Source organism: Notothenia rossii (assembly GCF_949606895.1).
Source record: "Notothenia rossii genome assembly, chromosome: 5".
In the NCBI taxonomy this organism is placed as follows: domain Eukaryota; kingdom Metazoa; phylum Chordata; class Actinopteri; order Perciformes; family Nototheniidae; genus Notothenia; species Notothenia rossii.
In genome coordinates, this window is record NC_136903.1 from 46,160,502 (window position 1) to 46,232,590 (window position 72,089).

Sequence of the window (72,089 nt, forward strand, 5' to 3'; positions counted from 1 at the left end):
AACATTTGAAGGGAAAAAAAATATTATGAAAATGGGCCCACTTTGAAATAAATAAAACATATAGTTGCACCCTAAAAAGAGTTAAAGGTAGGGTAGGTAAGAATGGAGAAACCAGCTCGAGTGCGCTAGAATTTGAAAATACACAAAAGGCCTCTTCCTTCAGACTTTCTTACAGAGTCCCTCCTCCAACACATACGAACGCGCATCATCAATGAGGCCACGAGATAAGTTTGTGCACAGATGGAACAGAGATGGAAGGCTGACAGGCCGGTAGGCCATCCAATCATTTTAGCCGCTGATTGGTCGTGCTTTTTACAGCGCTACGGCTTCCAGAGATGAATTTTTGTATGTATTTATTGTCAAATCATTTAATATTCATTGCTATCGGGACGTTAAGAGCATTCCATGGAATATAAAAAAAAGTGTTTTCTGAAATAAATTACATACCCCATTGAATTATGACTGAAGATCGTCAGCTGTCTTCCTCTCCCGTGTTGTTCCTCGATACGTAAAGGCTGCAGCACCTTTGACAACTTCTCTCTAGATATCAAACATACCGGTAAACCAGCATCGTTTGCTGTGAAAGCATATAACTCTGTCCACACAGAATTAAATCCTTTGTTCCTCCGGTACTTTTCTTTGAGTTATCCATAGTTTGCTCATCGAGCCGGGGGTCCCCGCCCAGTGTGTGTGAGAGAGAGAGACTGTGTGGTGTGTGAGAGAGAGACTGTGTGTGTCTGTGTGTTTGTGAGAGAGAGTGTGTGTGTGTGTGTGTGTGTGTGTGTGTGTGTGTGTGTGTGTGTGTGTGTGTGTGTGTGTGTGTGTGTGTGTGTGTGTGTGTGTGTGTGTGTGTGTGTGTGTGTGTGTGAGAGAGAGAGTACGACATGAACAGTTAGAACTGACTGCTGTCAGTTGGAGTGATTACATCATCGTCTTCCATTACACAGGTGTTTATAGTTGAGCTAACGAGCTTTGTAGAGATCAAAGGTTTGCATTGTTCTGTATGAGAGATAAACCTCTTACATGTGAACGTTTTGTGGAAGAACCGTAACAGATACAGATGTAGCGCTTCATTTAAGACGCCTACCCGTGCGGGTCCGTGATCGGCACGGGGTGGGCCCCTGCTGAAAAGTAAAAAACCCCCGCAGGACTTGATACGCCCCCTTGATAAATAAATGTAATTTTAATGAAACCAGATGCAATGGATCATGGATCCACCAGGGGGAGCCGTGAAAAGCTGCCACACTGGAACTCATGTGAAAAAAACAGCTGATAGATCTACAGGTATCTGATATAGCGGATATTTGTTAAGATCCATATGTCACGGATAGGATCATATTATGTGCTAAATAAGAGATGTCATCATTTACAAAACATCACTATGCTTTTATTTAACAAAATAATGTTGTTTAATTCACGTTGGCGTAAGTACAAAACCATCGCTATGTTTTTAAATCAGGAAATGCAGCCCGGTGTTACAGTATAAATTGAGTCATGACAACTGGCGACATTCTATTATTTTCGTCATAGGAATCCGGGGCGTGTACATTGAGGACCCATTGTTGACTTACCAGGAAAGAAACATCGTTTGTCGTTTACGTTCATCTTTTGCTATATCTGCCTTCCTAAGATCACTTTGCTGCACATTCAGTACTCGTATGTGAGGTTGTGGGTGAGAGTCCGATATCGTGACGCTTACAGGGAGGTATCGAACATTACAAAGTAGGTGACTGTGTGGATGCCTGTTCAAAACATTGCAAACTTCAATAAATCATTTAAATTATATATTTGTGTCCGACTTTCATTTATTCATCGTTCTTAATGTGATGTATAGTAGCTTTGATAGCTGTCCATACCTTCAGACAGCCTAAAAGTAAAACACAAGTTGTTTATTCACAGCCCGAACGCTCATCGAGATGACTGGATCAGTCATGACAATTTGTGATCAGCTCCGATTAAATTGTGATATCAATTCTGTAGCTAACCTCCAGGGAGCACGTTTATTTTATGAAATACCTGTATCCCTCTCATCACAACAAGACTCTACACTGTGCAGGAAAAACAATTACATACATGAAAATAACCTTGATGCATGGGAATTAAACACACAAACTAACAGATAAATCATCAGAAGAAGGCAGAGAGGAAGTAGGATAACAACAGGAACACGGAAGGCAGACAGAATTGCTTAGACACGGGTGTCACATGAAATTTAAATGTTCTGGAAAGTTCCTTATACAGCTTTAGCCTTTTTTATCTCATGAAGTCCCAAAGTGACACACACTGAACAGTCTGGGGTCATGGTCCTTGTCATTTGCTTTTGTCTTCCCATAACAACATGTCCAAGATGTCCATGTGTCAGGCTAAAACATGTGACAGAACTAGCTAGATTTGGAAAGGTTTTTTGTTGCTAAAGTTAATATTCAAGCCATTTAAGAATAAAAATGCTTACATGACATGTCATTTGTTACACATTAAGCTGTCTTCAGCTCTTTTCTGCTGTAACAAATGTAAATGTCCCCTCTGTGGGACGAATAAAGGTATTCTGATTCTGATTACATTTAACCTGTTGTGGAAACATTTCTTGATGAAATTGATATGAAACAAATGCCATAAATATTGCTGTGACACATGGTGTTACATCGGGACTTTAACCCTAAACATTCACAGTAAACCCGGAGTGACATATATGCACAATTAGAAATATGATTATGGTCTGGTCAGTTAATTTAGCTGATTAAATTATATTTAGTTAACATATGCTTTATTCTTCAATTCATAGTATGTTCAAACAAATGCAAACCAAAACATCATCCTTGTTAATTAAGTTATAAATAAGAGTTACTTTACCATTAAAGCCCAGATATTTGACACTAGGGGGGTTACTTGTCAGAAATGTGTCTATTTAGTCTAAATGACGTTCCCCTTAATTTCCCCAAAAGTAGAAATGGGTCCGGGTTCTTATGGGTTAAACCTATAGGCTTAAAGGCATAATAGAATTACCGTATTAGATGTATTCAACTTGTGCCCCGCTGGACTTACTTTTCTGTGGTTTACCGTTACTGTGACATATCAGTATCGCCACGGAAGATAGTTTGTGTGTTTAATTCCCATGCATCAAGGTTATTTTCATGTATGTAATTGTTTTTCCTGCACAGTGTAGAGTCTTGTTGTGATGAGAGGAATACAGGTATTTCATAAAATAAACTTGCTCCCTGGAGGTTAGCTACAGAATTGATATCACAATTTAATCGGAGCTGATCACAAGTTGTCATGACTGATCCAGTCATCTCGATGAGCGTTCGGGCTGTGAATAAACAACTTGTGTTTTACTTTTAGGCTGTGTGAAGGTATGGACAGCTATCAAAGCTACTATACATCACATTAAGAACGATGAACAAATGAAAGTCGGACACAAATATATAATTTAAATGATTTATTGAAGTTTGCAATGTTTTGAACAGGCATCCACACAGTCACCTACTTTGTAATGTTCGATACCTCCGTGTAAGCGTCACGATATCGGACTCTCACCCACAACCATACGAGTACTGAATGTGCAGCAAAGTGATTTTAGGAAGGCAGATATAGCAAAAGATGAACGTAAACGACAAACGATGTTTCTTTCCTGGTAAATCAACAATGGGTCCTCAATGTACACGCCCCGGATTCCTATGACGAAAATAATAGAATGTCGCCAGTTGTCATGACTCAATTTATACTGTAACACCGGCTCAAACAAACAATTTTCAATCATCATCCTCACGATCATTTAATGTATCATATGTTTGCGAATTGAAATGAATGCACTAATACATGTAGTTTAATCCACGTGAGTTTACAACAACAAAAATAATCACATCCGACCGGAGGAAAATGCAGCACGGCTCTCACTACCGATAATCCTAATCCCACGGGCAAACAATGCAGTGTTAATAGTTTACTCTATTATTAGTGTCTAATATTATTGCTATAACAATCACACATTGAGTTGCTAAAATCAGACCGTTGTTTTTTTTTCAGTCTGAATGAAACGGCAGCTCTCAGGTGATCAGGTGTGTGTTTACCAGTGTTGGGACTAACGCGTTACAAACTAACGCGTTACTGTAACGCAACTACCTTTTGCGGTAACTCGTAACTTTACTAGTTACCTATTCCCATTCAGTAACGCCGTTATAGTTAATGTGATTTAAATGGGTGCATTACTGCGTTACATTATGTGATCCAACTGAACCGAATCTCTCTGCGGATGTAATTTACAGGCGAATACAGCAATGCCCTCTCACAGTACCATGGAAAAGTGAAAGTGACCAGAGAGGATTGATGATTGGTTAACGCGGGATAACATTTCAGGGTAAGCCAATCAGAGACATTGTTGGGCGGGTCTTGCCTTATGGGGAAAATACACAGACACACAAACACTTGCTAACACACACACATACACGGCAACGCCTACCACCAGCACACACACTATGGCAGATGCAATAATCAGCGAGAGCAGCAGCGCATTTACAACTTGGAGATATAAACACTATTTTCAATTTGTGGGGATAAAGGACGCACAAAATATTACGATCAAATGTAAAGACAGAAAGCATTGTCCACATCGAATAACAGCAATGCCAATCTCCTGCACCTAACTAATGTACATGGGGCTATAAAACTAGTCGCCAAAGACCCCACCGTCTCAACCACCGGCAGTGACCCAGATGGAGCAACACCATCTAAACAGACAAAAAAAATCGCCACATGTCACCCGGAGTCAACTAAACACATTGATTGCTGAAAATATTTTATTTGTCTTCAGTGTCAGTCTGACATTTTATTATTTATCTAATTGTTACTGCCAAAAGAGTGTAGTTCTTGTTTAATTGTTACACTGCCAAAATAGTGTAGTTGTTGTTAATGTGTACACTGTGGTGATTGACATTATTCACCCACGGATCTATGGGTTGGGGTATTGTTCTGCACGGACTTCCTGTTTCCGCCGGTCTTCGCTTCCCGGGCATGAAGTTGTTTACAATGGTTTTCAGATGCTAAATAAAAGTCTAGCTTGTACCTTTGATACCCCGCCTCCGACTCCCATCTCTCGGCACCACAACACTGCCAAAAGACTGTAGTTGTTTTTATTTCATATTGCACTATTTAGAACTTGATTGTTGAGGCTACAATAAAGATGCCTGCTTTATTGTTATTGCACAGATTACAGGTACTGAGACAACGAAATACAGTTTAGCTTCTAACGGTGCAGCAAAGTGAAAAGTAAAGTGAAAAGCAGTAAAGTGAAAAGTAATTTACACAATCTACAGAATAAAATATGGAATTAATTGAATGATGAATAAACAGTGAGTATACACTAGATATACACATCAGCCTGTGAGCAGTGTGTATGCTAAGATATATAAAGTATGAAAACGGTAAGCAGCGCAAGTATAGTATAAAATATATGGATATTAATTTCATGATAAACATTGTGGAACAATGATGAAAAATGTGAATGGAAGTGGCGACGGAAAACTGACACAAAACAAACTTTTGCCGAGCCAATTGGAGAGTTTCATCAGCAGCACGGGGTACACACCACCAATGAGCGCTCAGCTCGAGATACCAGCGAGTCGAGAGAGTGAATTATATCTGCATTTTCTCTTTTGAGAAGCCCCCACCCCCCATGTTGCCTATGCTGTATGTTGCAAACTCTTTGTTTAAAACTAATTGGCCATTGGAATGTGTGGAGTAAGTCTCCCAAGGGGGATGGTCACATTCCACAGCTCTCCCCCCTCCTGTGATCTCCCAACCCCCAGTCTGTAGGTTTGTGTTCACATATTTCAGTGTTAATTTTGGCAGCTGTTTTTGATTTAGTCTTTAGACGAAAATGGTTATTAGTTTTAGTCACATTTTAGTCATTCCTATCCTTCGTAGTTTTATTCTAGTTTTAGTCGACGAAAACTCAAAACGTTTTAGTCAAGTTTTAGTCGATAAAAAATTACATTTTAGTCAACTTTTAGTCAAAATGTGTCTCTATACTCTAGACTCTAGAGCAGGGGTTCTCAACCTTTTTTGGGCCAGCGCCCCCCTGTCCATTATCCAGGTCTCTTACAGCCCCCCATCAAAAAAAGTAGACTTATTTTCTTCCCTGAATATTAATGTTGACTAATATTCTGTGTTATATCATTTAAAAAGCATGTCACTGAATGCCAAATAATATATTTGATTTAACTGGGCAGTTGGAATATCATTATCATTAGTTTACCAGAGAGCAGAAAAGCCATGTGAATATGAATACAAATCATATTTATGAGTGTTAAACAAACTCAGACAAGAGCAGAGACTACAAACAGACTGCTACGGAACAGCAGCAATTTCACACATGTCCAGTGCAGAACAAACAGTAGGCTACAAAACTGTACATTAGGCCTACAGAACTAACAGGTCGGAAAGGTGTTGCATTTCGCCAAATTGCGGGGGGGGGGAAGGTTAGTGTGAGCCCTGCGCTTGGTGGTTCTCCGCCAGTTTCTTCACTGCGGGTTGCAGAGAACTTAGTTTCAGTCGCAGTGCACCTGAGGCCGTCAAGTTCAAGCGATTGCGGTACTTGGACTGCATGTGGAGGACCTGGCTGAATCCCTGCTCCACGAGGTATGTGGTTGGGAAAGCCAGAAGAAGCAGCCTCGCTTTCTCCCAGAGAGCCGGGTAACGCTGAGAGTATTTGACCCACATGTTGCCCCAGCCAGAGGTGCGGAAAATAGCCTGGGCCTCATCATCACTCTGGATGTCGATGAGATGCTCCTGTATTGCTGGCTCGCATTCCGCCACGTCCGCCTGAAAGGGCTGCACCACCCAGGTGGGAACATCGAGGTCCAAAAGATCTCTGAAGCGGATCTTCAAGTCGGCATTCACCATCCACAGGTGGTCTGTGTAAATGAGGAGGCGCTCATCGGTAAGAGCCTCAGACACCTGCAATGAGTATAACCAGGAAATTGTTATCGGTGCAGAATATTTCCATCCGATTTTAAACTGGTTATTTTATTGCTAATTAGTTTACTAATTGATGTTTCTTTATTCTCATAATACATTCAGAACATAAGTTATTTATACTAACCAGGAACACAAATATAGTGTTGCATAGAGTAGCCTACATTTATTACATGTATTATTTATTATTATCATTATTTAGTAGCCTAGGCTAGATCACCTTGGTCAACAGCGGGAAATGAGCAAACTGCCTCCTGCCTATGCTCTGCCGGTATAGATCCAGCCTGGAGGTGAGACTGTGGATGACCGCCTTGCTCTGGATCAGAGTAACTCCTTTTCCTTGGAGCTTCAGCGTGACTTCATTCATTTTGCCAAAGAAGTCTGCGAGGTACATGATGTCGCAGCGGCTGGATGACACCTGTTCCCCGAGAGCTGCATCCACCTCCTCCAGGAACTCCACGATGCTGTCAAACAGCTCACAAAAACGAGCAAGGCAGTTTCCTTTTGAGAGCCAGCGGACATCAGTGTGGATAAGAAGACGCTCAAAGGTCTCATCATTTTCCTGGCACAGCTGTCGGAACAATCTGTTATTCAGGGCGTGGGCTTTTATTTTGTTTATTGCCTTTACTGCAACATTGAGAGACTCGTGGAGAGGTGGACTTTTAGATTTGGCCACAAGGTTTTGGCGGTGCAAGACACAGTGGACTGTGAGGACATGCGGGACCTGCTCCTTCAGCAGAGTGGTGAAGCCACGGTACCTGCCAACCGCACCGAAAGTAGCACATGCAAGGATGTTGTTGATCGGGATTGACTTCTCCTGTAGATAAGCATCCAGTGCATTAAAAATGGTATGGCCCTTGGTGTCTGTGACCAGATATTTGGAAAATAAAAATTCCTCAGCCATCTCCTGACTGTTGGAGGTGCTATAGCGGACATAGGCCATCAACAGAACATTGTTGTCAGAAGTGGTTGTCTCATCCAGCTGAAGGCTGAATGGAGTTTCCCGCAGGATGGCACACAGCTGCTCCTCTGTATCAGCGCCCATTTCATCAATCCTGCGTGCTACGGTGTCATTACTGAGTGGGATGGATTTCAGCACCTGTGTGGGATCACGCTCCATCACAGTAGATATGACCTCTTTGATGGCAGGGAGTACTAACTTCTCTCCGATTGTGAACGGCTGCCCACATTTGGCTATCAGCAAGGAGATGTTATATGACGCTATTAGCCCGCTGTCAGTCTGGGTGGTCTTCCTAACGAAGAGACTGCTGATGGTGCTCCTACCATGTTTCTCTTTGAGGGCCTGGAAGAACCGTCGCTCCTTATCTGCCTTATCCGGGTGGATCTTGGTAAGGTGCTCCTTTAAACGTGAGGGTTTCATTCCCTCATTGGAAAATACATGTTCGCAAAGTAAACACATTGGAAGTTGTGCATTGGTAGGAGACGGTATGAAGCCATAGCTAAGATATTCAATAGAGTACTGTCTGCATTTTATCTTTTTCGCGGCCATTTTGCTGATGTGATATGATTTTTGTTGTTTTATGATGCTAATATTTAGGGGGGGGGGGGGGGGGTAGTGTCACGATATGGCGGCACACGCTAGAGGGCTAGTTGGTGCCATGACAAGACATCGTGCCGGGAGCGGACCGGAAGTCGTTGTAATTTTGAACAAACAGAGCTCTGTGTGGAGCAGCCTGGCTAGCCAGCTCTTCCATGTCGTAGCAGACATAGAAACGGGTATTATTTTCATAAACTGACCACTTAGTTCGAATCTGTTAGTGGAATTTGTCATATCAAAACATATCAAAATTTAACAAAGTGACACAGATTATTAACAGTCGCGATCTCAAAATTACAACGACTTCCGGTCCACTCCCGGCTGCTTTTTGTAGGGTACATTCGTAAATGCGCTCAGAGCGCTCCGAGCGTCCCCGTTCCACAGTCCAGAGCGCTGCGCTCTGAGCGCTCACAGCTGGGTGCTCCGGCAGAACAGACGGGTTGTCCGAGCGGACTGACCGTTCGTGCATTTACGAACGTACCCGTAATAACACTGCTGACAGCTGACCAATCGCAAGCAGAGTTGTGGTTTCCTATAGCAACAAAAGATGCTGACAGCTGCTTTTTGTACAGGAAAAGACGCTGTGGCCAGCGTTTTTCATGACAAAAAGACATTATGCGTGAACGCCCCCCAAGAACACCTCAACGCCCCCCTTTCAAAAATATTGCTTCCAGCGCCCCCCGATGTTCTCTGAACGCCCCCTGGGGGGCGGTACCGCCCCCGTTGAGAACCAGTGCTCTAGAGAGAGAGTGAACGCTCCGTCCCCGGCAGATCTCTGTGTCCGCTGCAGCATATCTGTTAGGCCCCGCCCCCCGCACACAGAGAGACACAGGGAGATCGCTCTTCTGGAGTGAAGAGAGCGGAAATAATGATATATATAAAGATGCATTTTGACAGACAAGATGGACACTTGGGGGAAAATATGCTGCATTTTGGATGTCCGATAGTGCACCATTAACACCTTAGTCCTGTCTCGTCTCATCAACGAAAACTAAACATACATTTCGTCATAGTTTTCGTGATCAAGAATCTATTTTTAGCTCGTCATCGTCTCGTCTTAGTCATGTAAAAAAGGTTGTTGATGAACATTTTTCGTCATAGTTTTCGTTGACGAAATTAACACTGGTATATTTAAACTGTCGCACTTTCTGTTGTTTCTATTGCGCATTGCCAGTATGAAAGGGTCTGTTCCGGAAATATCAAACATTTAATAAAAGTGAAAAACAATGAACAAGACTTAACGTACTATTAATAATTAATTATATGTATTCTGTTTGGATGTAGGATTTTTGACTTTGTTTAGAGCAGTGATCTTCTCTGCAGCAGAGAGCTAAGCGCTGTCAGACCAGACAAGTATTATCATCTGAAATTAATCATTATGTTGTTCATATTAAATACATATAAATATTTATATATATAATTATATATGATAATTATATTTTAGTTTTATTCATTTCTTATTTCATAGTTTCTCATTATTATTATTTTTATTTTTATCGCTCATCTTATTTTTGATTTTATTAATCTGTGTGAATCTGTGCTATCCTGTTTTTCACTCTTACCCTGTTGCTGTTTGAACTACTGAATTTCCCCACGGGGATTAATAAAGGTCCATCTTATCTTATCTTATCTTAATGTATAAATTGATTTACTTCAATCTACTGTAGGCCTACTGTGTAAAAACACCCCAACAATATTACAAAAAATATACTGCATAAAGCAAACTATATACTTTATTTGATCTAAAATATTGATGTTTTTTCATTATAGTAGCCTGTGAAAACCATAACAAATAAGTGATTAAATGCTACAGTATTCAACGAACAAAACTGCAGAGCTGCAAACATTGCAAACAGACTAAGTTCTACAACACCCAGTTGTCTTTGTGTATTTGTGAATGAAGCGCCATCTCATGGTTAAATCCTGTTATTGAACAAATGGGGAAATTTGGCAACACCCCCAGCCACTGGGATCCGCTGGGCTTTTGACTGGGACACACCCATGTGAGTCCGATCTGGAGTGCTACATCTGTATCTGTGAAATTTCTAAACGTGAAGCCTGTCAAGGAAGTTGAGTATCTGAAGTGTACCACGCAAACAACCCCAATGTAAAGTGAATGAGGCTCCTTTGTCGTGGTGCACACACGCATTTCTACAACGTCCTGCAGTGAGCTTTATATTCTATAAAACGTTTTTAAAATCTACTTTATAGCTTGTAGTAACTCACGGGAGGCTTCTTTTATTTTATTTGTATTCATAATAATTTTTATTTTTCGTCAGAATGTATTATGGTGCATTATTTACCAATGTTTGTTCTCAAAAAATGGTGCATTTTTATTAAATTAGTTATTTTCTAAGGAAGGCCAGAGCTTCAGCTGTGTCAAATAGATTGTTCCCTTTAGTTTACGTTATTTAAAAGACAATTACATTCATATTTGATCATTAATACTAATAATAATCATTTTTTTTATAACAACGATAAACCAGAAGAAGATGCCGTCGTTACCACGGCAACGTTATGTCGCGCTTGACGGCAGTGACGTAGCCACGTGACGTTGCCCACGATCACGTCACTTTCATTCATTTCATCTGACAACGGACTACAGTAAGTATCTAAAATCAAGGGGAGTTTATTTCTTTAAAACACGAAATGATATTGCTTTTATTTATTCCACTGTAGCACAGTCTCTATAGCGTTTAATTCCTGGATATTATGTTGATATTTGTAGTATGTTTAGCTTTTACAATAGGCTACGCGCAAGCTAGCGGCCACGTTCAGCTAGCCTCCAGCTTTCCGGTCAAAGTTTGTAGCTGGATAGCATTTATAGTTTATACAGCTAAATGACATTAGCTGTCCCTGGCACAGTTGGATAGTGGAGGTGCCTGCTAGAAAAATATGTTTAAATGCTTGTATTTGCCCATGTGTTGTAAAGACAGCTTTCAACACAGAGTTGTAATAGTGGAATCGGCGATGGAGTGGAACAAAAATGTGGACCTGGAGTTTTTCCAGAGGATTTGACTGGCCAGTGGGGACATTGGGATTGTTACATTGTAGAATTAAAATATATAGTAGAAGATATAAGATATATAAATTATACTAAATTATTTTTGCATAATAGAGTAATGCACAGATTAATTATTATTGCACTCTCTTCATTTTGTGTATTGTTTGTATATTGTGTCTGTATTGTTTGTATGCCATGTCCTTCATAATATAACAATATGCACATTATAAATTATATAAAATTATTATTGCATAATAGAGTAATGCACAGATGTTACTGTTATTCTAAATAATCCTAATCATGTTTTAATTTTTCCTGTTTTACAGCTTCTTTACAACTCTATATCACCAACACACACATATCCACACACACACACACACACACACACACACACACACACACACACACACACACACACACACACACACACACACACACACACACACACACACACACACACACACACACACACACACACACACACACACACACACACACACACACACACACACACACACACACACACACACACACACACATATAAAACCAACGGCACTTTTAAGAGCCACTCTCTCTCTCACTGTCTCTCTTTCTATCACTCTCTCACTTTCTCTTTCAATCACTCTCTCACCTTCTCTTTTTCAATCACTCTCTCTCACTTTCTCTTTTAATTACTCACTCTCTCTTTGTATGCCATGTCCCTCAACCGTGAAGTGAGGGTCTTTGAGGATCCCAATGAGGCCAGGATGCACATGGCAGCATTGATTAGCGAGGCTCTTGTCCATGAGGCCAGGGTGAGGCTTTTCATGATAAGCAAATACCCAAGTCTGTAATATAATCATTGCTATTGCTTTTTATTGATGTAATGTAAAGGGTCCGTTAGACCTTTTTATGCAACCGTTAAATAATTGCTCAAATATAAGAGCTGCTGTCTTATGTTGTATTACAACTTTGTTGTTGATCTCAACCTCTGAAAGAATATAGGCTGCCATGGTCACTGAAATCCCTGCCATCCCTCCGAAAAAGAAAAGAAAAAGCAGGAAGAGACCCCTTTCTAATCCAGTGGTCACACGCAGACGTGAGAGACAACGGGAAACTCAACGCTCCGCATCAGGTTTGTTCTTTACTATATCATGATTTCTAAATCTAAGAATAAAGATAATTCCTAACAAAGTTATTTTGGTGTACACAGTAAGAAATTATGTAATTTGAAGATACCTCTTGACAAATCTGTTGCAATGTTTAAAACATTTTCAAATTAAATCAAGATATTGTAAGAGCCTGTGACTGATAATCCTTGCTTGTGTTGTATTTTTGAACATGTGTACCTCGATTTGGATAAAAGTATGGCAAATGTAAATTGTCATTGTGATGCTGTGGTAATATGTTCTTAGTTTCATTACCTGCAGTCCTTACAGAGCATTTTCATATTACAATTAATTGGTGTAATTTTAGATTGATTGAAGGGTTAAGCAAAAATGACTGTCTCTACAGCTTCACAAGCCAGAAGAGACGATCCTGTGCATGAGGAAGGCCTTCAGCTAGAACATCAAGAGTTTGGTAGTCTTGGTGAGTATATTGATTATAACAGCAGTTGACTGCCACTAAAGTTTTTCCCAATTTTTCCATTTTTATACTCATCTAGTTAATCATAATAAAGTATTGAGTGTTGACTGTTTCATGACAAGTGAATGCATATTTGGTATAAGTATCACTTGCTAATATTGCTTTGGATGCATATAATGATTCATAGCATGTTGCTATTATTAGTCCGCATATATTTTTCCAACTCAAAAGTGTTTACTACCTTAATATCCATCATACCAGTTTTAGGGTGTCTTAACAAATGTTTTATTTTTTAGAAACACATCTCCAAGAGTTAAGGGACACCCTAACTGCAGTCCGAGTTCTGGGGGCAACAGACGGAACGGTTTCTGCTTGGGCACAAAGGCAGCTTCTCACAGATGTGAGAATGAAAACTGCTAGGCCAATGCTTTTTAATGCAAAACTCTCAGCTGAGAGAATAGCCATTCAGAAGTGCCACAGATGCTGTGCAGAAGAAGCGGCTATTAGGTGCCTGGACTGTGTTCCACTGGACATGGAGTTCCTCTGTGCAACCTGTGACATGGAGGCCCACAAGAGGAATATCTTCCATGACAGAGAGGCTGTGTTCAATGGATTTCTGGAGCCCATTCCCCCTACAACTGCTGTGGTGGTGGATGAAAATGGCCAGCCTCAGTTTTTTGAACAAAGTATGTAAAGATTAACATTACATTACAATGTCCCATTATAGTGTAGTTCCCAAAATTAAGTGTGAATGGGAAGTGTACATAGCTGATTGAAAAAAGTATGATTGATTTTGACTAGGGCTGCAAGATATGTGGAAATTATGCAAAATGTTATTGAATATCTTGATAATCTGGAGAATTAAGGAAAAACTGTAAATACACCCTTCCTAACATATTTTCTATATTGCAGTATGTCAACTGCCTGTTCCTACTCCAAGGTCAATCTGTGAATGCTCTGATGACGTCACAGTTACTCCTTGGAAGCATATTTCTGTGGTCACCATCAATTGTAAGTTGTTCTGAAAGCCCTTCTTTTTGTACAAGTAGTATTGTACGGCAGAGTTTTACCACTTTGTGCAACGCAAAGATTTTTATCACCTGGTCATTTTCAGACAACACCCAAATGCCATGTCAAATAGCTAATATATCATATATGCACATCTATATATAAAATACAATATGTTAAGGCAAACTCACAGTTTTATTACCGAAATACCTTTACTTTTTACATTTGTTCACAGGACGATACAATGTCTGCTTGCCTCGGAAATCCTGTCCATCCTGCTCTGCAGAATGGACTCCTGAGGTTAAAGACCTGCTTTTGTATCGGTACTGGCCAGCTAGCACCAGCTGCCAGACGCTTTACAAATATGATGTGTTCACCTCATTCGAGCACATGAAGGTGACAGCACCAGCCATGTCCAGGCAGGCATTTCTGAAAATGTTGGAGCACAGATCTGTTCAAGCTGGACGGGTAAATCTGCCTGAATCACACGGAAACATACAAAAAACAATATCATATTACTGTATACCATATCATTAATTGTTGGCATTGCTTTCAAAACAATTACTAATCCACTTTTAATAAATCAATATACAGACAGGTAGTATCTGTGCTGATACATTTCAGCGAATCTTCTTCGAGTTTTGCTTCTGTCAGTACAAACAAGAGGATATGTGCCAGGTCCATCCCTTTGTTTGTCCAGCATGTTCTCCAGACATGTTGGCTGTCTGTTGTGATGGAAACCGCAAGCATTACCGCTTTTCCAAGTCAAAAGGGTAGGTATAGGTATTAATGAAAATGATAAAGAACACACCGCTAATACAAATAGTAGCCCTTGGGGTTGTGTTTGAGTAGCCATAACAGACATTAAAACAAATCATAGTAATGTAGTGCTTTGTGATTTGTATTATTGACTTGTATGTTAACTTATCATGGACAGGACTGAGGAGCCGCCAATCTATGAGGGCTTGTTCCTGGCCAAGGACGAGGAAGGAGGCAACATGAAAAGTCTACGTTTTTTTTCTTATTATGATGGTTGCAGTTACACCTGTGGTGTTCTTTTTTATATATGTAAAAACTTGTGTGTAATAAACTGACTTTATAGGGAAATGACATGGCCGTCTGTGGTAATGCCAAATTCACCGCTGGCAGAGAGATGTCAAAAAATTCTGGTGCCCAGATAGACGAGGAGGGCATTCAAGTGGCAGTTTGCAGGTATGTATTTCAATCAGGAGAGACGTGATGTATGGAATACATGTTTATTATCGGGTCACATTATATAAATGAACATAATGATGACAGTTTATAACAAGTGAATGAAATGGTGTTTGGCGATTAGGCCCAGGTTTTGTAGGATGTCATTCGGGAAGGGAAGAACCGTTTCCGATGAACCCCCCCCGGGTCTAGACACAGGTGGTGGTGATAAGTGGTTAGGTCCGGTTGGAAGGGAGAAGGTTGAGCTTGGCCCTGAGTTGGAAGCAGGAGGCGAAGGGGTGGAGGAGGGTTGCGCGTTGACACCTGGAAGACAGCTGATGGAAAAGGGGAGAGCATATATAGAGGGATTAACAGGTGCGATGATTAGGTTTGTGAATGGAGGGAAGTGATAGGTTAGCTGAGGAGTGGCGCTCCCTATCCTTTAGTGAAGGGAGCGAGTATTGCCATGACGCGCAATACGAAGTGATAGGTCTTCCTGCCTGAACTTACGCTGAGCTTCATTTCAATAAGGAGAGACGTGATGTATGGAATATATGTTTATTATCGGGTCACATTATATAAATGAACATAATGATGACAGTTTATAACAAGTGAATGAAATGGTGTTTGGCGATTAGGCCCAGGTTTTGTAGGATGTCATTCGGGAAGGGAAGAACCGTTTCCGATGAACCCCCAAAAGAAGTGAAAGTATGAAGTACTGAACGTGATGAAATCTTACCTTGTGGGATGCAGTGGAAATCTATGGATGAAAAGAGAGGTTAATACAAGTGGGGATTTAGACGTACTGATGCCTCCTAGGCATCCTCCCTGGACGTACAGGGCTTCCTGGACGTACAGGGCATCCTGGACATACAGGGCGTCCTGGACATACAGGGCTTCCCGGACGTACGGGGCATCCCGGACGTACGGGGCATCCCGGACGTACGGGGCGTCCCGGAAATACGGGGCGTCCCGGACATGCGGGGCTTCCCGGACGTACGGGGCGTCCTGGACGTACAGGGCGTCCTGGACATACAGGGCTTCCCGGACGTACGGGGCATCCCGGACGAACGGGGCATCCCGGACGTACAGGGCATCCCGGACGTACGGGGCAACCTGACTTGGCAGGGACACATTTTATGCAGACCCGAAGGTTACAACCTGGACGTACAGGGTTAGACATGCAAGGATAAACATGAGCCGCGGGGCGAATATACGTGCTGACATGCTAAGAACCACCACCAGTTATATGCATACGTACCAATTTGAAGGTTGGAGAGACCTTTGGATAGCCAGCACGGCACTGAGGTTCGGACGAATGTAGGATGAGAAGCGGTTGTTGTAGGGAAGAGGAACGATTACCTTGATTGCGGCAGGTTTGCTGCACCTATCCTGAACGAGCCCTGAAATGCTCTTAAGACACCACCACCAGTTATATGCATGTTTACCAGAGGTAAGCTGGAGAGATCTTGGATAGCCGGCACGAACCGATGCCCGGCAAAGAGGGAGATGTAGACAATGTAATGCGGCTGTTAGCTTGAGTACGATGATGCATGAATATCATACCCTGCTTAACATAAGTCATGTCAGCATGAAACCAAATATATGAGTGCAATATGAGCAGCATGAAATAATATTTGATTAGGTAAATACTGAGACATGACCCATGATATAGGCAGGGCTCAACGCTAACTTTTAAAAGTGGTTGCCAGGCTGGCAACCGGGCATCCGCTTTTGGTTGCCAAAACTGAAAATACGGTTGCCTTTTTTTAGATACCTTATATTTTAAATAATTAAGATGCTATACAGTTATACATCAACTTAATAATGAACATGTGACACCAGAATGTTCAAATGCTTTACAATAAGTAATTAACGCACTTATTTGAACCTAAATGGTAGGAACTTGTCCACCCTCAATTGCTGGTATACAAAATACCAGTAGTGCTGCTGTTGTCCTGTTCTTCATAGATCCCTCACAAATGAATTGAGCAAGTCACCAGTTTCTTGATCATCCGTTGTCTCCCTTTCAAATGTGGGTTGTCTTGACCTTGTGCTGACCCCCACCATAGACCCATTGGCCCTTCAGCATTGAAGTATTGGATTGGCCAGACTAATACATTTCTAATGTTAAATAAATGAAAACCATTCACAGTTAAACATTTGATATTAATTATTGATGCTGTAAATTACCTTTAATATGTCTAACTATATTTAAAATGTGTTACCTTTTTATAGAAGTGATTATAATTTAATGCAACCATTTCCTATGGTAAAGTTTCGTTTTGCACTTTTATTTTGGTAGTAATAAGATCGGGACTCTTATTTTGAAGGAACTTTTACCGGAAGTGAATGGAAAACATTCCTCTTTGTTTTTTGTTCGGGTTTTACCTTACGCTCCATCAGTTGAATCACTTTGAACATTCATTGGAGAAGTTGAGGTGTTGGCTGAACTTTTATCACACAGTCGAGCAACTTATTTTTGCTTCGCCATTTTGTTGTAAAACAATCACACGGCGCACCGCGCACGCGAGTAAACGTGCATCGCTTTCTGGCTCCGTAATCACGCCAATGCACGTGCAATTTAGGTATCAGGTTCCGGCTGGTCACAAAAATTAAATATCACTCTTAGAACAAATATGAACATTTATCTATTTTGGGGTGCACGTTTTGCTGTCCTTATTTCTTATGTTAAAAACTGGTTGCCACTGATGGCAACCAAAGTCCAAGAAGTGGTTGACATTTTCCAAATGGTTGCCAATGGCAACCTGGCAACCGTTACTGTCGAGCCCTGATATAGGACTAGCTTAATTAGCAGTTTAATTACGCCACGGTGAGACGTAGATGCTGATGTGCTGGTTGGGTGATTAGACTGTCTTCTATCATCTTACATGAGCTTCTCTTTCTCCCTGAAAGAAACCCCCCAAAACCACGGATGGGCAGCATCCGTGGCTGTGTTGAAGCTTGAAACTGCGGTACTTACTGAGCATTGTGACGGGTAGTAGTTACCCAAACTGCATAACTCCATGCTGTAACGCGTTACACCCGTTACGTATTGCGCCGAGGCTTCGGAGCGTGTGTCGAGTAATCCCCGAATCTTTTTGTGAAGCATGTATCGAGGCTTGTATCGTTTTGGGCCAGTGACGTCATCGATGACAAACGAACCTCGCTGCCTGTCGATACCACGTGACTGCTTCGGGAAGCGATTCGGATCATTTGACCGTTGAGCCACAACGCTCATAATACCCATGGATGTATAACGAGAACCATATTACCCCTCCTGTACCCGGGTCCGCCGGTGACACGATGGAATTAAAAGAGCTCAGACCCTCACTTATATAGAGGTCGGAAAATGTCATAAGTATAAATAGATACAAGCATAAATAAATGTAGGAATGAAACATGAATAAATAAATGAATAAATGCAGATTAGATATATCCAGTGTTTTTGGGTAGATTCAGCGTGTGGGCTGTGGCTCAGCTGGAAGCAGCCGACCCACGACCGCAGGGTTTGCTTGTAGAAGCTACAGCTAAATGAGATAATGCAGTTAATAAATGTATTCCTGATATGGTTTAGCCTTCTCAGGCTACAACATGGTTAAGTTTATGAATAATATTAAGGAATACGAATCCCTCTTTGCAATGTTTACCAGCCTCCTATAGGCTTTTCAATCACAATCGTTCAACTGGAATGAAAACAATAAGGTTAACATGAAAATAGGATTTTATGTTCGTTGTTTAGAGTTATTCTAAGGCTTTATTCATTGGGAACTCGGTATGAGATAGAGCGCAACTGTTGAGATTTCCCATTTTGCCTGTTTTACACGCTTTGACCAACAGGGGGTTTATGTTCAAATGAAGCCCATGATGAAGCCTCATGAGATGAACCCTTTGCGAACCAATTGCTGGAAAGCTTCAAAGCTTCATAAGGCTTCATCTCGCCATCACTACCTGCTTGCCACCTAAGACGCACTTAGTGACCAGTACTGCTACTGAGCCGGGAGGAGAAGTAGCTTCGATGAGATGTAGCTTGAGCCCTGCCTGCCTGCAAGAGGGGTTGTGGTTGAAGCCGGAAGTGGGTGAAGCTTCGCAAGCGATGAGGGCCCGTTCCGCGTGAAGGCCGGAAGCGCCGCATTGAGCGGCCCTGATGCCAGTGATGCCCTCTCGAGAGACTGAAGGCGTGTGTCAATTGTTTGCCTGAAGTAGCCCATTTCCATTAAGCCGGAGGAACTTCCGTGGAGCCCAGTATCCTTGTCTTTTCTTCCGCGTCCGGGTTTGCGGGGTGGCCGGCTAGAACCGCTAGCCAACTGGGGAACGCCGCCTGTAGCTTAATCCGCAAGATTGCGGAGCTGATGAATATATACCCGGAGCTGGGACGAAGCCCTGCTGCTGCTTGCGCGTTGACACCTGGAAGACAGCTGATGGAAAAGGGGAGAGCATACATAGAGGGATTAACAGGTGCGATGATTAGGCTTGTGAATGGAGGGAAGTGATAGGTTAGCTGAGGAGTGGCGCTCCCTATCCTTTAGTGAAGGGAGCGAGTATTGCCATGACGCGCAATACGAAGTGATAGGTCTTCCTGCCTGAACTTGCGCTGAGCTTCATTTGTAAGTGTGTCTGTGTGTGTATTAGTGTTTGGTTCTTGAGTCTGGTCTCATTATTTCAGTTTTAATAGCAATCAAAGTCTAAGTCTTTGTAAGAATTGGAAGCATTAAACACTTTTGATGGTGAAGCGGAATTTATCCATCATTTGTAGCATCCAAGTGTTATTTGTTTTTATAGCCACCTAGATGACAGAGATGAGTGCTTAAGCCAGGCCTTGCTGTGTCAGTTTATTATTAACAACTAGATTTTCTTCTGATTAATCAGACATGGGTTTCTCTTACGAGGACTGAACCACTTCCGTGGAGAAATATACGCTTACCCAATCTTTCTCCAAAAAGAGATGTTGAAGAAGGTAAATGTTGACTTCTTCTGTATGGATGTAACATGCAGGTAATCCTCACTGTCATATTGCACATCCACAACAATGATTAAAATGGCCCATGCCTCAGCAGTCATTTTAGATGATGTTGATATTGTCACAAAATGCTGCTCCTGCTTCTTAGGTACTGGCCATACCTTAACAAAATAGCCGGGGGATTACCAGAGCTTCTGCCGTTGACCAAAATGAGGCCATTTCTTAGAGTGATGCATGCTAAAGCCCATACAGCAAAATGTGAGGTACATAACATCTTTAATGCAAAGGACTTTTAAATGTTGTGCACTGCATGCCTTATTGGATATCAAACACTTCTAAAGAAATGCTACATAACATTACTTGCGCTGTGTTGCAGGTGAGATGGGGTGGCAGAAGTCAGGACGGAGCAGGAAACACAGTGGGAGAGGAAGTAGAGCAGGTATGTTATTAATGGCATTATTGTAACTGTATGGATACAAGAAGTCTTAATAGAAAGCAGTACTAAATATGTATGTGTCATCTCAGTGACAATCCTGTTGATTAGTTTAAAGCATATCCTTTATGTCTGAGTTCAAATGAAAGATAGACAGCTCATATGTTCAGCAACACTAAATGCATGCATATTGTAGGAAGTCAGTCCACAAGTTTTCTCTTAAACCATCCAGTTCAAGATCTATGATGTGTAGGTGATATTGTTATGTAATGGTGACCGAACATTAATTGTAACATTCATTATAGGTGAACAGCTTTCTCTCCAGGGCAGCTCTGGTCACAAAATACATGACAAAAGCAGGTTGGTATTAACTAGGGCCGGGACTTTAACGCGTTAATTAAGATTAATTAATTACACAAAAAGTAACACGTTAAAAAAATTAACGCATTTTAATCGCACTTATTTTTGCACCGCGGAACGTTCCTCACTGGATGAGTTTCAGGGGTACCGATTATACTGGAGCACCAACTAACGTTCATGACTTCAGACAACAACAAACCACAGTGAACAATAGTCAAACATGAACAAAGAAGCTGATGAGACCGCTTTGGTTGGCCCCGTGGATGGGACATTTTGTTTTAAAAAACGGACGGATGGAAGCGTCAATAAGAGCACGGTTGTTTGCAAATTATGCAAAAAGGAATTTGCATATCACCGCAGCACATCAAGCCTCAAGTATCACCTCAATGCAAAACATATAGCAGCTATCGTGGATGTTAGCCCGACTCGGAGTACAAGGACCCACACCCAATTCGCGTTGATCAAACAGTGGCCTATGCAACAGAGAGATTTTATTTTTCATCAGGATATTGGAAGAATAGGAGGGATTGAGGTCAATCACTTGCACTTTTTTATTTGATTTTAAATGGTACACTTTATGTTGAACTATTTATTACGTTGTTGGTGCAACTGGCACTTTATGTTGAACTGTTTATTGTTTTGGCCAAGGTTATTGAGAGAGTTGGACTGAAATTGATTAGATTTTTTAAATCAACTGTTGGTAAATCAACAAAGTCTGTTATGGCCTCTGAAGCAACAGAGAGATGTTTTCTAATAGTCAGGGTTTCCAATGTTCTGAATGTACTTGAAAGTATTGTGTTTTACTTAAAAAAACTAAGTGTTATAGTTTACAGAAGGTCTACCTACCTATAGGCTACCTGAATCTCTGAAATGTACTATATTCCTAAATATGCTATTGCTACACTTTATGGCAAAAATTGCACTTCTCTGTTGGTCTTGGTTAAGTACCACCTTGAAAAATAATAAACAATGTTTTGTTGCTTAAGCTTATGTATTCAGTCATTATTCAATGGTATACTAAAATCCATGTGAAAAAAAATGGCTTCTCACTGTTCTCAGGTCCAATATTTATATGTGATTAAAAATGCGATTAATTTCGATTAATTAATTACAAAGCCTCTAATTAATTAGATAAAAATTTTTAATCGAGTCCCGGCCCTAGTATTAACACTACACACTGTAATAAGGCAGCCCTGATAAGTATTTTACAGAGATTTCCCTCCTTAAAAACGTTATTGGTGTATTACTTTACTGTGATTACCAGTTCAACAACCTTTTAACGATTGGGTTTAGTCATGTCTATCAGATTTCTCACTCAGTATTGCCTTTTTGATGTGAATAATTACTTTTTTGTTTGTGGATATATTTGTTGTCTTTTTTAGGAAGAGTGAACATGCTCACTCAACAGGCCATGGGCTGGAACAGAAGGAAGAGGGACAACCTTCATCAAGTTTTAGCCCACAGATATGTCAAAGTAAGGGCAAATTACAATTGTCTTCTCATCTGACATTACATATTTATGAAGGATGTCTGCAATGTAACCTCATGGCTATATACATTATGTTCTCCCTTATCCACACTTCCTCTTGCAAGTCAGATGGTGTCATGGAATGTTTCAACTGTTCTTCTGAAGGTCTTGTACTGAAAACTGGTGTTCTTTGCATTATGGTGTTGCATGGTGCTTTTCGCTGACATTTTCTTTTTTTTGTAAGGATCACAGAGAAGGCAAAGGTGGAAGCTGCCAGCTTCAGCGACTTCAAAAAGGAGCACAACCTTGATCAGGAGACCATACAGCCGTGGGTGTATGATGTCAGGCAATGGGCAGTCACAGGTAAGACATACCACAGGTTTTCCATATATACATCTGTTAATTACTGTAAGTTTAGACACACAATATAAGTTGGCTATATGTTGAAACTGAGACTGTAACTGATTGTATCTCTTCTCCAATTGTTTTTTTGCAACTGTTTAGAGAGAGTCTACGCCCCAGGGTGTACTGAAGGACTGAGGGTGGATATTGAGAACATCACCGTCACTCTTTTGCGCAGGAAGCAAGATCTGTATCGTCAGCATGGTTTGTTGTCAAACGTAGTTATTGAAATTACCTTTAAAAAACAACAAAAACATTCTGGCACCATTACACAGTTTTGTTTCCGTTTCACTTTGCAGACAGCAACCAGGCAAGGCAAAGAAAGAGGAAGAGAATGAGAGAGCTGAAGAAGAAGCTTCGCGAAAAAGTTGTGCAATACAACACAGGAGTGCAGGAAGAACAGATTGACGAGGAGTTGGCTTGCAGTCTGACAGAGGGCTACATCCTACCATGGGAGAGGCATGCAAATGGTAGGATAATTGCTAGTTTGGCTTGTTGTTTTTTTAGTCTATACCAAAATATGAAAGAACCAATGCTATCGCTACAAAGATTTGTGTCTCAGAAAAGAAAATCATTCTGTAATAATATAATATATGAATAAATATTCCTTGTCTACTACTCCATTCCTTTCCTCAACCTAAAGGCAACACCTTCAGGTTGAAGAGGTCTGTCTTTGACCAGGTAATGCTGGTCAGATGTTTGGAGGAGGAGCAGAGCATCCTGGTGAAAGAGATGTCGCAGCACATCATGTTCCTTCTGAAGGAAGTGCAAGAAGTGGAAGCACTCAGAGGACAGACTTTGGAGGGCATCAAAACCAGCAGTATGTCTGAGATCTTAACATTTGAATATTTTCATCACCTCTTCAACACATTACATGTCTTACATAAGTAGAACACATCTGTCACTGTGTCAGGCCGAAGTGAAATAGTAAATTACTGAAACTATTCATTATTAAGATCATAATCGATAATTTTCTGTCTATTGACTATTTGTTAAGCACTATAAAACATTAATCAACATGAGTAGTATTATTCATCCCGCTTCCATCACATTAATATGCATAGAAAGTGACAGGTGCTGTGACAGGTCACACCTCTCCCTACTTATGCTAATTAGCTAAGTCTCGCCTCCCCTTTGTTCAAGGTGTGAGATCTCAAGTAGGTGTGATATCCCAAGTAGGTGTGAGATCCGTCGATAGCAGGGGGGTGATGTGTATTCACAGGTGTGAAAAGCCCCCACTGTTGCGCCTTATGGTGTATAATAAAAAATGTTTCAATCACATTAGTATGCATAAAAAGTGACAGGTGGGCCCGCCCCCAAGTCTATTAAAACCAAATGCCGCTTCCATCACATTAGTATGCATAAAAGTGACAGAAGGGCCCGCCCCAATTATGTGATGTCAGAAGACCGAAGGGGTGGAGTGAGATAAAAAAAAAAGAACCCCGTGCAGATAAAAAGCCAGTCATTTCCAATCATCAAGTCATCTTTCCAAAAAGAAAAAATGGCCAAGAGAAGCCTCGATATGGGTTTAATCAGCGAGACGCCTGTGACAACTTACCGCCATCCGTCCGGAGCGCCAATCAAGAAACGGATGCAGTATCTGTGCCGGGTTCAAACACCTCCGGTCGAAGATCTTGAAGAGAAATGGCTTCTGGAAAATGAACATGTTTGGGGATACGTATTCAACTATATGGCGAATGAACTGCATTTCTACAATCTGAAGAATGGAGAAACGTATGGACCCCACAGTGTTAAAGCAACGTTGACCTCAACAGATTGGGCTGTGTTAACTCTGGTGTCTTCCAGAGATCTCCACGCAACCATTGTATCGGAAGAAGTAGTGCATCAAGAAAACACTGTGGAACCAGCGGTGTACAAGATATGTGCAACAAAAAGCAAAGAAACGCAAACAAAAAGCGAGATCAAAGAAGAGTTTTCACCGTTACCCCTCAATGTGGAGGAAGAAGAAGGAAATATCCCCCCGCCGCCAGAAGTGAAAAGAGTCCTGACAAGCACCGTCTGGGAAACTAAAAGCGGACCATCTGGGCGATGGTATTACCGCGCAAGCCGTTTGCTGACGCAGGGGGGAGGGGTTCTCTCTAAAACACAGTGTCCTGCCATCTCTCTCTGTTTCTGCTGATGTGTAAAATATACAAAATAACGTTTTATATACTTACTCTCTTGTTAAAAGGTGATGAAGTTTGTAGCGTAAGCCAGCCATCAGTGTTCTAGTTTTAAGGATCGAAGGATCAAATGTATTATTAAATGGAGCAGAAATAGAACTAGTCTCCCAGTGCAAGTATCTTGAACAGAGAGTGTCATATTGGACTCGCACTTGACTTTTTAAGAAACATATCCAGAAAGTAACCAATACCATTAAATTCAACTTGCAACATTTTAAACAAATTAGACCTTTTTCTTAACTGTCAATGCTGCAAAGTCATACCTCCACTGTATGATTCTATCCCACATTGAATACTGTTTTACAAACTGGTCGTTTGCTTGTGCCAAACACCGGAAACCCATAGAACAGCTGTTCAAGAGAGCTATCCAGGTGTTTGACAGAAAGCCACAGTCATACCACCACTGTACCATCCTTGAATATGCTGCTCATGCTCTTTCTGCATATCGTGTATTTATTTTTGCTGTATGTATAAATGTCATGTTCTTATATGCTGTATGTGACTACAGATGGAAATTAGCTCAAAGCTAAAATCCGGCTCATTTACACTTGTAAGCATTATATTTGTTTTAAAGTGTTCATCAATGTGCACTACGGTAGCCCTGAAGAAAATTAAACATTAAAATATGTTATCGATGTCCCCATTCCCAGTTTGTTTTGGGAATAATTGCGATGTTTACTATGTTTTGGGAGCTCTTAACAAAACAGAATTTTTGTAAAAGACTGCGATTCTAAAAGGCAAGTTTGTGATTTTAACACTGTTTCAATGAAACAATAGATTATACAATATTACGACTTTTTGCCATATTTTGAACACAATATACTTCTACTTTTTTTTTTTTGTGGTTGTAGGGCTTCAAGATATTTTGCATGTCATGCATAAACACGGTGTCATCTTTTCCTTGAAACTGACGTGCTGCCCGTTTTACAAAACAAGTTATTTTTCTGCTTCTTCATCCTCTGAATTTTCCTCCCCCGTCCCTCTTCCTTCAGCCAGCACAACAAGAATCAAGGTGGATCTGTGAAATGAAACACCTCTTCCCAAAGCGTGACTTCCCTATTGAGAGCATGCGTCTAGGGCAGTAGGGTCTAAACCAATTGGCCAGATATACTAACATGCAGAACGTATGGTATGTTTGAAGACTAACCATTTATCCAGTTCAAGCTGTCTTTAAGATGTGACATTGCGCTCTGACTATTTCCCGTAAAATGGTGACAAACTATTACTTATTCTTAAATTTGACCTCTTGCTGCTTGGTTGAAAATGATAGTTGAAAAATAACTTTAAAAAAAAAAAGACTCAAACAGCGAGGGACATTATACTGGTGAAAAAAACTCTCAATTCTACAGATGACTCCCCCTCCACTCAACGCAATAAGTCCCTCCCTCCACTCAGCAAAGCATCTAAAACTAAGGACCCCACTAAGACGACAGTTTGAAAACTAGCTATGGATCTGAGAAAAACCAAGTCTCCCCCCGTGAGTTGCAGCCAGGAACAAACTCCTGGACTACCATCCTCACCACCATTCTGGACACCCGAATCTTGCAGTACTACTGCTGCTTATTTTGCTCCTTGGGCCAAGACGTCTCTGTTTATGGACACAGTGAAATCAGTGTTGGTTGATATTGTGGAGGGGGTGATACATCGATACAGAGAAGAAATATGCAACGGATGCCGAGTCAGTCACCCCGGCCAGAGGCAACACGATTGTCTGAATGACATGCCCGATTACAACGCGTTAATGAAAAGACTCTGGCTCACCGACTTCATTACTGAGATCGACCAGACTCTTATTGATAAAGAAATTTTCACGGATGATTGGAGGATCCAAGGCACTTCGGAGGCTTTTCTGCACAATCTCAAAAATTGTAGACGCCTCAAGGAGAGACTTGAAAAGATCCATGCCGAGTTAGATGGAGAAGAAGAAGACTAATAACCTGCGGTTGGTTGAAGCCAGGGATTTTTTCTTTTTCGATACATTGACTTTTTCTTTAAAGTAAAATAAAAATGGGGAACTACTATGCAAAACGCTCGGTATATATTGATCAGAATGTAGTCAATACCCTTTTAATAAGTGTGGTGATGAGGACGATTGAAAACAGAGTGAATAGTGATCCCCGTGTAAACAGAATGGCTGAAGTTTGTAAACTAGAAGACATTTTGGATATCGTTCGTTCTGGCAGTACTATTCCTGGTCATTGGGAAACGATTGTAAACGAAACATTTAAAGTGGTCCTGGAATCTTCATTTTCCGAAACATTCTGTAACATTACCGAAGAAATGAAACAAACATCAAAAGTGTATCATGTGCTCTCATACATGCTCTGTTTGTAGATGTAATGCATCTTTGTGTCAAAAACAGCATACACATGAATATTTTGACTGAAGTGAAAAAACGCCATCATGATATTTCCAGTAATCTGGGGAATTCTAAGCTGGAGACGGTCCTGGGGATGTTACAATCAGTATAACTATTGATTTTGTGTGTGAAAATGTTTAAATGTAAATGGAGATCTCTGGAAGACACCAGAGTTAACACAGCCCAATCTGTTGAGGTCAACGTTGCTTTAACACTGTGGGGTCCATACGTTTCTCCATTCTTCAGATTGTAGATATGCAGTTCATTCGCCATATAGTTGAATACGTATCCCCAAACATGTTCATTTTCCAGAAGCCATTTCTCTTCAAGATCTTCGACCGCAGGTGTTTGAACCCGGCACAGATACTGCATCCGTTTCTTGATTGGCGCTCCGGACGGACGGCGGTAAGTTGTCACAGGCGTCTCGCTGATTAAACCCATATCGAGGCGTCTCTTGGCCATTTTTTCTTTTTGGAAAGATGACTTGATGATTGGAAATGACTGGCTTTGTATCTGCAAGGGGTTCTTTTTTTTTTATCTCACTCCACCCCTTCGTTCTTCTGACATCACATAATTGGGGCGGGCCCTTCTGTCACTTTTATGCATACTAATGTGATGGAAGCGGCATTTTGTTTTAATAAACTTGGGGGCGGGCCCACCTGTCACTTTTTATGCATACTAATGTGATTGAAACATTTTTTATTATACACCATAAGGCGCAACAGTGGGGGCTTTTCACACCTGTGAATACACATCACCCCCCTCCTATCGACGGATCTCACACCTACTTGGGATATCACACCTACTTGAGATCTCACACCTCGAACAAAGGGGAGGCGGGACTTAGCTCATTAGCATAAGTAGGGAGAGGTGTGACCTGTCACAGCACCTGTCACTTTTTATGCATACTAATGTGATGGAAGCGGGATGAATAATATTACTAACATGTCCCATTTGGCACCCAATATATAGTAACATCCTTCAGTTTAAGATGGATTTACCTATTTTGTAGTGTTTTTACATTATGCAGCATTGTACAATGCAAAGAGATTTGCAATTGTCATGGTTTGTTTACATTGAGCCCTTTTGCTGTGTGATTATTCCTCTACAGATTTCTGTGACCTGACAAGGATGCTGCACATGGGCTCAAGAGTGTCCTCAGTCGGAGGCGGCACTTCCTCAAAAGCCAACACAAACAGGCTGTACATGCGTACAGCGGTGTAGCCGCTAATGCCATGATCTTCAATTACAGCAGGACATTGAGGAGTCGGATGACAATGACTACACTAGCCCTGAGTCTGAGGAAGAAGACCTGTAAAGGTTTCTGCCAAGCAACACAGAGGCACTGGAGAGCTCTTTCTCAAGCGACGTGTCACGTCCACATGCTGGTGCACGCCATAATAATGACAAAACACATTTAAAACACACTTAAAGCCATACAAAATAAAGACAGAATGCAGCGGCTCGTCTGGTCTTCAACCTTCCAAAACATTCCCACACCACGCCGCTCCTCCGCTCCCTTCACTGGCTTCCAGTAACTGCCAGAATCCACTTCAAGACAATGGTACTTGCGTACCATGCTGTGAATGGATCTGGCCCTTCCTACATCCAGGACATGGTTAAACCGTACACCCCAGCACGTGCACTCCGCTCTGCATCAGCCAAACAGCTCGCTGCACCCCCACTGCGAGGGGGACCCAAGTTCCCATCAGCAAAAACACGTGGGTTTGCTATCCTGGCTCCAAAATCGTGGAATGAGCTCCCCATTGAAACCAGGACAGCAGAAAGCTTACACATCTTCCGAAAACTCATCTCTTTAGACTCCACTTCGAGCGATAGAATTATTAACAAATAATTACGAACAAATAATTACTAACAAAGAACTACTAACAAAGTACTCACAAAGCACTTATATACTAACAAAGGACTGGCTTATCTAAAGCCAGTTGAGTAGCACTTTAAATGTTTTGGCTCTATGAAACCTGATGTACTTATATGATTCTGCTTTCTTCAAGTGTGTATCTTCCTGGTGGAATGCACTTATTGTAAGTTGCTTTGGATAAAAGCGGCAGCTTAATGCAATGTAATGTAATGTAACATTATAAAACACTATATATGAGAACGATATTAAACTATGCACTTGTTTCGCCCGAGTTCATAGTAATGTGAAAATGTGTTTATATTTTGTACTTCCGTTTATTTAAAGTGCTTTGACTTGCTGATGTGTATGAAAATAAATTGCCTTGCCTTTATATTTAACTGCCTCTTATTACTCAAACAAATGCTATACAATGGTTGTTTTCTTGTCACTGCATTTTGTCATTCGTTGATTATGAACTATTAATATGAATACATTGTAAATAGAGTTCATACAATAACATAATCCTTTATTAGTAACATGTGCATAATCCAGGGTAAATACCAACACATTCTCACTCCCAACTCGTACTTCTAATGTTGTATTATTTTCTAAACCACACAGTGTTATTTACTCAACAATAAGACACAATTATCCTTGTGTTTATTTATTTGTTTGATTGTATAATGTCGGACATTTGGAGTCCGTCAGGACCGAGGGTCGGAGCAGCTCATAGAAGTTGCTTTAGAGAATTTTACACCCGGAAGTAAGTATTCTCTCCGCTATGTTTGACAACCCCCGTGATTAGTCCTCAAGCTGTGATTGGATGTTGGAATGCGCCGAGGGTTACGCCCGTTACGCCGAGTGCCAAACAGCACTATGAAATGGGATGGAAGTGGAACCACGGCACACTATCCAAAACTGGACTCGGACGGGTCCACCCCCCCCTCCCCCACCCCGTCCCCAGAACTACACATGCTTGCTATTGTGTGTTTTGCAACATGTTCTATGGCACGTCTCTACTGGGAATTGTAGTTTTATAAGACGTTTTCGTATTTCCCATAATTAGAAGTTGCCAGTGTGTACATCCCTGGAGGTTTAGGGGATAGGAAAAACTCAAATTTAAAACATATAATTAATACTTGGGTGAAAATTGCTTGCGTCCATAATGGACATCATTAATATATACCCACATGACAGCTAAGGTCAGAAGAGCTTTATTTAACAGCTGGTCTTATGTATGTGACCCCTCCTGTTGTTAATTGATAATCCTGAAACATGCACTTGTCAAGGTTCAGAGGCACATTTAGCAAATATGGCAGTAGCCATCGATCATCTTACGATAAGATATACTTTATTGATCCCAAGTTGGACAACATTTCGTTACAGCAGCATGTGTGACAGTTGTAAATATGCGGTGGTGTTTATTTGTAAATCATTTAGTATAATCACACAAATTCTGTGTTTTATATTTAATAATTCTCTGTTCCTCATTTATTGAATGTTCAATGTTTAACAAGGTCAGAGATGAAAAAGGTCGGAGATGAAAAACTTGGGTCGCAGGTTCCTACTATGATAGCTTTGTCTGCCACAAAAAAGTAAAAAAAGTAACCACTTTCATTCAACTAGGCCAGTAGGTAAGGGCTTTCCACTGGATAATAACGGCAGCGATGTATATGTTTTAGCTGAATACACGTTTAACCCTAATTGATGCAGTTAGTCACTTCTTTAATGTTTGTTCTTTCTGATGTAAAGTCAAGGTTGTAACTGTTTGCAATACAATGGAGTTGTGGGGCGCTGAACTGTTCCTTTGATTCTTTTGATATATGATAGTAGTAAGGCAGAGGCCTTTAGACCATTAGTTTGTCTTTCTGTGTCTCCTATTAATATCTAAGCCTGACAAAGTTACAGAGTTACAGAGTTATATTATCAGAATAACTCAGTGTGCATCCAGACCCGGTGAGGACACTATCAATACTGACTCAGCAATCACTGTAAGTTATATTCTTGTTTAAATAGACTTCTCTGTTTCATTTATTGTACTCTGTATAATTGTTCTGTAGTTATTGTAGCTAAAACGGCGATTTCTGAGAGATTTTAAATCTCAGATCTGCTCAACTCAACCTGTAACACAGGTCTCAGTGGGTCACGAACCTTAACCCTGCATTACAATAGGCAGGAACACTCTGCTGATTGCGTGAAGTGCAAAACAGCGTGAGTTAGTAAAAACCCTCAGCTGAAAAACATTTAAATAGCGCATTTCAAATCAGAATAACTCAGTGTGCATCCAGACCCGGTGGGGACACTATCGATACTGACTGACTAATCACTGTAAGTTATATTCTTGTTTAAAAAGACTTCTCTGTTTCATTTATTCTACTCTGTATAATTGTTCTGTTGTAGCTAAAACGGCGATTTCTGAGAGATTTTAAATCTCAGATCTGCTCAACTCAACCTGTAACACAGGTCTCAGTGGGTCACGCGCCTTAACCCTGCATTACAATAGGCAGGAACACTCTGCTGATTGCGTGAAGTGCAAAACAGCGTGAGTTAGTAAAAACCCTCAGCTGAAAAACATTTAAATAGCGCATTTAAAATCAGAATAACTCAGTGTGCATCCAGACCCGGTGGGGACACTAACGATACTGACTCAGCAATCACTGTAAGTTATATTCTTGTTTAAATAGACTTCTCTGTTTCATTTATTCTACTCTGTATAATTGTTCTGTTGTAGCTAAAACGGCGATTTCTGAGAGATTTTAAATCTCAGACCTACTCAACTCAACCTTTAACACAGGTCTCAGTGGGTCACGCGCCTTAACCCTGCATTACAAGAGGCAGGAACACTCTGCTGATTGCGTGAAGTGCAAAACAGCGTGAGTTAGTAAAAACTCTTAGCTGAAAAACATTTAAATAGCACATTTAAAATCAGAATAACTCAGTGTGCATCCAGACCCGGTGGGGACACTATCGATACTGACTCAGCAATCACTGTAAGTTATATTCTTGTTTAAATAGACTTCTCTGTTTCATTTATTCTACTCTGTATAATTGTTCTGTAGTTATTGTAGCTAAAACGGCGATTTCTGAGAGATTTTAAATCTCAGATCTGCTCAACTCAACCTGTAACACAGGTCTCAGTGGGTCACGAACCTTAACCCTGCATTACAATAGGCAGGAACACTCTGCTGATTGCGTGAAGTGCAAAACAGCGTGAGTTAGTAAAAACCCTCAGCTGAAAAACATTTAAATAGCGCATTTCAAATCAGAATAACTCAGTGTGCATCCAGACCCGGTGGGGACACTATCGATACTGACTCACTAATCACTGTAAGTTATATTCTTGTTTAAATAGACTTCTCTGTTTCATTTATTCTACTCTGTATAATTGTTCTGTTGTAGCTAAAACGGTGATTTCTGAGAGATTTTAAATCTCAGATCTGCTCAACTCAACCTGTAACACAGGTCTCAGTGGGTCACGCGCCTTAACCCTGCATTACAATAGGCAGGAACACTCTGCTGATTGCGTGAAGTGCAAAACAGCGTGAGTTAGTAAAAACCCTCAGCTGAAAAACATTTAAATAGCGCATTTCAAATCAGAATAACTCAGTGTGCATCCAGACCCGGTGGGGACACTATCGATACTGACTCAGCAATCACTGTAAGTTATATTCTTGTTTAAATAGACTTCTCTGTTTCATTTATTCTACTCTGTATAATTGTTCTGTAGTTATTGTAGCTAAAACGGCGATTTCTGAGAGATTTTAAATCTCAGATCTGCTCAACTCAACCTGTAACACAGGTCTCAGTGGGTCACGCGCCTTAACCCTGCATTACAATAGGCAGGAACACTCTGCTGATTGCGTGAAGTGCAAAACAGCGTGAGTTAGTAAAAACCCTCAGCTGAAAAACATTTAAATAGCGCATTTAAAATCAGAATAACTCAGTGTGCATCCAGACCCGGTGGGGACACTAACGATACTGACTCAGCAATCACTGTAAGTTATATTCTTGTTTAAATAGACTTCTCTGTTTCATTTATTCTACTCTGTATAATTGTTCTGTTGTAGCTAAAACGGCGATTTCTGAGAGATTTTAAATCTCAGACCTACTCAACTCAACCTGTAACACAGGTCTCAGTGGGTCACGCGCCTTAACCCTGCATTACAATAGGCAGGAACACTCTGCTGATTGCGTGAAGTGCAAAACAGCGTGAGTTAGTAAAAACTCTTAGCTGAAAAACATTTAAATAGCACATTTAAAATCAGAATAACTCAGTGTGCATCCAGACCCGGTGGGGACACTATCGATACTGACTCAGCAATCACTGTAAGTTATATTCTTGTTTAAATAGACATCTCTGTTTCATTTATTCTACTCTGTATAATTGTTCTGTAGTTATTGTAGCTAAAACGGCGATTTCTGAGAGATTTTAAATCTCAGATCTGCTCAACTCAACCTGTAACACAGGTCTCAGTGGGTCACGCGCCTTAACCCTGCATTACAATAGGCAGGAACACTCTGCTGATTGCGTGAAGTGCAAAACAGCGTGAGTTAGTAAAAACCCTCAGCTGAACAACATTTAAATAGCGCATTTAAAATCAGAATAACTCAGTGTGCATCCAGACCCGGTGGGGACACTAACGATACTGACTCAGCAATCACTGTAAGTTATATTCTTGTTTAAATAGACTTCTCTGTTTCATTTATTCTACTCTGTATAATTGTTCTGTTGTAGCTAAAACGGCGATTTCTGAGAGATTTTAAATCTCAGACCTACTCAACTCAACCTGTAACACAGGTCTCAGTGGGTCACGCGCCTTAACCCTGCATTACAATAGGCAGGAACACTCTGCTGATTGCGTGAAGTGCAAAACAGCGTGAGTTAGTAAAAACCCTCAGCTGAAAAACATTAAAATAGCGCATTTAAAATCAGAATAACTCAGTGTCCATCCAGACGCGGTGGGGACACTATCGATACTGACTCAGCAATCACTGTAAGTTATATTCTTGTTTAAATAGACTTCTCTGTTTCATTTATTCTACTCTGTATAATTGTTCTGTAGTTATTGTAGCTAAAACGGCGATTTCTGAGAGATTTTAAATCTCAGATCTGCTCAACTCAACCTGTAACACAGGTCTCAGTGGGTCACGCGCCTTAACCCTGCATTACAATAGGCAAGAACACTCTGCTGATTGCGTGAAGTGCAAAACAGCGTGAGTTAGTAAAAACCCTCAGCTGAACAACATTTAAATAGCGCATTTAAAATCAGAATAACTCAGTGTGCATCCAGACCCGGTGGGGACACTATCGATACTGACTCAGCAATCACTGTAAGTTATATTCTTGTTTAAATAGACTTCTCTGTTTCATTTATTCTACTCTGTATAATTGTTCTGTAGTTATTGTAGCTAAAACGGCGATTTCTGAGAGATTTTAAATCTCAGATCTGCTCAACTCAACCTGTAACACAGGTCTCAGTGGGTCACGAACCTTAACCCTGCATTACAATAGGCAGGAACACTCTGCTGATTGCGTGAAGTGCAAAACAGCGTGAGTTAGTAAAAACCCTCAGCTGAAAAACATTTAAATAGCGCATTTCAAATCAGAATAACTCAGTGTGCATCCAGACCCGGTGGGGACACTATCGATACTGACTCACTAATCACTGTAAGTTATATTCTTGTTTAAATAGACTTCTCTGTTTCATTTATTCTACTCTGTATAATTGTTCTGTTGTAGCTAAAACGGTGATTTCTGAGAGATTTTAAATCTCAGATCTGCTCAACTCAACCTGTAACACAGGTCTCAGTGGGTCACGCGCCTTAACCCTGCATTACAATAGGCAGGAACACTCTGCTGATTGCGTGAAGTGCAAAACAGCGTGAGTTAGTAAAAACCCTCAGCTGAAAAACATTTAAATAGCGCATTTCAAATCAGAATAACTCAGTGTGCATCCAGACCCGGTGGGGACACTATCGATACTGACTCAGCAATCACTGTAAGTTATATTCTTGTTTAAATAGACTTCTCTGTTTCATTTATTCTACTCTGTATAATTGTTCTGTAGTTATTGTAGCTAAAACGGCGATTTCTGAGAGATTTTAAATCTCAGATCTGCTCAACTCAACCTGTAACACAGGTCTCAGTGGGTCACGCGCCTTAACCCTGCATTACAATAGGCAGGAACACTCTGCTGATTGCGTGAAGTGCAAAACAGCGTGAGTTAGTAAAAACCCTCAGCTGAAAAACATTTAAATAGCGCATTTAAAATCAGAATAACTCAGTGTGCATCCAGACCCGGTGGGGACACTAACGATACTGACTCAGCAATCACTGTAAGTTATATTCTTGTTTAAATAGACTTCTCTGTTTCATTTATTCTACTCTGTATAATTGTTCTGTTGTAGCTAAAACGGCGATTTCTGAGAGATTTTAAATCTCAGACCTACTCAACTCAACCTGTAACACAGGTCTCAGTGGGTCACGCGCCTTAACCCTGCATTACAATAGGCAGGAACACTCTGCTGATTGCGTGAAGTGCAAAACAGCGTGAGTTAGTAAAAACTCTTAGCTGAAAAACATTTAAATAGCACATTTAAAATCAGAATAACTCAGTGTGCATCCAGACCCGGTGGGGACACTATCGATACTGACTCAGCAATCACTGTAAGTTATATTCTTGTTTAAATAGACATCTCTGTTTCATTTATTCTACTCTGTATAATTGTTCTGTAGTTATTGTAGCTAAAACGGCGATTTCTGAGAGATTTTAAATCTCAGATCTGCTCAACTCAACCTGTAACACAGGTCTCAGTGGGTCACGCGCCTTAACCCTGCATTACAATAGGCAGGAACACTCTGCTGATTGCGTGAAGTGCAAAACAGCGTGAGTTAGTAAAAACCCTCAGCTGAACAACATTTAAATAGCGCATTTAAAATCAGAATAACTCAGTGTGCATCCAGACCCGGTGGGGACACTAACGATACTGACTCAGCAATCACTGTAAGTTATATTCTTGTTTAAATAGACTTCTCTGTTTCATTTATTCTACTCTGTATAATTGTTCTGTTGTAGCTAAAACGGCGATTTCTGAGAGATTTTAAATCTCAGACCTACTCAACTCAACCTGTAACACAGGTCTCAGTGGGTCACGCGCCTTAACCCTGCATTACAATAGGCAGGAACACTCTGCTGATTGCGTGAAGTGCAAAACAGCGTGAGTTAGTAAAAACCCTCAGCTGAAAAACATTAAAATAGCGCATTTAAAATCAGAATAACTCAGTGTCCATCCAGACGCGGTGGGGACACTATCGATACTGACTCAGCAATCACTGTAAGTTATATTCTTGTTTAAATAGACTTCTCTGTTTCATTTATTCTACTCTGTATAATTGTTCTGTAGTTATTGTAGCTAAAACGGCGATTTCTGAGAGATTTTAAATCTCAGATCTGCTCAACTCAACCTGTAACACAGGTCTCAGTGGGTCACGCGCCTTAACCCTGCATTACAATAGGCAAGAACACTCTGCTGATTGCGTGAAGTGCAAAACAGCGTGAGTTAGTAAAAACCCTCAGCTGAACAACATTTAAATAGCGCATTTAAAATCAGAATAACTCAGTGTGCATCCAGACCCGGTGGGGACACTATCGATACTGACTCAGCAATCACTGTAAGTTATATTCTTGTTTAAATAGACTTCTCTGTTTCATTTATTCTACTCTGTATAATTGTTCTGTAGTTATTGTAGCTAAAACGGCGATTTCTGAGAGATTTTAAATCTCAGATCTGCTCAACTCAACCTGTAACACAGGTCTCAGTGGGTCACGAACCTTAACCCTGCATTACAATAGGCAGGAACACTCTGCTGATTGCGTGAAGTGCAAAACAGCGTGAGTTAGTAAAAACCCTCAGCTGAACAACATTTAAATAGCGCATTTAAAATCAGAATAACTCAGTGTGCATCCAGACCCGGTGGGGACACTAACGATACTGACTCAGCAATCACTGTAAGTTATATTCTTGTTTAAATAGACTTCTCTGTTTCATTTATTCTACTCTGTATAATTGTTCTGTTGTAGCTAAAACGGCGATTTCTGAGAGATTTTAAATCTCAGATCTGCTCAACTCAACCTGTAACACAGGTCTCAGTGGGTCACGCGCCTTAACCCTGCATTACAATAGGCAGGAACACTCTGCTTATTGCGTGAAGTGCAAAACAGCGTGAGTTAGTAAAAACCCTCAGCTGAAAAACATTTAAATAGCGCATTTAACATCAGAATAACTCAGTGTGCATCCAGACCCGGTGGGGACACTATCGATACTGACTCAGCAATCACTGTAAGTTATATTCTTGTTTAAATAGACTTCTCTGTTTCATTTATTCTACTCTGTATAATTGTTCTGTAGTTATTGTAGCTAAAACGGCGATTTCTGAGAGATTTTAAATCTCAGATCTGCTCAACTCAACCTGTAACACAGGTCTCAGTGGGTCACGCGCCTTAACCCTGCATTACAATAGGCAGGAACACTCTGCTGATTGCGTGAAGTGCAAAACAGCGTGAGTTAGTAAAAACCCTCAGCTGAAAAACATTTAAATAGCGCATTTAAAATCAGAATAACTCAGTGTGCATCCAGACCCGGTGGGGACACTAACGATACTGACTCAGCAATCACCGTAAGTTATATTCTTGTTTAAATAGACTTCTCTGTTTCATTTATTCTACTCTGTATAATTGTTCTGTTGTAGCTAAAACGGCGATTTCTGAGAGATTTTAAATCTCAGACCTACTCAACTCAACCTGTAACACAGGTCTCAGTGGGTCACGCGCCTTAACCCTGCATTACAATAGGCAGGAACACTCTGCTGATTGCGTGAAGTGCAAAACAGCGTGAGTTAGTAAAAACTCTTAGCTGAAAAACATTTAAATAGCACATTTAAAATCAGAATAACTCAGTGTGCATCCAGACCCGGTGGGGACACTATCGATACTGACTCAGCAATCACTGTAAGTTATATTCTTGTTTAAATAGACTTCTCTGTTTCATTTATTCTACTCTGTATAATTGTTCTGTAGTTATTGTAGCTAAAACGGCGATTTCTGAGAGATTTTAAATCTCAGATCTGCTCAACTCAACCTGTAACACAGGTCTCAGTGGGTCACGCGCCTTAACCCTGCATTACAATAGGCAGGAACACTCTGCTGATTGCGTGAAGTGCAAAACAGCGTGAGTTAGTAAAAACCCTCAGCTGAACAACATTTAAATAGCGCATTTAAAATCAGAATAACTCAGTGTGCATCCAGACCCGGTGGGGACACTAACGATACTGACTCAGCAATCACTGTAAGTTATATTCTTGTTTAAATAGACTTCTCTGTTTCATTTATTCTACTCTGTATAATTGTTCTGTTGTAGCTAAAACGGCGATTTCTGAGAGATTTTAAATCTCAGACCTACTCAACTCAACCTGTAGGCTAACACAGGTCTCAGTGGGTCACGCGCCTTAACCCTGCATTACAATAGGCAGGAACACTCTGCTGATTGCGTGAAGTGCAAAACAGCGTGAGTTAGTAAAAACCCTCAGCTGAAAAACATTAAAATAGCGCATTTAAAATCAGAATAACTCAGTGTCCATCCAGACGCGGTGGGGACACTATCGATACTGACTCAGCAATCACTGTAAGTTATATTCTTGTTTAAATAGACTTCTCTGTTTCATTTATTCTACTCTGTATAATTGTTCTGTAGTTATTGTAGCTAAAACGGCGATTTCTGAGAGATTTTAAATCTCAGATCTGCTCAACTCAACCTGTAACACAGGTCTCAGTGGGTCACGCGCCTTAACCCTGCATTACAATAGGCAGGAACACTCTGCTGATTGCGTGAAGTGCAAAACAGCGTGAGTTAGTAAAAACCCTCAGCTGAACAACATTTAAATAGCGCATTTAAAATCAGAATAACTCAGTGTGCATCCAGACCCGGTGGGGACACTATCGATACTGACTCAGCAATCACTGTAAGTTATATTCTTGTTTAAATAGACTTCTCTGTTTCATTTATTCTACTCTGTATAATTGTTCTGTAGTTATTGTAGCTAAAACGGCGATTTCTGAGAGATTTTAAATCTCAGATCTGCTCAACTCAACCTGTAACACAGGTCTCAGTGGGTCACGCGCCTTAACCCTGCATTACAATAGGCAGGAACACTCTGCTGATTGCGTGAAGTGCAAAACAGCGTGAGTTAGTAAAAACCCTCATCTGAAAAACATTTAAATAGCGCATTTCAAATCAGAATAACTCAGTGTGCATCCAGACCCGGTGGGGACACTATCGATACTGACTCACTAATCACTGTAAGTTATATTCTTGTTTAAATAGACTTCTCTGTTTCATTTATTCTACTCTGTATAATTGTTCTGTTGTAGCTAAAACTGCGATTTCTGAGAGATTTTAAATCTCAGATCTGCTCAACTCAACCTGTAACACAGGTCTCAGTGGGTCACGCGCCTTAACCCTGCATTACAATAGGCAGGAACACTCTGCTTATTGCGTGAAGTGCAAAACAGCGTGAGTTAGTAAAAACCCTCAGCTGAAAAACATTTAAATAGCGCATTTAAAATCAGAATAACTCAGTGTGCATCCAGACCCGGTGGGGACACTATCGATACTGACTCACTAATCACTGTAAGTTATATTCTTGTTTAAATAGACTTCTCTGTTTCATTTATTCTACTCTGTATAATTGTTCTGTTGTAGCTAAAACGGCGATTTCTGAGAGATTTTAAATCTCAGATCTGCTCAACTCAACCTGTAACACAGGTCTCAGTGGGTCACGCGCCTTAACCCTGCATTACAATAGGCAGGAACACTCTGCTTATTGCGTGAAGTGCAAAACAGCGTGAGTTAGTAAAAACCCTCAGCTGAAAAACATTTAAATAGCACATTTCAAATCAGAATAACTCAGTGTGCATCCAGACCCGGTGGGGACACTATCGATACTGACTCAGCAATCACTGTAAGTTATATTCTTGTTTAAATAGACTTCTCTGTTTCATTTATTCTACTCTGTATAATTGTTCTGTAGTTATTGTAGCTAAAACGGCGATTTCTGAGAGATTTAAAATCTCAGATCTGCTCAACTCAACCTGTAACACAGGTCTCAGTGGGTCACGCGCCTTAACCCTGCATTACAATAGGCAGGAACACTCTGCTGATTGCGTGAAGTGCAAAACAGCGTGAGTTAGTAAAAACCCTCAGCTGAACAACATTTAAATAGCGCATTTAAAATCAGAATAACTCAGTGTGCATCCAGACCCGGTGGGGACACTATCGATACTGACTCAGCAATCACTGTAAGTTATATTCTTGTTTAAATAGACTTCTCTGTTTCATTTATTCTACTCTGTATAATTGTTCTGTAGTTATTGTAGCTAAAACGGCGATTTCTGAGAGATTTTAAATCTCAGATCTGCTCAACTCAACCTGTAACACAGGTCTCAGTGGGTCACGAACCTTAACCCTGCATTAGGCCTACAATAGGCAGGAACACTCTGCTGATTGCGTGAAGTGCAAAACAGCGTGAGTTAGTAAAAACCCTCAGCTGAAAAACATTTAAATAGCGCATTTCAAATCAGAATAACTCAGTGTGCATCCAGACCCGGTGGGGACACTATCGATACTGACTCACTAATCACTGTAAGTTATATTCTTGTTTAAAAAGACTTCTCTGTTTCATTTATTCTACTCTGTATAATTGTTCTGTTGTAGCTAAAACGGCGATTTCTGAGAGATTTTAAATCTCAGATCTGCTCAACTCAACCTGTAACACAGGTCTCAGTGGGTCACGCGCCTTAACCCTGCATTACAATAGGCAGGAACACTCTGCTGATTGCGTGAAGTGCAAAACAGCGTGAGTTAGTAAAAACCCTCAGCTGAAAAACATTTAAATAGCGCATTTAAAATCAGAATAACTCAGTGTGCATCCAGACCCGGTGGGGACACTATCGATACTGACTCACTAATCACTGTAAGTTATATTCTTGTTTAAATAGACTTCTCTGTTTCATTTATTCTACTCTGTATAATTGTTCTGTTGTAGCTAAAACGGCGATTTCTGAGAGATTTTAAATCTCAGATCTGCTCAACTCAACCTGTAACACAGGTCTCAGTGGGTCACGCGCCTTAACCCTGCATTACAATAGGCAGGAACACTCTGCTTATTGCGTGAAGTGCAAAACAGCGTGAGTTAGTAAAAACCCTCAGCTGAAAAACATTTAAATAGCGCATTTAAAATCAGAATAACTCAGTGTCCATCCAGACGCGGTGGGGACACTATCGATACTGACTCAGCAATCACTGTAAGTTATATTCTTGTTTAAATAGACTTCTCTGTTTCATTTATTCTACTCTGTATAATTGTTCTGTAGTTATTGTAGCTAAAACGGCGATTTCTGAGAGATTTTAAATCTCAGATCTGCTCAACTCAACCTGTAACACAGGTCTCAGTGGGTCACGCGCCTTAACCCTGCATTACAATAGGCAAGAACACTCTGCTGATTGCGTGAAGTGCAAAACAGCGTGAGTTAGTAAAAACCCTCAGCTGAACAACATTTAAATAGCGCATTTAAAATCAGAATAACTCAGTGTGCATCCAGACCCGGTGGGGACACTATCGATACTGACTCAGCAATCACTGTAAGTTATATTCTTGTTTAAATAGACTTCTCTGTTTCATTTATTCTACTCTGTATAATTGTTCTGTAGTTATTGTAGCTAAAACGGCGATTTCTGAGAGATTTTAAATCTCAGATCTGCTCAACTCAACCTGTAACACAGGTCTCAGTGGGTCACGAACCTTAACCCTGCATTACAATAGGCAGGAACACTCTGCTGATTGCGTGAAGTGCAAAACAGCGTGAGTTAGTAAAAACCCTCAGCTGAACAACATTTAAATAGCGCATTTAAAATCAGAATAACTCAGTGTGCATCCAGACCCGGTGGGGACACTAACGATACTGACTCAGCAATCACTGTAAGTTATATTCTTGTTTAAATAGACTTCTCTGTTTCATTTATTCTACTCTGTATAATTGTTCTGTTGTAGCTAAAACGGCGATTTCTGAGAGATTTTAAATCTCAGATCTGCTCAACTCAACCTGTAACACAGGTCTCAGTGGGTCACGCGCCTTAACCCTGCATTACAATAGGCAGGAACACTCTGCTTATTGCGTGAAGTGCAAAACAGCGTGAGTTAGTAAAAACCCTCAGCTGAAAAACATTTAAATAGCGCATTTAACATCAGAATAACTCAGTGTGCATCCAGACCCGGTGGGGACACTATCGATACTGACTCAGCAATCACTGTAAGTTATATTCTTGTTTAAATAGACTTCTCTGTTTCATTTATTCTACTCTGTATAATTGTTCTGTAGTTATTGTAGCTAAAACGGCGATTTCTGAGAGATTTTAAATCTCAGATCTGCTCAACTCAACCTGTAACACAGGTCTCAGTGGGTCACGCGCCTTAACCCTGCATTACAATAGGCAGGAACACTCTGCTGATTGCGTGAAGTGCAAAACAGCGTGAGTTAGTAAAAACCCTCAGCTGAAAAACATTTAAATAGCGCATTTAAAATCAGAATAACTCAGTGTGCATCCAGACCCGGTGGGGACACTAACGATACTGACTCAGCAATCACCGTAAGTTATATTCTTGTTTAAATAGACTTCTCTGTTTCATTTATTCTACTCTGTATAATTGTTCTGTTGTAGCTAAAACGGCGATTTCTGAGAGATTTTAAATCTCAGACCTACTCAACTCAACCTGTAACACAGGTCTCAGTGGGTCACGCGCCTTAACCCTGCATTACAATAGGCAGGAACACTCTGCTGATTGCGTGAAGTGCAAAACAGCGTGAGTTAGTAAAAACTCTTAGCTGAAAAACATTTAAATAGCACATTTAAAATCAGAATAACTCAGTGTGCATCCAGACCCGGTGGGGACACTATCGATACTGACTCAGCAATCACTGTAAGTTATATTCTTGTTTAAATAGACTTCTCTGTTTCATTTATTCTACTCTGTATAATTGTTCTGTAGTTATTGTAGCTAAAACGGCGATTTCTGAGAGATTTTAAATCTCAGATCTGCTCAACTCAACCTGTAACACAGGTCTCAGTGGGTCACGCGCCTTAACCCTGCATTACAATAGGCAGGAACACTCTGCTGATTGCGTGAAGTGCAAAACAGCGTGAGTTAGTAAAAACCCTCAGCTGAACAACATTTAAATAGCGCATTTAAAATCAGAATAACTCAGTGTGCATCCAGACCCGGTGGGGACACTAACGATACTGACTCAGCAATCACTGTAAGTTATATTCTTGTTTAAATAGACTTCTCTGTTTCATTTATTCTACTCTGTATAATTGTTCTGTTGTAGCTAAAACGGCGATTTCTGAGAGATTTTAAATCTCAGACCTACTCAACTCAACCTGTAGGCTAACACAGGTCTCAGTGGGTCACGCGCCTTAACCCTGCATTACAATAGGCAGGAACACTCTGCTGATTGCGTGAAGTGCAAAACAGCGTGAGTTAGTAAAAACCCTCAGCTGAAAAACATTAAAATAGCGCATTTAAAATCAGAATAACTCAGTGTCCATCCAGACGCGGTGGGGACACTATCGATACTGACTCAGCAATCACTGTAAGTTATATTCTTGTTTAAATAGACTTCTCTGTTTCATTTATTCTACTCTGTATAATTGTTCTGTAGTTATTGTAGCTAAAACGGCGATTTCTGAGAGATTTTAAATCTCAGATCTGCTCAACTCAACCTGTAACACAGGTCTCAGTGGGTCACGCGCCTTAACCCTGCATTACAATAGGCAGGAACACTCTGCTGATTGCGTGAAGTGCAAAACAGCGTGAGTTAGTAAAAACCCTCAGCTGAACAACATTTAAATAGCGCATTTAAAATCAGAATAACTCAGTGTGCATCCAGACCCGGTGGGGACACTATCGATACTGACTCAGCAATCACTGTAAGTTATATTCTTGTTTAAATAGACTTCTCTGTTTCATTTATTCTACTCTGTATAATTGTTCTGTAGTTATTGTAGCTAAAACGGCGATTTCTGAGAGATTTTAAATCTCAGATCTGCTCAACTCAACCTGTAACACAGGTCTCAGTGGGTCACGCGCCTTAACCCTGCATTACAATAGGCAGGAACACTCTGCTGATTGCGTGAAGTGCAAAACAGCGTGAGTTAGTAAAAACCCTCAGCTGAAAAACATTTAAATAGCGCATTTCAAATCAGAATAACTCAGTGTGCATCCAGACCCGGTGGGGACACTATCGATACTGACTCACTAATCACTGTAAGTTATATTCTTGTTTAAATAGACTTCTCTGTTTCATTTATTCTACTCTGTATAATTGTTCTGTTGTAGCTAAAACTGCGATTTCTGAGAGATTTTAAATCTCAGATCTGCTCAACTCAACCTGTAACACAGGTCTCAGTGGGTCACGCGCCTTAACCCTGCATTACAATAGGCAGGAACACTCTGCTTATTGCGTGAAGTGCAAAACAGCGTGAGTTAGTAAAAACCCTCAGCTGAAAAACATTTAAATAGCGCATTTAAAATCAGAATAACTCAGTGTGCATCCAGACCCGGTGGGGACACTATCGATACTGACTCACTAATCACTGTAAGTTATATTCTTGTTTAAATAGACTTCTCTGTTTCATTTATTCTACTCTGTATAATTGTTCTGTTGTAGCTAAAACGGCGATTTCTGAGAGATTTTAAATCTCAGATCTGCTCAACTCAACCTGTAACACAGGTCTCAGTGGGTCACGCGCCTTAACCCTGCATTACAATAGGCAGGAACACTCTGCTTATTGCGTGAAGTGCAAAACAGCGTGAGTTAGTAAAAACCCTCAGCTGAAAAACATTTAAATAGCACATTTCAAATCAGAATAACTCAGTGTGCATCCAGACCCGGTGGGGACACTATCGATACTGACTCAGCAATCACTGTAAGTTATATTCTTGTTTAAATAGACTTCTCTGTTTCATTTATTCTACTCTGTATAATTGTTCTGTAGTTATTGTAGCTAAAACGGCGATTTCTGAGAGATTTAAAATCTCAGATCTGCTCAACTCAACCTGTAACACAGGTCTCAGTGGGTCACGCGCCTTAACCCTGCATTACAATAGGCAGGAACACTCTGCTGATTGCGTGAAGTGCAAAACAGCGTGAGTTAGTAAAAACCCTCAGCTGAACAACATTTAAATAGCGCATTTAAAATCAGAATAACTCAGTGTGCATCCAGACCCGGTGGGGACACTATCGATACTGACTCAGCAATCACTGTAAGTTATATTCTTGTTTAAATAGACTTCTCTGTTTCATTTATTCTACTCTGTATAATTGTTCTGTAGTTATTGTAGCTAAAACGGCGATTTCTGAGAGATTTTAAATCTCAGATCTGCTCAACTCAACCTGTAACACAGGTCTCAGTGGGTCACGAACCTTAACCCTGCATTAGGCCTACAATAGGCAGGAACACTCTGCTGATTGCGTGAAGTGCAAAACAGCGTGAGTTAGTAAAAACCCTCAGCTGAAAAACATTTAAATAGCGCATTTCAAATCAGAATAACTCAGTGTGCATCCAGACCCGGTGGGGACACTATCGATACTGACTCACTAATCACTGTAAGTTATATTCTTGTTTAAAAAGACTTCTCTGTTTCATTTATTCTACTCTGTATAATTGTTCTGTTGTAGCTAAAACGGCGATTTCTGAGAGATTTTAAATCTCAGATCTGCTCAACTCAACCTGTAACACAGGTCTCAGTGGGTCACGCGCCTTAACCCTGCATTACAATAGGCAGGAACACTCTGCTGATTGCGTGAAGTGCAAAACAGCGTGAGTTAGTAAAAACCCTCAGCTGAAAAACATTTAAATAGCGCATTTAAAATCAGAATAACTCAGTGTGCATCCAGACCCGGTGGGGACACTATCGATACTGACTCACTAATCACTGTAAGTTATATTCTTGTTTAAATAGACTTCTCTGTTTCATTTATTCTACTCTGTATAATTGTTCTGTTGTAGCTAAAACGGCGATTTCTGAGAGATTTTAAATCTCAGATCTGCTCAACTCAACCTGTAACACAGGTCTCAGTGGGTCACGCGCCTTAACCCTGCATTACAATAGGCAGGAACACTCTGCTTATTGCGTGAAGTGCAAAACAGCGTGAGTTAGTAAAAACCCTCAGCTGAAAAACATTTAAATAGCGCATTTAAAATCAGAATAACTCAGTGTGCATCCAGACCCGGTGGGGACACTATCGATACTGACTCAGCAATCACTGTAAGTTATATTCTTGTTTAAATAGACTTCTCTGTTTCATTTATTCTACTCTGTATAATTGTTCTGTAGTTATTGTAGCTAAAACGGCGATTTCTGAGAGATTTTAAATCTCAGATCTGCTCAACTCAACCTGTAACACAGGTCTCAGTGGGTCACGCGCCTTAACCCTGCATTACAATAGGCAAGAACACTCTGCTGATTGCGTGAAGTGCAAAACAGCGTGAGTTAGTAAAAACCCTCAGCTGAACAACATTTAAATAGCGCATTTAAAATCAGAATAACTCAGTGTGCATCCAGACCCGGTGGGGACACTATCGATACTGACTCAGCAATCACTGTAAGTTATATTCTTGTTTAAATAGACTTCTCTGTTTCATTTATTCTACTCTGTATAATTGTTCTGTAGTTATTGTAGCTAAAACGGCGATTTCTGAGAGATTTTAAATCTCAGATCTGCTCAACTCAACCTGTAACACAGGTCTCAGTGGGTCACGCGCCTTAACCCTGCATTACAATAGGCAGGAACACTCTGCTGATTGCGTGAAGTGCAAAACAGCGTGAGTTAGTAAAAACCCTCAGCTGAAAAACATTTAAATAGCGCATTTAAAATCAGAATAACTCAGTGTGCATCCAGACCCGGTGGGGACACAAACGATACTGACTCAGCAATCACTGTAAGTTATATTCTTGTTTAAATAGACTTCTCTGTTTCATTTATTCTACTCTGTATAATTGTTCTGTTGTAGCTAAAACGGCGATTTCTGAGAGATTTTAAATCTCAGACCTACTCAACTCAACCTGTAACACAGGTCTCAGTGGGTCACGCGCCTTAACCCTGCATTACAATAGGCAGGAACACTCTGCTGATTGCGTGAAGTGCAAAACAGCGTGAGTTAGTAAAAACTCTTAGCTGAAAAACATTTAAATAGCACATTTAAAATCAGAATAACTCAGTGTGCATCCAGACCCGGTGGGGACACTATCGATACTGACTCAGCAATCACTGTAAGTTATATTCTTGTTTAAATAGACTTCTCTGTTTCATTTATTCTACTCTGTATAATTGTTCTGTAGTTATTGTAGCTAAAACGGCGATTTCTGAGAGATTTTAAATCTCAGATCTGCTCAACTCAACCTGTAACACAGGTCTCAGTGGGTCACGCGCCTTAACCCTGCATTACAATAGGCAGGAACACTCTGCTGATTGCGTGAAGTGCAAAACAGCGTGAGTTAGTAAAAACCCTCAGCTGAACAACATTTAAATAGCGCATTTAAAATCAGAATAACTCAGTGTGCATCCAGACCCGGTGGGGACACTAACGATACTGACTCAGCAATCACTGTAAGTTATATTCTTGTTTAAATAGACTTCTCTGTTTCATTTATTCTACTCTGTATAATTGTTCTGTTGTAGCTAAAACGGCGATTTCTGAGAGATTTTAAATCTCAGACCTACTCAACTCAACCTGTAGGCTAACACAGGTCTCAGTGGGTCACGCGCCTTAACCCTGCATTACAATAGGCAGGAACACTCTGCTGATTGCGTGAAGTGCAAAACAGCGTGAGTTAGTAAAAACCCTCAGCTGAAAAACATTAAAATAGCGCATTTAAAATCAGAATAACTCAGTGTCCATCCAGACGCGATGGGGACACTATCGATACTGACTCAGCAATCACTGTAAGTTATATTCTTGTTTAAATAGACTTCTCTGTTTCATTTATTCTACTCTGTATAATTGTTCTGTAGTTATTGTAGCTAAAACGGCGATTTCTGAGAGATTTTAAATCTCAGATCTGCTCAACTCAACCTGTAACACAGGTCTCAGTGGGTCACGCGCCTTAACCCTGCATTACAATAGGCAGGAACACTCTGCTGATTGCGTGAAGTGCAAAACAGCGTGAGTTAGTAAAAACCCTCAGCTGAACAACATTTAAATAGCGCATTTAAAATCAGAATAACTCAGTGTGCATCCAGACCCGGTGGGGACACTATCGATACTGACTCAGCAATCACTGTAAGTTATATTCTTGTTTAAATAGACTTCTCTGTTTCATTTATTCTACTCTGTATAATTGTTCTGTAGTTATTGTAGCTAAAACGGCGATTTCTGAGAGATTTTAAATCTCAGATCTGCTCAACTCAACCTGTAACACAGGTCTCAGTGGGTCACGCGCCTTAACCCTGCATTACAATAGGCAGGAACACTCTGCTGATTGCGTGAAGTGCAAAACAGCGTGAGTTAGTAAAAACCCTCAGCTGAAAAACATTTAAATAGCGCATTTCAAATCAGAATAACTCAGTGTGCATCCAGACCCGGTGGGGACACTATCGATACTGACTCACTAATCACTGTAAGTTATATTCTTGTTTAAATAGACTTCTCTGTTTCATTTATTCTACTCTGTATAATTGTTCTGTTGTAGCTAAAACTGCGATTTCTGAGAGATTTTAAATCTCAGATCTGCTCAACTCAACCTGTAACACAGGTCTCAGTGGGTCACGCGCCTTAACCCTGCATTACAATAGGCAGGAACACTCTGCTTATTGCGTGAAGTGCAAAACAGCGTGAGTTAGTAAAAACCCTCAGCTGAAAAACATTTAAATAGCGCATTTAAAATCAGAATAACTCAGTGTGCATCCAGACCCGGTGGGGACACTATCGATACTGACTCACTAATCACTGTAAGTTATATTCTTGTTTAAATAGACTTCTCTGTTTCATTTATTCTACTCTGTATAATTGTTCTGTTGTAGCTAAAACGGCGATTTCTGAGAGATTTTAAATCTCAGATCTGCTCAACTCAACCTGTAACACAGGTCTCAGTGGGTCACGCGCCTTAACCCTGCATTACAATAGGCAGGAACACTCTGCTTATTGCGTGAAGTGCAAAACAGCGTGAGTTAGTAAAAACCCTCAGCTGAAAAACATTTAAATAGCACATTTCAAATCAGAATAACTCAGTGTGCATCCAGACCCGGTGGGGACACTATCGATACTGACTCAGCAATCACTGTAAGTTATATTCTTGTTTAAATAGACTTCTCTGTTTCATTTATTCTACTCTGTATAATTGTTCTGTAGTTATTGTAGCTAAAACGGCGATTTCTGAGAGATTTAAAATCTCAGATCTGCTCAACTCAACCTGTAACACAGGTCTCAGTGGGTCACGCGCCTTAACCCTGCATTACAATAGGCAGGAACACTCTGCTGATTGCGTGAAGTGCAAAACAGCGTGAGTTAGTAAAAACCCTCAGCTGAACAACATTTAAATAGCGCATTTAAAATCAGAATAACTCAGTGTGCATCCAGACCCGGTGGGGACACTATCGATACTGACTCAGCAATCACTGTAAGTTATATTCTTGTTTAAATAGACTTCTCTGTTTCATTTATTCTACTCTGTATAATTGTTCTGTAGTTATTGTAGCTAAAACGGCGATTTCTGAGAGATTTTAAATCTCAGATCTGCTCAACTCAACCTGTAACACAGGTCTCAGTGGGTCACGAACCTTAACCCTGCATTAGGCCTACAATAGGCAGGAACACTCTGCTGATTGCGTGAAGTGCAAAACAGCGTGAGTTAGTAAAAACCCTCAGCTGAAAAACATTTAAATAGCGCATTTCAAATCAGAATAACTCAGTGTGCATCCAGACCCGGTGGGGACACTATCGATACTGACTCACTAATCACTGTAAGTTATATTCTTGTTTAAAAAGACTTCTCTGTTTCATTTATTCTACTCTGTATAATTGTTCTGTTGTAGCTAAAACGGCGATTTCTGAGAGATTTTAAATCTCAGATCTGCTCAACTCATCCTTTAACACAGGTCTCAGTGGGTCACGCGCCTTAACCCTGCATTACAATAGGCAGGAACACTCTGCTGATTGCGTGAAGTGCAAAACAGCGTGAGTTAGTAAAAACCCTCAGCTGAAAAACATTTAAATAGCGCATTTAAAATCAGAATAACTCAGTGTGCATCCAGACCCGGTGGGGACACTATCGATACTGACTCACTAATCACTGTAAGTTATATTCTTGTTTAAATAGACTTCTCTGTTTCATTTATTCTACTCTGTATAATTGTTCTGTTGTAGCTAAAACGGCGATTTCTGAGAGATTTTAAATCTCAGATCTGCTCAACTCAACCTGTAACACAGGTCTCAGTGGGTCACGCGCCTTAACCCTGCATTACAATAGGCAGGAACACTCTGCTTATTGCGTGAAGTGCAAAACAGCGTGAGTTAGTAAAAACCCTCAGCTGAAAAACATTTAAATAGCGCATTTAAAATCAGAATAACTCAGTGTGCATCCAGACCCGGTGGGGACACTATCGATACTGACTCACTAATCACTGTAAGTTATATTCTTGTTTAAATAGACTTCTCTGTTTCATTTATTCTACTCTGTATAATTGTTCTGTTGTAGCTAAAACGGCGATTTCTGAGAGATTTTAAATCTCAGATCTGCTCAACTCAACCTGTAACACAGGTCTCAGTGGGTCACGCGCCTTAACCCTGCATTACAATAGGCAGGAACACTCTGCTGATTGCGTGAAGTGCAAAACAGCGTGAGTTAGTAAAAACCCTCAGCTGAAAAACATTTAAATAGCGCATTTAAAATCAGAATAACTCAGTGTGCATCCAGACCCGGTGGGGACACTAACGATACTGACTCAGCAATCACTGTAAGTTATATTCTTGTTTAAATAGACTTCTCTGTTTCATTTATTCTACTCTGTATAATTGTTCTGTTGTAGCTAAAACGGCGATTTCTGAGAGATTTTAAATCTCAGACCTACTCAACTCAACCTGTAACACAGGTCTCAGTGGGTCACGCGCCTTAACCCTGCATTACAATAGGCAGGAACACTCTGCTGATTGCGTGAAGTGCAAAACAGCGTGAGTTAGTAAAAACTCTTAGCTGAAAAACATTTAAATAGCACATTTAAAATCAGAATAACTCAGTGTGCATCCAGACCCGGTGGGGACACTATCGATACTGACTCAGCAATCACTGTAAGTTATATTCTTGTTTAAATAGACTTCTCTGTTTCATTTATTCTACTCTGTATAATTGTTCTGTAGTTATTGTAACTAAAACGGCGATTTCTGAGAGATTTTAAATCTCAGATCTGCTCAACTCAACCTGTAACACAGGTCTCAGTGGGTCACGCGCCTTAACCCTGCATTACCTACAATAGGCAGGAACACTCTGCTGATTGCGTGAAGTGCAAAACAGCGTGAGTTAGTAAAAACCCTCAGCTGAACAACATTTAAATAGCGCATTTAAAATCAGAATAACTCAGTGTGCATCCAGACCCGGTGGGGACACTAACGATACTGACTCAGCAATCACTGTAAGTTATATTCTTGTTTAAATAGACTTCTCTGTTTCATTTATTCTACTCTGTATAATTGTTCTGTTGTAGCTAAAACGGCGATTTCTGAGAGATTTTAAATCTCAGACCTACTCAACTCAACCTGTAGGCTAACACAGGTCTCAGTGGGTCACGCGCCTTAACCCTGCATTACAATAGGCAGGAACACTCTGCTGATTGCGTGAAGTGCAAAACAGCGTGAGTTAGTAAAAACCCTCAGCTGAAAAACATTAAAATAGCGCATTTAAAATCAGAATAACTCAGTGTCCATCCAGACGCGGTGGGGACACTATCGATACTGACTCAGCAATCACTGTAAGTTATATTCTTGTTTAAATAGACTTCTCTGTTTCATTTATTCTACTCTGTATAATTGTTCTGTAGTTATTGTAGCTAAAACGGCGATTTCTGAGAGATTTTAAATCTCAGATCTGCTCAACTCAACCTGTAACACAGGTCTCAGTGGGTCACGCGCCTTAACCCTGCATTACAATAGGCAGGAACACTCTGCTGATTGCGTGAAGTGCAAAACAGCGTGAGTTAGTAAAAACCCTCAGCTGAACAACATTTAAATAGCGCATTTAAAATCAGAATAACTCAGTGTGCATCCAGACCCGGTGGGGACACTATCGATACTGACTCAGCAATCACTGTAAGTTATATTCTTGTTTAAATAGACTTCTCTGTTTCATTTATTCTACTCTGTATAATTGTTCTGTAGTTATTGTAGCTAAAACGGCGATTTCTGAGAGATTTTAAATCTCAGATCTGCTCAACTCAACCTGTAACACAGGTCTCAGTGGGTCACGCGCCTTAACCCTGCATTACAATAGGCAGGAACACTCTGCTGATTGCGTGAAGTGCAAAACAGCGTGAGTTAGTAAAAACCCTCAGCTGAAAAACATTTAAATAGCGCATTTCAAATCAGAATAACTCAGTGTGCATCCAGACCCGGTGGGGACACTATCGATACTGACTCACTAATCACTGTAAGTTATATTCTTGTTTAAATAGACTTCTCTGTTTCATTTATTCTACTCTGTATAATTGTTCTGTTGTAGCTAAAACTGCGATTTCTGAGAGATTTTAAATCTCAGATCTGCTCAACTCAACCTGTAACACAGGTCTCAGTGGGTCACGCGCCTTAACCCTGCATTACAATAGGCAGGAACACTCTGCTTATTGCGTGAAGTGCAAAACAGCGTGAGTTAGTAAAAACCCTCAGCTGAAAAACATTTAAATAGCGCATTTAAAATCAGAATAACTCAGTGTGCATCCAGACCCGGTGGGGACACTATCGATACTGACTCACTAATCACTGTAAGTTATATTCTTGTTTAAATAGACTTCTCTGTTTCATTTATTCTACTCTGTATAATTGTTCTGTTGTAGCTAAAACGGCGATTTCTGAGAGATTTTAAATCTCAGATCTGCTCAACTCAACCTGTAACACAGGTCTCAGTGGGTCACGCGCCTTAACCCTGCATTACAATAGGCAGGAACACTCTGCTTATTGCGTGAAGTGCAAAACAGCGTGAGTTAGTAAAAACCCTCAGCTGAAAAACATTTAAATAGCACATTTCAAATCAGAATAACTCAGTGTGCATCCAGACCCGGTGGGGACACTATCGATACTGACTCAGCAATCACTGTAAGTTATATTCTTGTTTAAATAGACTTCTCTGTTTCATTTATTCTACTCTGTATAATTGTTCTGTAGTTATTGTAGCTAAAACGGCGATTTCTGAGAGATTTAAAATCTCAGATCTGCTCAACTCAACCTGTAACACAGGTCTCAGTGGGTCACGCGCCTTAACCCTGCATTACAATAGGCAGGAACACTCTGCTGATTGCGTGAAGTGCAAAACAGCGTGAGTTAGTAAAAACCCTCAGCTGAACAACATTTAAATAGCGCATTTAAAATCAGAATAACTCAGTGTGCATCCAGACCCGGTGGGGACACTATCGATACTGACTCAGCAATCACTGTAAGTTATATTCTTGTTTAAATAGACTTCTCTGTTTCATTTATTCTACTCTGTATAATTGTTCTGTAGTTATTGTAGCTAAAACGGCGATTTCTGAGAGATTTTAAATCTCAGATCTGCTCAACTCAACCTGTAACACAGGTCTCAGTGGGTCACGAACCTTAACCCTGCATTAGGCCTACAATAGGCAGGAACACTCTGCTGATTGCGTGAAGTGCAAAACAGCGTGAGTTAGTAAAAACCCTCAGCTGAAAAACATTTAAATAGCGCATTTCAAATCAGAATAACTCAGTGTGCATCCAGACCCGGTGGGGACACTATCGATACTGACTCACTAATCACTGTAAGTTATATTCTTGTTTAAAAAGACTTCTCTGTTTCATTTATTCTACTCTGTATAATTGTTCTGTTGTAGCTAAAACGGCGATTTCTGAGAGATTTTAAATCTCAGATCTGCTCAACTCAACCTGTAACACAGGTCTCAGTGGGTCACGCGCCTTAACCCTGCATTACAATAGGCAGGAACACTCTGCTGATTGCGTGAAGTGCAAAACAGCGTGAGTTAGTAAAAACCCTCAGCTGAAAAACATTTAAATAGCGCATTTAAAATCAGAATAACTCAGTGTGCATCCAGACCCGGTGGGGACACTATCGATACTGACTCACTAATCACTGTAAGTTATATTCTTGTTTAAATAGACTTCTCTGTTTCATTTATTCTACTCTGTATAATTGTTCTGTTGTAGCTAAAACGGCGATTTCTGAGAGATTTTAAATCTCAGATCTGCTCAACTCAACCTGTAACACAGGTCTCAGTGGGTCACGCGCCTTAACCCTGCATTACAATAGGCAGGAACACTCTGCTTATTGCGTGAAGTGCAAAACAGCGTGAGTTAGTAAAAACCCTCAGCTGAAAAACATTTAAATAGCGCATTTAAAATCAGAATAACTCAGTGTGCATCCAGACCCGGTGGGGACACTATCGATACTGACTCACTAATCACTGTAAGTTATATTCTTGTTTAAATAGACTTCTCTGTTTCATTTATTCTACTCTGTATAATTGTTCTGTTGTAGCTAAAACGGCGATTTCTGAGAGATTTTAAATCTCAGATCTGCTCAACTCAACCTGTAACACAGGTCTCAGTGGGTCACGCGCCTTAACCCTGCATTACAATAGGCAGGAACACTCTGCTTATTGCGTGAAGTGCAAAACAGCGTGATTTAGTAAAAACCCTCAGCTGAACAACATTTAAATAGCGCATTTAAAATCAGAATAACTCAGTGTGCATCCAGACCCGGTGGGGACACTATCGATACTGACTCAGCAATCACTGTAAGTTATATTCTTGTTTAAATAGACTTCTCTGTTTCATTTATTCTACTCTGTATAATTGTTCTGTAGTTATTGTAGCTAAAACGGCGATTTCTGAGAGATTTTAAATCTCAGATCTGCTCAACTCAACCTGTAACACAGGTCTCAGTGGGTCACGCGCCTTAACCCTGCATTACAATAGGCAGGAACACTCTGCTGATTGCGTGAAGTGCAAAACAGCGTGAGTTAGTAAAAACCCTCAGCTGAAAAACATTTAAATAGCGCATTTCAAATCAGAATAACTCAGTGTGCATCCAGACCCGGTGGGGACACTATCGATACTGACTCACTAATCACTGTAAGTTATATTCTTGTTTAAATAGACTTCTCTGTTTCATTTATTCTACTCTGTATAATTGTTCTGTTGTAGCTAAAACTGCGATTTCTGAGAGATTTTAAATCTCAGATCTGCTCAACTCAACCTGTAACACAGGTCTCAGTGGGTCACGCGCCTTAACCCTGCATTACAATAGGCAGGAACACTCTGCTTATTGCGTGAAGTGCAAAACAGCGTGAGTTAGTAAAAACCCTCAGCTGAAAAACATTTAAATAGCGCATTTAAAATCAGAATAACTCAGTGTGCATCCAGACCCGGTGGGGACACTATCGATACTGACTCACTAATCACTGTAAGTTATATTCTTGTTTAAATAGACTTCTCTGTTTCATTTATTCTACTCTGTATAATTGTTCTGTTGTAGCTAAAACGGCGATTTCTGAGAGATTTTAAATCTCAGATCTGCTCAACTCAACCTGTAACACAGGTCTCAGTGGGTCACGCGCCTTAACCCTGCATTACAATAGGCAGGAACACTCTGCTTATTGCGTGAAGTGCAAAACAGCGTGAGTTAGTAAAAACCCTCAGCTGAAAAACATTTAAATAGCACATTTCAAATCAGAATAACTCAGTGTGCATCCAGACCCGGTGGGGACACTATCGATACTGACTCAGCAATCACTGTAAGTTATATTCTTGTTTAAATAGACTTCTCTGTTTCATTTATTCTACTCTGTATAATTGTTCTGTAGTTATTGTAGCTAAAACGGCGATTTCTGAGAGATTTAAAATCTCAGATCTGCTCAACTCAACCTGTAACACAGGTCTCAGTGGGTCACGCGCCTTAACCCTGCATTACAATAGGCAGGAACACTCTGCTGATTGCGTGAAGTGCAAAACAGCGTGAGTTAGTAAAAACCCTCAGCTGAACAACATTTAAATAGCGCATTTAAAATCAGAATAACTCAGTGTGCATCCAGACCCGGTGGGGACACTATCGATACTGACTCAGCAATCACTGTAAGTTATATTCTTGTTTAAATAGACTTCTCTGTTTCATTTATTCTACTCTGTATAATTGTTCTGTAGTTATTGTAGCTAAAACGGCGATTTCTGAGAGATTTTAAATCTCAGATCTGCTCAACTCAACCTGTAACACAGGTCTCAGTGGGTCACGAACCTTAACCCTGCATTAGGCCTACAATAGGCAGGAACACTCTGCTGATTGCGTGAAGTGCAAAACAGCGTGAGTTAGTAAAAACCCTCAGCTGAAAAACATTTAAATAGCGCATTTCAAATCAGAATAACTCAGTGTGCATCCAGACCCGGTGGGGACACTATCGATACTGACTCACTAATCACTGTAAGTTATATTCTTGTTTAAAAAGACTTCTCTGTTTCATTTATTCTACTCTGTATAATTGTTCTGTTGTAGCTAAAACGGCGATTTCTGAGAGATTTTAAATCTCAGATCTGCTCAACTCATCCTTTAACACAGGTCTCAGTGGGTCACGCGCCTTAACCCTGCATTACAATAGGCAGGAACACTCTGCTGATTGCGTGAAGTGCAAAACAGCGTGAGTTAGTAAAAACCCTCAGCTGAAAAACATTTAAATAGCGCATTTAAAATCAGAATAACTCAGTGTGCATCCAGACCCGGTGGGGACACTATCGATACTGACTCACTAATCACTGTAAGTTATATTCTTGTTTAAATAGACTTCTCTGTTTCATTTATTCTACTCTGTATAATTGTTCTGTTGTAGCTAAAACGGCGATTTCTGAGAGATTTTAAATCTCAGATCTGCTCAACTCAACCTGTAACACAGGTCTCAGTGGGTCACGCGCCTTAACCCTGCATTACAATAGGCAGGAACACTCTGCTTATTGCGTGAAGTGCAAAACAGCGTGAGTTAGTAAAAACCCTCAGCTGAAAAACATTTAAATAGCGCATTTAAAATCAGAATAACTCAGTGTGCATCCAGACCCGGTGGGGACACTATCGATACTGACTCACTAATCACTGTAAGTTATATTCTTGTTTAAATAGACTTCTCTGTTTCATTTATTCTACTCTGTATAATTGTTCTGTTGTAGCTAAAACGGCGATTTCTGAGAGATTTTAAATCTCAGATCTGCTCAACTCAACCTGTAACACAGGTCTCAGTGGGTCACGCGCCTTAACCCTGCATTACAATAGGCAGGAACACTCTGCTGATTGCGTGAAGTGCAAAACAGCGTGAGTTAGTAAAAACCCTCAGCTGAAAAACATTTAAATAGCGCATTTAAAATCAGAATAACTCAGTGTGCATCCAGACCCGGTGGGGACACTAACGATACTGACTCAGCAATCACTGTAAGTTATATTCTTGTTTAAATAGACTTCTCTGTTTCATTTATTCTACTCTGTATAATTGTTCTGTTGTAGCTAAAACGGCGATTTCTGAGAGATTTTAAATCTCAGACCTACTCAACTCAACCTGTAACACAGGTCTCAGTGGGTCACGCGCCTTAACCCTGCATTACAATAGGCAGGAACACTCTGCTGATTGCGTGAAGTGCAAAACAGCGTGAGTTAGTAAAAACTCTTAGCTGAAAAACATTTAAATAGCACATTTAAAATCAGAATAACTCAGTGTGCATCCAGACCCGGTGGGGACACTATCGATACTGACTCAGCAATCACTGTAAGTTATATTCTTGTTTAAATAGACTTCTCTGTTTCATTTATTCTACTCTGTATAATTGTTCTGTAGTTATTGTAGCTAAAACGGCGATTTCTGAGAGATTTTAAATCTCAGATCTGCTCAACTCAACCTGTAACACAGGTCTCAGTGGGTCACGCGCCTTAACCCTGCATTACCTACAATAGGCAGGAACACTCTGCTGATTGCGTGAAGTGCAAAACAGCGTGAGTTAGTAAAAACCCTCAGCTGAACAACATTTAAATAGCGCATTTAAAATCAGAATAACTCAGTGTGCATCCAGACCCGGTGGGGACACTAACGATACTGACTCAGCAATCACTGTAAGTTATATTCTTGTTTAAATAGACTTCTCTGTTTCATTTATTCTACTCTGTATAATTGTTCTGTTGTAGCTAAAACGGCGATTTCTGAGAGATTTTAAATCTCAGACCTACTCAACTCAACCTGTAGGCTAACACAGGTCTCAGTGGGTCACGCGCCTTAACCCTGCATTACAATAGGCAGGAACACTCTGCTGATTGCGTGAAGTGCAAAACAGCGTGAGTTAGTAAAAACCCTCAGCTGAAAAACATTAAAATAGCGCATTTAAAATCAGAATAACTCAGTGTCCATCCAGACGCGGTGGGGACACTATCGATACTGACTCAGCAATCACTGTAAGTTATATTCTTGTTTAAATAGACTTCTCTGTTTCATTTATTCTACTCTGTATAATTGTTCTGTAGTTATTGTAGCTAAAACGGCGATTTCTGAGAGATTTTAAATCTCAGATCTGCTCAACTCAACCTGTAACACAGGTCTCAGTGGGTCACGCGCCTTAACCCTGCATTACAATAGGCAGGAACACTCTGCTGATTGCGTGAAGTGCAAAACAGCGTGAGTTAGTAAAAACCCTCAGCTGAAAAACATTTAAATAGCGCATTTCAAATCAGAATAACTCAGTGTGCATCCAGACCCGGTGGGGACACTATCGATACTGACTCACTAATCACTGTAAGTTATATTCTTGTTTAAATAGACTTCTCTGTTTCATTTATTCTACTCTGTATAATTGTTCTGTTGTAGCTAAAACTGCGATTTCTGAGAGATTTTAAATCTCAGATCTGCTCAACTCAACCTGTAACACAGGTCTCAGTGGGTCACGCGCCTTAACCCTGCATTACAATAGGCAGGAACACTCTGCTTATTGCGTGAAGTGCAAAACAGCGTGAGTTAGTAAAAACCCTCAGCTGAAAAACATTTAAATAGCGCATTTAAAATCAGAATAACTCAGTGTGCATCCAGACCCGGTGGGGACACTATCGATACTGACTCACTAATCACTGTAAGTTATATTCTTGTTTAAATAGACTTCTCTGTTTCATTTATTCTACTCTGTATAATTGTTCTGTTGTAGCTAAAACGGCGATTTCTGAGAGATTTTAAATCTCAGATCTGCTCAACTCAACCTGTAACACAGGTCTCAGTGGGTCACGCGCCTTAACCCTGCATTACAATAGGCAGGAACACTCTGCTTATTGCGTGAAGTGCAAAACAGCGTGAGTTAGTAAAAACCCTCAGCTGAAAAACATTTAAATAGCACATTTCAAATCAGAATAACTCAGTGTGCATCCAGACCCGGTGGGGACACTATCGATACTGACTCAGCAATCACTGTAAGTTATATTCTTGTTTAAATAGACTTCTCTGTTTCATTTATTCTACTCTGTATAATTGTTCTGTAGTTATTGTAGCTAAAACGGCGATTTCTGAGAGATTTAAAATCTCAGATCTGCTCAACTCAACCTGTAACACAGGTCTCAGTGGGTCACGCGCCTTAACCCTGCATTACAATAGGCAGGAACACTCTGCTGATTGCGTGAAGTGCAAAACAGCGTGAGTTAGTAAAAACCCTCAGCTGAACAACATTTAAATAGCGCATTTAAAATCAGAATAACTCAGTGTGCATCCAGACCCGGTGGGGACACTATCGATACTGACTCAGCAATCACTGTAAGTTATATTCTTGTTTAAATAGACTTCTCTGTTTCATTTATTCTACTCTGTATAATTGTTCTGTAGTTATTGTAGCTAAAACGGCGATTTCTGAGAGATTTTAAATCTCAGATCTGCTCAACTCAACCTGTAACACAGGTCTCAGTGGGTCACGAACCTTAACCCTGCATTAGGCCTACAATAGGCAGGAACACTCTGCTGATTGCGTGAAGTGCAAAACAGCGTGAGTTAGTAAAAACCCTCAGCTGAAAAACATTTAAATAGCGCATTTCAAATCAGAATAACTCAGTGTGCATCCAGACCCGGTGGGGACACTATCGATACTGACTCACTAATCACTGTAAGTTATATTCTTGTTTAAAAAGACTTCTCTGTTTCATTTATTCTACTCTGTATAATTGTTCTGTTGTAGCTAAAACGGCGATTTCTGAGAGATTTTAAATCTCAGATCTGCTCAACTCAACCTGTAACACAGGTCTCAGTGGGTCACGCGCCTTAACCCTGCATTACAATAGGCAGGAACACTCTGCTGATTGCGTGAAGTGCAAAACAGCGTGAGTTAGTAAAAACCCTCAGCTGAAAAACATTTAAATAGCGCATTTAAAATCAGAATAACTCAGTGTGCATCCAGACCCGGTGGGGACACTATCGATACTGACTCACTAATCACTGTAAGTTATATTCTTGTTTAAATAGACTTCTCTGTTTCATTTATTCTACTCTGTATAATTGTTCTGTTGTAGCTAAAACGGCGATTTCTGAGAGATTTTAAATCTCAGATCTGCTCAACTCAACCTGTAACACAGGTCTCAGTGGGTCACGCGCCTTAACCCTGCATTACAATAGGCAGGAACACTCTGCTTATTGCGTGAAGTGCAAAACAGCGTGAGTTAGTAAAAACCCTCAGCTGAAAAACATTTAAATAGCGCATTTAAAATCAGAATAACTCAGTGTGCATCCAGACCCGGTGGGGACACTATCGATACTGACTCACTAATCACTGTAAGTTATATTCTTGTTTAAATAGACTTCTCTGTTTCATTTATTCTACTCTGTATAATTGTTCTGTTGTAGCTAAAACGGCGATTTCTGAGAGATTTTAAATCTCAGATCTGCTCAACTCAACCTGTAACACAGGTCTCAGTGGGTCACGCGCCTTAACCCTGCATTACAATAGGCAGGAACACTCTGCTTATTGCGTGAAGTGCAAAACAGCGTGATTTAGTAAAAACCCTCAGCTGAAAAACATTTAAATAGCACATTTCAAATCAGAATAACTCAGTGTGCATCCAGACCCGGTGGGGACACTATCGATACTGACTCAGCAATCACTGTAAGTTATATTCTTGTTTAAATAGACTTGTCTGTTTCATTTATTCTACTCTGTATAATTGTTCTGTAGTTATTGTAGCTAAAACGGCGATTTCTGAGAGATTTTAAATCTCAGATCTGCTCAACTCAACCTGTAACACAGGTCTCAGTGGGTCACGAACCTTAACCCTGCATTACAATAGGCAGGAACACTCTGCTGATTGCGTGAAGTGCAAAACAGCGTGAGTTAGTAAAAACCCTCAGCTGAAAAACATTTAAATAGCGCATTTAAAATCAGAATAACTCAGTGTACATCCAGACCCGGTGGGGACACTATCGATACTGACTCAGCAATCACTGTAAGTTATATTCTTGTTTAAATAGACTTCTCTGTTTCATTTATTCTACTCTGTATAATTGTTCTGTAGTTATTGTAGCTAAAACGGCGATTTCTGAGAGATTTTAAATCTCAGATCTGCTCAACTCAACCTGTAACACAGGTCTCAGTGGGTCACGAACCTTAACCCTGCATTACAATAGGCAGGAACACTCTGCTGATTGCGTGAAGTGCAAAACAGCGTGAGTTAGTAAAAACCCTCAGCTGAAAAACATTTAAATAGCGCATTTCAAATCAGAATAACTCAGTGTGCATCCAGACCCGGTGGGGACACTAACGATACTGACTCAGCAATCACTGTAAGTTATATTCTTGTTTAAATAGACTTCTCTGTTTCATTTATTCTACTCTGTATAATTGTTCTGTTGTAGCTAAAACGGCGATTTCTGAGAGATTTTAAATCTCAGATCTGCTCAACTCAACCTGTAACACAGGTCTCAGTGGGTCACGCGCCTTAACCCTGCATTACAATAGGCAGGAACACTCTGCTGATTGCGTGAAGTGCAAAACAGCGTGAGTTAGTAAAAACCCTCAGCTGAAAAACATTTAAATAGCGCATTTAAAATCAGAATAACTCAGTGTGCATCCAGACCCGGTGGGGACACTATCGATACTGACTCACTAATCACTGTAAGTTATATTCTTGTTTAAATAGACTTCTCTGTTTCATTTATTCTACTCTGTATAATTGTTCTGTTGTAGCTAAAACGGCGATTTCTGAGAGATTTTAAATCTCAGATCTGCTCAACTCAACCTGTAACACAGGTCTCAGTGGGTCACGCGCCTTAACCCTGCATTACAATAGGCAGGAACACTCTGCTTATTGCGTGAAGTGCAAAACAGCGTGAGTTAGTAAAAACCCTCAGCTGAAAAACATTTAAATAGCGCATTTAAAATCAGAATAACTCAGTGTGCATCCAGACCCGGTGGGGACACTATCGATACTGACTCAGCAATCACTGTAAGTTATATTCTTGTTTAAATAGACTTCTCTGTTTCATTTATTCTACTCTGTATAATTGTTCTGTAGTTATTGTAGCTAAAACGGCGATTTCTGAGAGATTTTAAATCTCAGATCTGCTCAACTCAACCTGTAACACAGGTCTCAGTGGGTCACGCGCCTTAACCCTGTGTAGCGTGAGACATTTCTGCAGCACGTTATATCAGTCACCAATGTGGTTAGCTAGCTATATTCACGGAGAGAAATCACACACAACCATCATCTCTTTGGTCGGAGTTCACAAGACCGTTTATTGTGCGCATGCTCGCAACAGCATCCCAGTGTGCCCAGTGTGCACGCAGGCAACACATGTTCCAAATGTAACTAATGTGATTGGCTTAACATGGCTTTGTCATATAACTAAATATGCTCAACACTCCCACTCAAAGACATGTGTATAGCTCTCTATAATGGTAAATAAAACCAAAAATACAAAACTCAAAAAAAAAATAAAACATTTGGCATACTGGCAGTGTTCTTAAGACTTCAAAACATTTACATCTGCCAGTTCACATTACTCTCCAAACAAATATCCCTTGAAACTCTCAAACTTAGCCTTTGTCACTGGCTTGGTAAAGACATCCGCTACCATGTTTGCAGTAGGACAGTATTCTATACATATTTTCCCTTCTGTGTGTGCAGACCGTACAAAGTGATACTTTATGTCAATATGTTTGCTTCTCTGTCTGCATACTGGGTTCTTAGATAAAGCTATCGCCCCCTGGTTGTCCTCATATATCTTGACTGGTACATGCTGGTTACAACTATCTATTCCTCTTAGTAGTTGTACAAGGTACATACTCTCTTGAGTAGTGGCTGCTAGTGCCATATACTCAGCTTCGCAGGTGGATAATGCCACCGTTGGCTGTTTCCTGCTCTTCCACGATATAACTGGACCATTCTCAGTTAAGCTGAAACAGTATCCAGTTGTGCTCCTCCTATCATCCCTATCGGCTGCCCAATCAGCATCACTGTACCCCTCCAGCTTTAGAACGCTTTCCTCACATTTCTGGTAGTGTAGCTCTTGATCTATAGTACCCTTTAAGTACCTCAGTAGGTGTTTGGCTGTAGCCCAATGCTGCTGCTTTGGTTCTGCTAGGTATTGAGATAGTTTACTAACCACCCAGCTCAGGTCCGGTCTAGTACATGTCATAATGTATATCAAGCTACCTACTATCTCTCGGTATCCTGTTGAATCAATCACTTCACCCTCACTGTCAAAGTTTAACTTTTGCTCACATGGGGTGGATCTCGGTTTGCATTCAGACATTCCAAATTTTGCTAACATCTTCTCTATATGTCTCTTTTGAGTCATTTTGATCTCTCCATCACTCTGTCTGAAATCGATACCCAGGAAGTGTTTAAGTGGACCCATATCCTTCATCTTAAAACTTTTGTTCAACATTTCTTTGACATCAGTGAGTAAGGTGTTGTCACTCGCTGCTATGATTAAGTCATCCACCCATACTAACAGAATCACTTTCTCATTCTCAGTATTTCTGCTGTAGACACAATGATCAGCATCATTTTGCACAAAACCGTTCTCTGTAAGGTGATCATGCAGTAACATGTTCCAGTTACGTCCGGACTGTTTTAAACCATACAATGACTTGTTTAGTTTACACACTAAGTGTTCCCCTGTTTTTGATTTGATTTCAAAACCTTCCGGCTGCTCCATATATACCTCACAGTCGATTGGAGCATGGAGGTAAGCAGTCTTCACATCCATTTGGTGTAAAGTAAGATCCTCCTGTACAGCCACCTGCATTAATGCTCGTACAGAGGTCATGTTGGCTGTTGGTGAAAAGGTCTCTTTATAATCAATCCCTTCAACTTGACTATACCCCTTTGCAACATATCTGGCTTTACAAATCTCAGATCCATCTGGGCTCTCTTTCACTGCATATACCCAGCGACCTCCCACTGCTTGTTTGCCTCTTGGCAGTGGAGTCAGAGTGAAAGTTTCATTCTCGGTCAAAGAATTAATCTCCTCTTTCATCGCATCAGCCCACATTTTTGACTTCTTAGAGTCCATTGCCTCTTTAAGTGTATTAGGTACACCATAAGCTACTCTGTAGAAATAATCTACATTCTCACTTTCGTCACCATCACACTCAGCTTTACACTGGTACTCCTTAAAGTATTCTGGAGCCTTTCTCTGTCTCGTAGGGTATCTCCTTTCTCCCTCTTCTCTCTCAGTACTATCTATCTGGGTAGGACCTGCCTCAGCAGTCTCTTCACCACTGGACTCTTTACGCTCCTTAGGCTGTCCCTGTACCTGGTTGACTCTCTTTGGTGGTGTATCTGCATAACTCTCAAAGTCTTCCCCCATGTCACAATCTGTCTGAGTCTGTCTATCTGCGCTACCTTTGGTGATGAATTTCACCAGCCTATGTTTTAGGACTTTTCCTGTCTCAGGATAATACACATTGTATGCTGGACTGTATTTGTCATAGCCTACAAGGATCCCCTTTTCACATCTAGAATCCAGCTTCTTTTTATCCTGCTTATATACATAGCATTCAGAGCCAAATATCCTCATGTTAGATAGGTTAGGTGTTTTTCCTGTGAAAACACAGTAAGGTGTCTGCTCTAGCCGCTTACTGTAGCACCTGTTGCGGATTTGAGCTGCTGTCTGTACAGCATATGTCCATAATTGCTTTGGGAGGTTACTCTCCAATAGCATGCATCGTGACATCTCAAATAAGGTTCTCCAACCTCTTTCGGCAGTTCCATTCTGATGAGGTGAGTAGGGTGCACTCTTCTCATGCCTTATCCCGTTACTCCTAAGTAGAGACTGGAACTCTTGTCCCGTAAACTCTGTGCCGTTATCAGACCTTATGCACTTTATCTTTCCATATGGCGCTACATCTGCTATGAATTTTTCAGTAGCTTTTGTCGCGTCACTCTTTGCTTTGATAAAGTATGGAAAAATCATCCCACTGTAATCATCAGTAAATGCTATTGCATATCTGTACCCATCTTTATCTGCTGGTTCTATACGACCGAATAGGTCTGTGTGAACTAGCTCTAACACAGTTGTAGCTTTAGCATCTGCATGCCTGTTTCTGCTTTGTGTAAATTTGCCCTGTGTGCATATTTCACAGTTTTGATTGGACATGTCATGTTTCCCTTTTATAGACATCCCTTCAACCACCTTCTCTAATTTTGCAACATCATCAAAATTGCAATGACCAAGTATCCTATGCCACGTTTGAATGTCATGACACCCATACATTTCATCAACATTTTCATCCTCTACTGTGCTAAGGTAATACAGCCTACCATACACGTCCATTTTGAACTTGGTACCATTCTTGTTGACCAGCCAGTCATTACCGTCCTTGAAGTGGACCTCAGCTCCGTTGGCTGTCGCTGCTTTGACTGAAAAGATGTTTTGTGGAAAAGATGGGATGTAGAGCGCTTGCTTGAGCCTCGTTTTCACCTGTCGTCCTTCGCTGTCCAGCAAACAGACTTCAGCGTCTCCCCTCATCTTCGCCATCCCGCTCACCTTGGATCCGTCGGCCAGCTCGATCATGTGGTCCTCGGGTCTGAAGCTCTTGTCAACTGTTTTGAACTTTGTGGCGTCGTTGATCATGTGTGCTGTGGCGCCGCAGTCGACCATTAGACCTTTCTTGTTCCCTCTCTGTGTAGGGCAGTCACTCATCCTGAAGAAACTGAAAGATGTTGGCTCTGCCCCCGTCTCTTCATCAGCTTTCTTCACATGGTCACGGCCTCGTCCTCGACTGCGCCCCATTCCTCGCTGTGGTGTGTCCCATTTTCGTTCCTCTCTTCTCACGTGGTACCCGTCAGGACATATTCTGGCCATGTGTCCCTTTTTACCGCACGTGTAACACTCAACATCAGCCAGGTCCATTTTCTTTCCTCTTCCTCGTCCTCGTGACCTCGTTGCCCCGCTAGATTTCATCACGTTGTCTTCTTCAACATTCACGTCACTCTTCCCATATTTTTCTGTACTCTCATAACTTCGCAGTTTCGTTTTAAACTCGCCAAACGTTACAGTGTCATTCGTCTGGGTGATGTGCACGACGAATGGCTTGTATGAATCAGGTAGCCCCTTAACTACCATAGCTATCTGAAGCCCATCACTAATGTGCTCTTCTGCTCTTCTCAATGACGTGAATATAGTTTCTGCTCGAATAATATAGTCAGTGACCGTTTCATTGCTAGCCTTATGGAGCGAGGAAAGTTCACAGTACAAACTCACCACGCGGGGTTTGTCTTTTCCTGCATAGTGCTCGCGAAGAATATTCAGTGCTTTTCTTCCATCACGTTTCGCGTCCCTCATTACTAACGACAAGCTCTTGTTGTCCAGACATTGCACTAGCTCTGCATATGCCTCACCGTTCTTGGTTTCATCTTCCGCGAGAGTTTCTTCGTCATACCCATCTATCTCCGGGTCTTCCGAGATAACTTCTCTGAGACCACGTAACTCCATGTGCGCGAGGAACCTCGTCTCCCAGAGCTCGTAACTTTTCTCTTCACCGTCGAATAAAAGTCTGAACCACCTTTGGCCTGCATGACTGGGCCCATAACCTGTAGCGTGAGACATTTCTGCAGCACGTTATATCAGTCACCAATGTGGTTAGCTAGCTATATTCACGGAGAGAAATCACACACAACCATCATCTCTTTGGTCGGAGTTCACAAGACCGTTTATTGTGCGCATGCTCGCAACAGCATCCCAGTGTGCCCAGTGTGCACGCAGGCAACACATGTTCCAAATGTAACTAATGTGATTGGCTTAACATGGCTTTGTCATATAACTAAATATGCTCAACACCCTGCATTACAATAGGCAGGAACACTCTGCTGATTGCGTGAAGTGCAAAACAGCGTGAGTTAGTAAAAACCCTCAGCTGAAAAACATTTAAATAGCGCATTTAAAATCAGAATAACTCAGTGTGCATCCAGACCCGGTGGGGACACTAACGATACTGACTCAGCAATCACTGTAAGTTATATTCTTGTTTAAATAGACTTCTCTGTTTCATTTATTCTACTCTGTATAATTGTTCTGTTGTAGCTAAAACGGCGATTTCTGAGAGATTTTAAATCTCAGACCTACTCAACTCAACCTGTAACACAGGTCTCAGTGGGTCACGCGCCTTAACCCTGCATTACAATAGGCAGGAACACTCTGCTGATTGCGTGAAGTGCAAAACAGCGTGAGTTAGTAAAAACTCTTAGCTGAAAAACATTTAAATAGCACATTTAAAATCAGAATAACTCAGTGTGCATCCAGACCCGGTGGGGACACTATCGATACTGACTCAGCAATCACTGTAAGTTATATTCTTGTTTAAATAGACTTCTCTGTTTCATTTATTCTACTCTGTATAATTGTTCTGTAGTTATTGTAGCTAAAACGGCTATTTCTGAGAGATTTTAAATCTCAGATCTGCTCAACTCAACCTGTAACACAGGTCTCAGTGGGTCACGCGCCTTAACCCTGCATTACAATAGGCAGGAACACTCTGCTGATTGCGTGAAGTGCAAAACAGCGTGAGTTAGTAAAAACCCTCAGCTGAACAACATTTAAATAGCGCATTTAAAATCAGAATAACTCAGTGTGCATCCAGACCCGGTGGGGACACTATCGATACTGACTCAGCAATCACTGTAAGTTATATTCTTGTTTAAATAGACTTCCCTGTTTCATTTATTCTACTCTGTATAATTGTTCTGTAGTTATTGTAGCTAAAACGGCGATTTCTGAGAGATTTTAAATCTCAGATCTGCTCAACTCAACCTGTAACACAGGTCTCAGTGGGTCACGCGCCTTAACCCTGCATTACAATAGGCAGGAACACTCTGCTGATTGCGTGAAGTGCAAAACAGCGTGAGTTAGTAAAAACCCTCAGCTGAAAAACATTTAAATAGCGCATTTAAAATCAGAATAACTCAGTGTGCATCCAGACCCGGTGGGGACACTATCGATACTGACTCAGCAATCACTGTAAGTTATATTCTTGTTTAAATAGACTTCTCTGTTTCATTTATTCTACTCTGTATAATTGTTCTGTAGTTATTGTAGCTAAAACGGCGATTTCTGAGAGATTTTAAATCTCAGATCTGCTCAACTCAACCTGTAACACAGGTCTCAGTGGGTCACGCGCCTTAACCCTGCATTACAATAGGCAGGAACACTCTGCTGATTGCGTGAAGTGCAAAACAGCGTGAGTTAGTAAAAACCCTCAGCTGAACAACATTTAAATAGCGCATTTAAAATCAGAATAACTCAGTGTGCATCCAGACCCGGTGGGGACACTAACGATACTGACTCAGCAATCACTGTAAGTTATATTCTTGTTTAAATAGACTTCTCTGTTTCATTTATTCTACTCTGTATAATTGTTCTGTTGTAGCTAAAACGGCGATTTCTGAGAGATTTTAAATCTCAGACCTACTCAACTCAACCTGTAACACAGGTCTCAGTGGGTCACGCGCCTTAACCCTGCATTACAATAGGCAGGAACACTCTGCTGATTGCGTGAAGTGCAAAACAGCGTGAGTTAGTAAAAACCCTCAGCTGAAAAACATTAAAATAGCGCATTTAAAATCAGAATAACTCAGTGTCCATCCAGACGCGGTGGGGACACTATCGATACTGACTCAGCAATCACTGTAAGTTATATTCTTGTTTAAATAGACTTCTCTGTTTCATTTATTCTACTCTGTATAATTGTTCTGTAGTTATTGTAGCTAAAACGGCGATTTCTGAGAGATTTTAAATCTCAGATCTGCTCAACTCAACCTGTAACACAGGTCTCAGTGGGTCACGCGCCTTAACCCTGCATTACAATAGGCAGGAACACTCTGCTGATTGCGTGAAGTGCAAAACAGCGTGAGTTAGTAAAAACCCTCAGCTGAACAACATTTAAATAGCGCATTTAAAATCAGAATAACTCAGTGTGCATCCAGACCCGGTGGGGACACTATCGATACTGACTCAGCAATCACTGTAAGTTATATTCTTGTTTAAATAGACTTCTCTGTTTCATTTATTCTAGGCCTACTCTGTATAATTGTTCTGTTGTAGCTAAAACGGCGATTTCTGAGAGATTTTAAATCTCAGATCTGCTCAACTCAACCTGTAACACAGGTCTCAGTGGGTCACGCGCCTTAACCCTGCATTACAATAGGCAGGAACACTCTGCTTATTGCGTGAAGTGCAAAACAGCGTGAGTTAGTAAAAACCCTCAGCTGAAAAACATTTAAATAGCGCATTTAACATCAGAATAACTCAGTGTGCATCCAGACCCGGTGGGGACACTATCGATACTGACTCAGCAATCACTGTAAGTTATATTCTTGTTTAAATAGACTTCTCTGTTTCATTTATTCTACTCTGTATAATTGTTCTGTAGTTATTGTAGCTAAAACGGCGATTTCTGAGAGATTTTAAATCTCAGATCTGCTCAACTCAACCTGTAACACAGGTCTCAGTGGGTCACGAACCTTAACCCTGCATTACAATAGGCAGGAACACTCTGCTGATTGCGTGAAGTGCAAAACAGCGTGAGTTAGTAAAAACCCTCAGCTGAAAAACATTTAAATAGCGCATTTCAAATCAGAATAACTCAGTGTGCATCCAGACCCGGTGGGGACACTATCGATACTGACTCACTAATCACTGTAAGTTATATTCTTGTTTAAAAAGACTTCTCTGTTTCATTTATTCTACTCTGTATAATTGTTCTGTTGTAGCTAAAACGGCGATTTCTGAGAGATTTTAAATCTCAGATCTGCTCAACTCAACCTGTAACACAGGTCTCAGTGGGTCACGCGCCTTAACCCTGCATTACAATAGGCAGGAACACTCTGCTGATTGCGTGAAGTGCAAAACAGCGTGAGTTAGTAAAAACCCTCAGCTGAAAAACATTTAAATAGCGCATTTAAAATCAGAATAACTCAGTGTGCATCCAGACCCGGTGGGGACACTATCGATACTGACTCACTAATCACTGTAAGTTATATTCTTGTTTAAATAGACTTCTCTGTTTCATTTATTCTACTCTGTATAATTGTTCTGTTGTAGCTAAAACGGCGATTTCTGAGAGATTTTAAATCTCAGATCTGCTCAACTCAACCTGTAACACAGGTCTCAGTGGGTCACGCGCCTTAACCCTGCATTACAATAGGCAGGAACACTCTGCTTATTGCGTGAAGTGCAAAACAGCGTGAGTTAGTAAAAACCCTCAGCTGAAAAACATTTAAATAGCGCATTTAACATCAGAATAACTCAGTGTGCATCCAGACCCGGTGGGGACACTATCGATACTGACTCAGCAATCACTGTAAGTTATATTCTTGTTTAAATAGACTTCTCTGTTTCATTTATTCTACTCTGTATAATTGTTCTGTAGTTATTGTAGCTAAAACGGCGATTTCTGAGAGATTTTAAATCTCAGATCTGCTCAACTCAACCTGTAACACAGGTCTCAGTGGGTCACGCGCCTTAACCCTGCATTACAATAGGCAGGAACACTCTGCTGATTGCGTGAAGTGCAAAACAGCGTGAGTTAGTAAAAACCCTCAGCTGAAAAACATTTAAATAGCGCATTTAAAATCAGAATAACTCAGTGTGCATCCAGACCCGGTGGGGACACTATCGATACTGACTCACTAATCACTGTAAGTTATATTCTTGTTTAAATAGACTTCTCTGTTTCATTTATTCTACTCTGTATAATTGTTCTGTTGTAGCTAAAACGGCGATTTCTGAGAGATTTTAAATCTCAGACCTACTCAACTCAACCTGTAACACAGGTCTCAGTGGGTCACGCGCCTTAACCCTGCATTACAATAGGCAGGAACACTCTGCTGATTGCGTGAAGTGCAAAACAGCGTGAGTTAGTAAAAACTCTTAGCTGAAAAACATTTAAATAGCACATTTAAAATCAGAATAACTCAGTGTGCATCCAGACCC

At 40.6% G+C, this 72,089-nt stretch overlaps 3 protein-coding genes across 3 annotated transcripts; 2 read left to right on the plus strand and 1 right to left on the minus strand.

Annotated features, from left to right (window-relative positions):
- Positions 1-6,310: 6,310 nt before the first annotated feature.
- LOC307042100 (zinc finger BED domain-containing protein 5-like) lies at positions 6,311-8,479 on the minus strand (the record flags this gene model as incomplete). The annotated part of the gene is made up of 2 exons (XM_079685816.1): positions 6,311-6,951; positions 7,190-8,479. 2 exons carry the CDS (start codon positions 8,477-8,479, stop codon positions 6,475-6,477), a joined length of 1,767 nt encoding a protein of 588 aa, XP_079541942.1. The 3' UTR covers positions 6,311-6,474.
- A 2,610-nt stretch (positions 8,480-11,089) lies between these two features.
- Positions 11,090-13,791, plus strand: LOC307038819 (uncharacterized protein; the record flags this gene model as incomplete). Its single annotated transcript, XM_079680496.1, has 5 exons — positions 11,090-11,131; positions 11,858-12,325; positions 12,516-12,645; positions 13,026-13,100; positions 13,394-13,791. Exons 2-5 carry the CDS (start codon positions 12,227-12,229, stop codon positions 13,789-13,791), a joined length of 702 nt encoding a protein of 233 aa, XP_079536622.1. The 5' UTR covers positions 11,090-11,131; positions 11,858-12,226.
- Positions 13,792-22,741: 8,950 nt separating this feature from the next.
- On the plus strand, positions 22,742-29,278 carry LOC307038401 (uncharacterized protein). Its single transcript, XM_079679783.1, has 5 exons — positions 22,742-22,880; positions 23,022-23,123; positions 23,219-23,389; positions 23,563-23,739; positions 28,573-29,278. Exons 3-5 carry the CDS (start codon positions 23,254-23,256, stop codon positions 28,683-28,685), a joined length of 426 nt encoding a protein of 141 aa, XP_079535909.1. The 5' UTR covers positions 22,742-22,880; positions 23,022-23,123; positions 23,219-23,253; the 3' UTR covers positions 28,686-29,278.
- The last annotated feature ends 42,811 nt before the right edge of the window (positions 29,279-72,089 follow it).

Excerpts from the sequence above, each read along its gene's own strand:
- LOC307038401 (XM_079679783.1), top strand. The coding sequence starts at position 23,254 with ATGAGAGAGCTGAAGAAGAAGCTTCGCGAAAAAGTTGTGCAATACAAC. Across the intron at positions 23,390-23,562 it reads ATGGGAGAGGCATGCAAATG|GCAACACCTTCAGGTTGAAG; the intron begins GTAGGATAATTG and ends CTCAACCTAAAG. Across the intron at positions 23,740-28,572 it reads GGAGGGCATCAAAACCAGCA|ATTTCTGTGACCTGACAAGG; the intron begins GTATGTCTGAGA and ends ATTCCTCTACAG.